Source organism: Chionomys nivalis, chromosome 21 (genome assembly GCF_950005125.1).
Source record: "Chionomys nivalis chromosome 21, mChiNiv1.1, whole genome shotgun sequence".
Taxonomy (NCBI): domain Eukaryota; kingdom Metazoa; phylum Chordata; class Mammalia; order Rodentia; family Cricetidae; genus Chionomys; species Chionomys nivalis.
The window spans coordinates 48,586,598-48,652,699 of record NC_080106.1 but is presented as its reverse complement, the minus strand read 5'-3'; the positions used below and the strand labels follow the sequence as shown (position 1 = coordinate 48,652,699).

The 66,102-nt window shown below is 43.6% G+C and overlaps 1 protein-coding gene and 1 long non-coding RNA gene across 2 annotated transcripts; one reads left to right on the top strand and one right to left on the bottom strand.

Moving 5' to 3' along the window:
* The first annotated feature begins 12,986 nt into the window (after positions 1-12,986).
* On the top strand, positions 12,987-32,645 carry LOC130863365 (uncharacterized). Its single transcript, XR_009055724.1, has 6 exons — positions 12,987-13,310; positions 18,787-18,935; positions 22,077-22,292; positions 23,072-23,719; positions 27,951-28,321; positions 30,357-32,645. It is a non-coding gene; the product is annotated as an uncharacterized LOC130863365 (long non-coding RNA).
* Positions 32,646-32,714: 69 nt separating this feature from the next.
* Positions 32,715-52,305, bottom strand: Gypa (glycophorin A (MNS blood group)). Its single transcript, XM_057753321.1, has 8 exons — positions 52,263-52,305; positions 50,463-50,543; positions 50,090-50,158; positions 45,531-45,605; positions 42,603-42,632; positions 41,303-41,388; positions 39,348-39,416; positions 32,715-37,196 (listed from the first exon to the last, which is right to left on the bottom strand). The coding sequence occupies exons 1-8, from the start codon at positions 52,297-52,299 to the stop codon at positions 37,164-37,166; spliced, it is 480 nt and encodes a 159-aa protein (XP_057609304.1). The 5' UTR covers positions 52,300-52,305; the 3' UTR covers positions 32,715-37,163.
* Between the last annotated feature and the right edge of the window lie 13,797 nt (positions 52,306-66,102).

Genomic DNA, 66,102 nt, shown 5'->3' with positions numbered 1-66,102 from the left:
TCCTGCTAGAACCCAGGCATTCAGACATATGAGAAGGTGTGAAACCATTCCTATCGAACCTGAGCAGGACACTTTGACTTTAAGAACATAGTAAGCAGGTAACATGGTAACAAGGTAACAAGTGCCATAGTAACAAGGTGAACAGACTCAGCAACTCTGTGCTGACCTTTGCTAGGGACACGGGTATGGACTAATTAGAGAATGAACCCATGGTCTGTCCCAAAGCCCTTTGCACTAGGATGCTAAAGTTCTCTAAGTATTCTGACGACTACAGACATTGTCTCCACACTTCACATATTCCATTCCTTTATCTAAAACTCATATAGATGGTCATCTAAAGGATGCTAGCCCTCCCCGACACTGGGATGCTGTAATGAAATGGACTGTACCTCATGGTACACATGAGAGTTTTGGGTCTTTTTTGCAGGGCGTTGGGGTGCAACATAGCAAGTGTGGAAGATAGTTACCAGGGTGGATGAGCATTTAAGTGCTTCAAAGGATTTATAAGATAATAGAGGGCACAGGTAGATGTGATAAACATCCACACGGTGATGAAATAGATGGCTTTTACAGCTTGTCCAGACTTTGAAAACCAGAAAAAATATATTTAAAAATATCAAGGAACCATGTTTAAGAATAGAAATATGGGACTAGTCAGAAGAAACTGAATGAAAAGCACAAATTAAGTCAAGAACCACCTCAGAGACAAAAATCAAAACCAACAACCTGGGAAGCAAACTCACTGTTTGGATGTCAAAGCAAATGAACAGCGTCTGTTTTCGTAGATCAGTAATATCAAGGTTTATGTTAATCAAAGTCTGAGCTCAACAACTCTGCAAACAACCTAGCTACAGCTTCTCTGCAGAGTGAGAAGCCCCAGCCAGGGCCTCATGTGGGCGGAGTCTGCAACTCCTCACAATGGCTCCAGTGAGGTCATAGGAGGAAATGAACCAATCACAGCTATTCACAACCAAGAAAAAAAAAACCTTCACCTTCTGTCTCCTAAAACTGCATTGGTTTTCTCATTGTCATGACCAATTTCCTGAGAAACAGCAACATTTGTTCCATGGGTTGTGCTATGTCTCAGACTCTCAAAGGACAGGGAATCCATGTCTGGGGACTTGGGAAGATGGGTCTGAAGCAGCTGCTTACTGCCTTTGTCATGTCCTGTTGCCTCTAATGACTCAATTCCCCCTGCTGGGTTCCACCACCATGGGACATTACAATGTCCTGAACAGCACCCCCAGTTAGAGACCGGAAATCCAGAGAATTGAGATGCTGTGAAACCTCTCCCTCACAACCTTGAGGACATTTGGACTTTAATAACAGCAGCAGTAACAACAAGAGTGGACTCAGCCGGCTTTGGGCTAGCCTGGGTTAGAGACAGGCTATGGACTAGATAGTGAACACGCAGGTGTCTTTAAAGTCCTTTTCACTCAGACCCTCAAATTCTCTGATGACTCTAACTACTGCAGCCTCTTCCTCTCCACCCTCAGGACACTCAGCTTCTTCCCCTTAAACCCGTAGTTATGGGCACCGAAAGGATGATGGCCTGTCTGTGACACGAGGAAACTGTCGTCCCTCGAGACATTCCAGAGCGTGTTCTGTTTAGAGAGTGGCATGGTGGGCAGGAGAAGAGTCTTAACATGGTAAGGGGATTTATAACCACAGGGAAATGCCGGGGGAAGTAACAAGGCAGGTGGGTATGCTCCAAGTGCACGACCAAATCAAATCCCTTATCTTTTACAGCTAACTTAACAAAAGTTAAGGTAAAGAAATAAACCGATGTATGAAATGTCAAAGATGAATGTGTAGAGAATAACAGAAAATGGTTGATGATGAAATAAACTGAAGCAAGGCATAAACTAAACCTAAACCAAGTCAGTCAAAATTCAGGCACAAACCCGACCCCACTGGGAAGCACACTCACGATATTCAGGTCAGTGGTGATCACAGATGTTCAGACGCACACTAAAAATCAAAATCTATAAAAATCACAGTCTACAGTCAAGTCCTCTGGAGCTAGCTAAACAATGGTTTCACCGCAGCCTAAGAACAAGGTCTAGGCCCAGCTGGTGCCTAATATAGACAGGCCTCTCTCATACATCACAATGGTTCCTTGTGAGGTCATGGAGCCATGCACCAATCACAGTTGACCAGAAGCCAGCATAGCTTTAGAGTTCTTTGCTCATGGCTCCTCCCACATCGATACCAAGATTCAGTGTAAGGGAGGTAGAGGTTATTTGGCTCAGGCTTGCAGAGGATCAGACCAGCATGGTGGTGGGCTCAGCTGGTGGCACTGGCAGCAGGGCCTCGGGCGAGGGCTTTCACTGCATAGACATCTCCTCACCCTAGAGCCTATTGAAATATCCTTGCCATCTAGGCCACTCCTGAAATTCTTTTCAGTGTCAAAAACACAAATCCCGGTTTCTCCTGAGTCAAGATCCCTAAAAGCTCAAACTGCTGAGGGTGACAGTTCAAAGTTAGTCTTCTGTCACGTCAATGACTGACATTTCTGGGGCCTTATGCCAAATCAGCAGGGCAGAGAGCTGACTGTGTTGCCTGGTGGCCTAAGTTTACCTTCTGCATCATTCCTATATAGAATGAGAAATATATAATAAGCAGATCATGTGACTGCTTGATACTTATCTTTTCTACAAGCTGGGAGCTTTACTCTCTAACTTGTATCACACTCCAGGTATCCCGGACTCTGACCATACAGCCTCATCCCATCAGCTCAGCAGGGCTGGGCCCAGTTAGCACTTGGATGGGACACCAGGCATGTTGGCACACGTGGTAATCTTACCATATGGGGGTGAAGGCAGGAGGATCAGAAGTTCAAGGTCATCTCTAGACTATTCTGGCCATTTTTTTTTTTTTTTGGTTTTTTGAGACAGGGTTTCTCTGTGGTTTTGGAGCCTGTCCTGGAACTAGCTCTTGTAGACCAGGCTGGTCTCGAACTCACAGAGATCCGCCTGTCTCTGCCTCCCGAGTGCTGGGATTAAAGGCGTGCGCCACCACCGCCCGGCACATCTCTAGACTATTAAGAACAACACGAGCTCCATGAGACCCTTTCTAAAAAAGGAAATGAAAACATTTTAATACATTTTCACAGCTTTGGATTCAGCAATGCTTTCTTATCCCAGCAGCATAGGCACACACCAGGTGAGAGAAGGCTGTTAAGGGAGAACCCGGAACAGACAGACCTGGGAGCTCACAGGGGAAGAAGAGCAGCTTATGTTCAAAAACTCAGAAGGTGGAAGATAGACCCCTTGTTGCAACTCTGAGTCATGGAAAAAGGTTAACATCAACTCTGCTCCCCACAAAATGGGAGGGTTCAGGGTTTTATGTAGCCCAGGCTGACGTCAGATTTACTATGTAGACAAAAATAGCCTGGAACCTTTGATCCTCCTGCCTTTGTCTCCCAACTCCTTGAACTGCAGGCACGATTCCATGCCTGGCATTGCCTTCTAAATTCTGTTAATTATTATTTTTAGTACTCTTTGTGTGTGTTCCTATGTGTATATGTGTTCCTATGTGCATGTGTGTTTGTTCTTGTGCGTATGTGTGTGTATTCCTATGTGTATGTGTGTTCCTATGTATATGGGTGTGTGAGTTTCTATGTGTGTATGTGTTTGCAGCATGTGGCTATCAGAAGTACTTGCTATATATCCAAAGCTGGCACTGAACTCATGGGAATCCTCCTGCCTCTACCTCCTGTGTGCTGCTGGTATTCCAGGTGTACTTCCCTATACCTGGTTTAATTTACTTTGCGTTATGAATAAAATAGTTTACTTAGTTTGTATGAACAAAACTGAAAAGAAGCTGTCTGGCTGTGAACAACAACAACAACAAAGCTCCTGGAAGGGGTCTGTGTTGTGTCTAGAGAAACAGACAGACTAGGCAGAATTTCAATACTGTGCAGAGATTTGAATTTGATAGGTCCAGAGGCTAATTACTTTACCTTGTGCTAGTTCTAGCTCCTTGCCGCACTCAATATCTGAGTTTCTTCTTGTCTTCCTTCCTTCTTTTTTTTTTTTTTTTCGACTTTTCAAAACACACAGGGTTTGGTTATCTATCCAGGGCTGTCCTGGAATTCACTCTGTAGACCAGGCTGGCCTGGAAATCTGTACATCCACCTTCCTCTGCTTCCTGGATGCTTGGATTAAAGGTATGTGCCACCACCACCCAGCTGTCGCTATATCGAAACTAGCACCTCATGATAATAAATAAAAACCTCCTTGAAGCTATTAACTTAGCAGAACATTAGCTTCTGCAAACGGAGAGCTCTAAGAATGTCATCAGATCGCCTGTTCGCCTGTAGAATAGCCCTCCCCACTTCTCGATGTACCTGCCGCTCTGGTGTGCCCACAAATGTATTGTAAAGCTGCCTTGAATTATGATTGTCTTTGATGTGTAAAACTGCACAAATCCTGTGAAAAGACTTCCATATTGGAACATGGAATTTTGGGGTAACCTCAATTTGTGTTCCTGGGCCGGGCTCACTCTAAATGACTCCAGAATAAATCATCTCTTATTCCCTTTAGAATGAGAGCTGAGGTGCTAATGTTGGCATTTCTTTATACCTGGGAGATCGATAAGACGAGGCTTTGTCCTCAGCCACCAAATCTTCAAAAACATCGGAAACCCCGTGTTCAACACAGTAATGTGGTGCGTTGGTTTTTTCCTGTTGCTGAGACAACAGTGACTTGAGTCTGCTGTGGCCGTGGGAGCTGAAGGCGGCCTCTCACATGGCATCCACAGTCAGGAAGCAGAGAGCCTCTCCAGATGGAGCTATATCCCCAGCTCCTATATTTTGGTTTGGAAACAAGGTCTCATATAGTTTCACTGGCTTCACAACTGTCAGTAGCCATGCAGAGCTGCACCTTCAAGGGTAGTCGCTGTGTCAATGACAGGTGGCCTTTTATTTCCGATAAAGCTTTGTAGCACAGACTGGGCATGCACAGGAATGCGCCCTCCCTATAGGAACAAGTGTGGCCTCCCTATAAATTCACACCTGTTTGGTTTGGGCGAGCCCGGCTGTAGATACAATGCTCTGCTTCTCCTTCCTGCTGCAGCTGATAGGTCCTTCTTCCCTCGCTTCTGTCTTGGCATCTTCATTTTGGCTTTGTGCTGGCCAAGAGGAGAATCCACTGAGATCCATCAGTCACTGGCCTGTAACCTCTCACAGAAGAATGCGCTCACATCTTTCCTCCATGTCAGAATGTATTGAATAACACTAAAGCTGTAAGGCTGAGCAGTTATAATGATGGCAATTTGTATAAGTCTGCCTATCTTGGTAGCTTTGCCAAGGCAAATTTTGGTTCTTGATTCCAATCCTTTTTGTTTATTTCCATTTATTTTGAGACAGAGTCTCTCTATGCAGCCCTGGTTAGAGAGAGCTAGTTCCACAATAATGGAACATTATTCCACAACATTATTGTGAAACTAGCTATGTGGACCAGGCTAGACTGAAACTCACTGAAATCTGCCTGCCACTGGCACCCAAGTGCTAAGATTAAAGGTAAGCATCCCATTGCGTGACTTTATTTCCATTTGAATTGCTAATATTAATTCACATCGCATATCACACTATAAATGTAGCTCCGTTTATCAATTATAAACTCTTGCTTAACTATCCACACAAACTCCCCTTTTCCCTTTAGAAAGCTAGCCCTAATTACCTCTAATTACCTTCTCAGATGTGCCCAGGTGTTTCACAGTCACGCACCCTCTGAGACAGAAGAAAGCTAACAGGCGCACACTTTGTCTGCCTTATCTGCCTTTTTGGTCTTGTGAGATGCATGACTGGTATCATTGCTATTGCCTAAAGAATTGCTAATTGTGTCTGTATGTGTACATAAACTGGGATCTTTGTGGGGTCCAGAGAACATCAAGAGAGAACATCGAGAGAGCATTGGGGAGGACATCGAGAGAGCATTGGGGAGGACATCGAGAGAGCATTGGGGAGGACATCGAGAGAGCATTGGGGAGGACATCAAGAGAGCATTGGGGAGGACATTGAGAGAGCATTGGGGAGGACATTGAGAGAGCATTGGGGAGGACATCAAGAGAGCATTGGGGAGGACGTTGAAGACTTGTGTGAGCTGATTCATCCCTTTCACCCTCAGATCCCGTTTAGTCAGGTCTTGCCTGCATAGCATTCTTTCTGGGTCCTGAGAGGTTCAGGGGACTGGCACATTCTGCCCTCTGGCTCAGGCAAATGCCCATGGTGACTTCACTGTCTCAACTCTGGCAAGTGTCCATGGTGTCTTCAGGGTCTGCGCTCCAGTTTGGGGGAGCACCCAAGGTGTTTACATGTTCTGTGCTCTGGCTTGGGCAAGTGCCCGTGGTGTCTTCACTGTGGCGAGCACACATGGTGTCTTTAACATCCTTGCTCCCACTCAGGGAAGCGTCCATGGCTTCTTGGTAAGTCCCCCACTCCAAGCCTTGCTCTCTCTCACACTGTTCATACAGACTGTGACTGTGTGCGTCGGCTCCAAGCCTCTCTCTGTCAGTCTGTCTCTCACTGTTCACATGGACCCACTGTGACGAGCTGTGTGCAGCTGTCCCAAGTCTCGCTGTAATGGTTTAAGTAAAATGCTGCAGGTCACGGCACTGGGCAGTAGGCCATGAGACCATGCCACAGGTCCCCAAAGCGGCAGCAGGTCCTGAGACTCCAGCAGGCCACAAAAGCAGCCAGGTCCCAGGCAAGAAGCCGCATGGTGGGTGAGAGACAGAGACGGATATGCACGCCATGCAGAGTGAAGTTGGTTATTTATTTAGTGGGTTATGGAATGGAAGGGGAGAAGAAGGAAGAGCAGAGAGAGAAAGAGAGAGAGAGGGAGGGGGGAGAGGAAAGTAGTGAGAAGGAAGAAACAGAAGCTGCCTCTGAGAGGGTGGGGCACGGGCTGTAGGCAGGCAGGAAGATCTGCCTGCCTCAGTGGTGGATGGGGGAGGGAGTGGGTGGGCTTGTCTCTTAAAGGGACAGGACAGACCATTACACTTGCTCTGTCTCCCACTGTTCACATGGACCCACTGTGACTAACTCATTGCACCCGTCAAGTTTTGCTGTTTAGGACCACTAATTTTTGTTAGTGTCATGTCGCTCTTTGTCTTGTTGCGTGTGTTCTTACCTTGTCTACCCATATTTTCCTCTAATTGGTGTAGCTGGGGCTGTATCTCTGGTAATCAATCTTCCAGGTTCTAGTGGATCCAAGGCTCAGATGGTTGCTACTCATGGTGCCGTCAGGGCCATGGTTTCAGTCACCCCCGAGGTCACTTGGTGTTTCTGAAGGTTTCTCAATGCTCCCCGGGGTTGCTCTGCAATCCCTGTGGTCTTTTGGGTCTGTTCCCATGAAGGTTGTTTGCTTTGGGCTGCTCCCACAGAGGTTTCTGCCTTGGGCCTGCTCTTAAGTCCTTTGCTCAGGCTTCCTTGGGTGGAGGTCGCTGCTCCAGCCAAGGTCACTGATTAGCACTCAGTCCCTCAAAGGTCTCTGGTGCAAAGGTCTCTTGACTCCCGGGTACCCGCTCCTGTGGAGCTCATTGCCTCAGGCCTGTTCCAGCTGGCTCAGACCTGGTCTCACAGAGGTCTCCCTCAGCAGCTACTCCCTTGTACTTGCTCCTTTTGAGGTGGTTGCCTCAGGTCTTGTTATGAGCTGGGGAACTTCAGCTCTAGGTTCTTTTCCAAGTAGTGCTATGAGGACCTGTGTACTTCTCCCCAGAGAGTGATGAGTAACCAGACGAAGCAAGAGAATTGTCTTTATAATGATTCTTTACTAGCAACTTCAATAGCCAATGTATCCATGGGGTTTACAATCTTAATAGGGCATGGGGTATTGATGATGGGCAACACACAGGCAATTCAATATCACAGTTATTAATCCTACTAATCCTAATACATAAAACCAATTCATAACCTTAATCTAACTTATCACTTATCTATAAAAGACTTCTTAACCTTAATACAACTTATCCATTACCTATAAAACACTTCTTAACCTTAAACAACTTATCCATTACCTATAAAGCACTTCTTAACCTTAATACAACTTATCACTTATCTATAAGATATCTCTTAACATTCCATATACTAAACATATGTATTAACACATCTATGCTCTTCTCTTAACATTTCATGCACGCATTAAATAGCATCATACGACCTGGTATTCTTCAGCCTTAAAAAGAGACTTTTTGAATTTCTTCAGGCTGGACGCCTGACAGCACTGGGGGCTTGACAGCGAGGCTCAACTCTTGACCCCATAGTCTGCGCTCAGGAGATAGGGTTTCCATGTCCTGTTCTTAGGCTGGAACCAATCAGGTGCTACATCAATTCTTGACGGCATAGTCTATGGCCTGGTCTCGGAAGGCAAAGCGTTCTGCCTGTGCTCGGGAAGGCAAGAGTTCTGTCTGCACTCGGCAAGGCAGAGTGTCTTGTCTGTTCTCGGGAGACAGACATTCGATGTTCACTCTCAGGAAATGAGGCTTTGGATTGGGATGCAAGGCATTAAATGTCTGCTTTTGGGAGATGAATCTCTGTACTCGGGAGACAGAGCATTAAATGTTTAGGCAAGGCGTTAAATATTTCTGCTTTTCGGGAGGTAGACTTGGAGGATCTCTCTCTACAAGGCTTGGCGTGCCCAGGCCATCGTAAGAGGTGAGATAACTGCCCTGCTTCTGCCCTTTTTATGCCAGTTTGAAACTGCCTCTCATTTGATCCTTCTGATCACCAGGTGTCCTAGGTTATCAGTATCGACTGGCCACAGAAGGGTGGGGGTCCTTCTCGTGTGGCAAGATTACTTAATTACCAAGGTTACTGGGTGCAGCCTCCCCCATGTGGCAGGGTCAGATGGGTGTGGCAGCCTTCAAGCAGGCAAATGTTCTCTTAATATTTCACCTTAGTAATTTTCCACACCACACACAAGAAGAAATGCTTTTATATTACCCCAACTTGCATTCATTCTTATTCTATGAATTTCCTGTTTTATCTACACTACAGATTCCCCTTTATTTATTCATTCAGAGGAATCTGTTTCCTTGTTCATTACAGGTCTGCTCTGAAAGAAGACAGAAGCAGGGCTCCTGTCTTCTTCTTTTTTTTTTTTTTTTGGTTTTTCGAGACAGGGTTTCTCTGTGGCTTTGGAGCCTGTCCTGGAACTAGCTCTTGTAGACCAGGCTGGCCTTGAACTCACAGAGATCCACCTGCCTCTGCCTCCCGAGTGCTGGGATTAAAGGCGTGTGCCACCATCGCCCGGCCTGTCTGCCTTTTCTTAACAAGAGAGCTAGCAGCACCCGATGAACTAACATAATGAAGTAATTCAGCCGAAGCAGAAACTCACGTGGTGATCAGAATGTTCTTTCTTGTATTAGTTACTTTTTGTTCCTGTTGAAATATACAACAGCAAGAATCTTTCAGGAGGAAGGTTTTTTTTTTTTTTAAATTTCTCCACATAGTTTTAGGGAACACAGTCCTCCATAGACAGGAGGCCTGGTAGTAAGAGCCAGAGCTGATCTCATTGACTTGTCAAGAGGGGAGAGTTGGGCTAGTCTATTAATCTCCAAGGCTGGACCTCAGTGACTCAGTTCCTTTCCTGAAGTCCTGCCATTTTCCCAATGGTACCATCATCTAGGGACTAAGTGTTCACACAGATACCTCTCTCTGTCATTGTTAATCCCATCGACTGATAATAAAATCACTACCACAGTTTAAAGCCAAATATGAAGCAAGCTTTAATAAAATCTGGCCAAGTGGATGGGCTCTGGCCAGATCCATACCGAGGTTCCCAGGAAATGGTCAAGAATAACAGTTTGTAGCATTTTAAGAAGGAAAACCCATAATTCATTGTATTTACTATCAGGTCCAATCAGTTCCAAGAAACATCTTGTTCCTCCAAACAGTGAACTTCCTGTCCACATGTGATCAAGTGCACCCTGTGCAGATGGGTCAAATGAACTTGTTTAGGGGAATGAAAAGCTTGCTATCTCCCATAAAAGGTAGCTCCAGCATTTCAGAAGTATCTGTCCTCGAGCAAAGGGGCTAGCAGATATGAGGCAGTTTTGTTTCCTGGATTACTTAGACGTAGTTATTAAAACTTAAAATGTGACCTTGGCTCTCACAGTGATAAAAGACTCTGACAAAAGGAAGTTAAGAGGGGTGGGGGGATTGCTGAGAAGCCAGGGCAGCGCAGTGTGCAGTGGCCGGTCACATCACTGGCACAATCAGGAAGCAGGGAGTGATAAATACACATTGTGGCTCATTTTCCTTTCTCCACTCACACAGTCCAGGATTTGAGCCTGTCAATGGTGTTACCCACAGTAGGTAAATCTTACCTCAGTTAAAGCAGTCAAGATAATCACCCACAGATATGAACAGAGGCCAGTCTCCCAGGTGATTTTGTTGGACTCTAGCGTCCAAACACCGAGGAGGAGTCGCCCCCAGAGACCATCTCATACACCACAGCCGATGCAAAAGCTTGAGGATTTTATTAATTCTGTCATGACAGGGTCCCCCAGCATTCGGGAAGCCGAGGGACCCCAAATAGATGGCACAGGCTACTTTTAAAGGGGCCACAGAAGCAAGGGGGGTTGTTCTTTGATTATTATGATTGGCTTATTCGAAAGGGCTATTACCAATAATTGACTGGAGAGCTGTTGCCAGATGAGGTGAGGTAAGAGGTCATTTTGACCCCGTTTCCCAGGGGACTGAATCAAAACATATGTATATGGGTAATTGTTCAGGAACTGAGTACGTGCATGTGTAGCTGTTAGGTCCTTGGTTCCCAGGGGAGGAGGGGAAGCACTATGGCACAGAGGCTGAGAGGATTCAGAATTGTCAAAATGGCTTCGGAATTGTCTTAAAGTCTTACAATTCTAGGTTCTGTGAGTTGAAAATGAACAATAAACAGCATATCTTCAAGGCAAGCCTCTGGAAAGAAGGACGAGGGTATCTCTTCCTACTCAACTGCAGTCTATGTCCTTTGACTTTATAACATGCAAACAACAGCATGCAGATTTGATCAAATGTTTACAGTTATTAGAGGTGTAATAACTTTTTTGAAAGTTCAGATAATTTCTAAATGTTTCTCAAAAATGGTAACAATGAATTACATTAATTTTGCATGAATAAGTAAAATGCTTTTACAGATTATTTCATTGTATAATTTGATCAACCTTATGACTTACTCCAGGAAGAGAGCTTCATTAGGTCTTTTTGAATGTCTTAAGGAAGGGTTACTAGATGAACAGAAGGGGGAAAGCATGGAGTAGAACAAGATCCTTCCCCCAAATCTGTTAGTCTTTATATTCTACTCAGTCCCATTGTGTAGAGGCCTGCCTTTGTGTTTCCTCCTCCTCCTCTTCCTCCTCTTCCTCCTCCTCCTCCTCCTGCTCCTTCTTCATTTTTGCTTTGTTTTTCGAGACAGGGTTTCTCTGTGGCTTTAGAGCCTGTCCCAGAGCTAGCTCTTGTAGATGTAGACCAGGCTGGCCTTGAACTCACAGAGATCCACCTGCCTCTGCCTCCCAAGTGCTGGGGTTAAAGGCGTGTGCAACCACGGCCCGGCTGTGTTTCCATCTTCTTAGAGAAATACTGTACAGTTATATCCTACATTGCTTAGTACAGAAAGCAGCAAATGAGGATACGAATAGTTAGAACAGTACACAAACAAAACTAAAGAGCAGGAGAAACACTTTCCATCAAAGGTAGAATTATTAAAGTTCTTGTTTTGTACATACTAGATTGATTGAGAATGGTTCCTGTCTTTGAATAAATTTATCAGTGTTGTGTCCAAGTTAAGACCCCCAGAGAGACAACACTGGAATCCAGTCAAGTCTAGAATGCAAAAGCAAGGTTTATTCTTTCCAGCTAGCTGGGAGCTCAAAGCCACCACTCACAATGCAGCACAGTGGGGAGAGCTCCCGTTTCTCATTTGGGGTTGATATATATAGGTAAAAACCGTGAGCCAGGTTCACTTAGGGTCAAGAGAGTTGGTCTTGCTAAACGCAGGGTATGGACCACTTCAGTATACCCCCTTCCTCCTTTAAGAGGCTTCTTATGTTCTGTGCATGCTCCCCTGCCCTCTCCCGAGTCATTAAGTCTGCTTCTGTCTAGATCACAAAGTGGGTGTCACAGGGGGCTAGCTGGCAGGGACAGCTGGTTTGCACTTTTGCAAAGTTTCCTGTTTCCAGTTAACTCTTGATGCTGCAAAGTTTTAAATTTTTTTTTATGTCCTTACGTTAGGATGTACATAGGTATGTGCTTACAAGGGTGGGTCAGAGAATAAGTCACAAGAGAAAGCAAAAAGGCACACAAAGGTTGACTTTAGGAGAACCAGAGAATTTTTTGTTTGATGTACAAAATACTCTATCCTCCATTTCTTATTTCTTACTCTACACACTACTAATCTCTTGAAAATGGCAACAAAATTAGCTAACGCTATAATTCCTGTAGATCTTTAAAAACTTTCGGACTTCTAAGAGGCCACATGCGACACAAGTCTTCTGTGTCAATGTAACAAGTCACCAGGAAATTCGCATTCAGCTGTACCATCCCACGGACATCCACGGACTTGTGTGACCTTGAGGCAGTTCTCGAAGACTACTTTTTCTTTCTTTTTCGAGTGTAACCCAAAGTTTCGCCTCACGTGTTTTTCTTTTTTTTTAAAGAATATCTGACGCTAAGGGAGTACACCATGACCAAATTTAAGGTGATTTATTTCGTTTTGAAATAGTGAGACTCGCACGCTATGCTCCAGAGGGCCTTAACATCGCACATGCCTGTCAAGTTGAAAAGCAGGGTCTGGCACTCGCAGCGGCTGCACTCCAGGAGGAGGGAGAGAGGACGGTCAGGCTCACTCCTAGTGCAAGGGACCACGCTCTGAGCTCCCAGGCGCTGGGGGTGGGGCTTACCCCAGAGGGCGGGCCCGGGTTGCGTCATCACCGCGCGTCGCCTCTTGTCGCGCGCGGCTGCCCGTTGCGGAGAAGGCGGGGTTTCGCTCTGTGTAGCGGAGAGCGCTTTTTCCTTCTGCGCCTTCTGTTGCTGCCTTGGGTGCCAGGGAACTGAGGCGTCGAGAGTCTCTTTTCCCGGAGGAGAGCGCCTTCCTCGAGGGCTTCGGAGCGGAGCCTGAGCCAAGCCAAACTCGCGGCCCAGACCCCGGCGGGGCGGTGGCGCAGGAGCGGCCGGCCGGGATCGGCTGGTGGCGCGGTCCTTGCAGAGCGCTGAGCACTGTCTGGGCGCCCGGGACTTCGGCACTGCCTATGCTCATTACCTCCTAGTGCTCAGCCTGGCGCCGGAGCTCAAAGACGACGTGAAGGTGAGGCCTTCCTGCGACCCTAGGGTAGGGTGTGTGTGTGTGTGAGGAGAGAGAGACAGACAGAGAGACAGTGATGACAGAGAGACGGAGACACCTCAAGCTTCTAACTACCATGGAAGTCGATTCCCTCCTGGGCCTCCTGCAGCCCATCTCGGTACAGCCAGGTTTTTTTGTTTTTTTGTTTTTTTTTTTTGTTGTTGTTGTTTTTCGAGACAGGGTTTCTCTGTGGCTTTGCAGCCTGTCCTGGAACTAGCTCTGTAGACCAGGCTGGTCTCGAACTCACAGAGATCCTCCTGCCTCTGCCTCCCAAGTGCTGGGATTAAAGGCGTGCGCCCCACCGCCCGGCAGCCAGGTTTTAGTAACAAGTCAAAAATCGTCTTACATCTGTTTGAAAATTTCTACCTCTCTTAAGATTCCAAAAGCCGCCTGGCAATGGTGGCTCACGCCTTTAATCCCAGCCCTCGGGAGGCAGATGCAGATGGATCTCTGTGAATTCGAGGTCAGCCTGGTCTAGAATGAGTTCCGGAACAGTCAGAACTATCCCACAGAGAAACCCTGTCTCGAAAAAATCCAAAAAGAAAAAGAAAATCCAAATGTCCTTTAAATGCCAATGCCACTAGGTAGTCCTTTCTCTCCTCCAGTATGTAATTTAATTAGCCCTACCTTGAAGTCTTTGTATTATTGTGTTTACAAGGAAATTATCATGTGTACAAGAAATAGTGTTCGTCCGGAGTTGGATAAATTGTGCAACCCTAAGGGACTCTTTATCTGATGGTCCGTCTCATGTGCAGCAGTTACCCTGCTGAACTACTGTACACTTTCGTGTGTTAGAATCTCAGTTTCACGAAGCAGTTGAATTGCATATTCAGTTTAAGCCGTGGACCTTCTTGCTTTGTTTATCCCAGAATTTCTCAATCTGACACTGTTGACATTTTGCAGGCGACAGTCTTCCTTCTTGTGTAGCAGCGTGGTCTGTCCTGTGTCCACTAGATGGCAGTAACATTAGGGGCTTGTAATTCACAGAAATTTCAGAATCTGTTACATAGTATTCTGGGTAGTTTGCTCCCTCGTGTAGAAAGCAGTCTCATCAACACGACTTCTCTTGGCTCAGCTCTAGCTGCTGCTTCTGTGAACGGAAAGATAAATAGTTGGTGTGAGTGTAGAACATGGTAGAGTGCTTGTGTTGGTAGAATTCTTATCCCGGGGAAGACATAAACTGTATCTGCCCTTTCTCCTAAGATCCCAACAAGAAACTGAGGTCTCCGGGGAAGCAGTGAATTCACTGGGCTTACTTACAGAGCACAGTGGAGGGGTTACTTACTGCAATGTGGGTGCTCCCCTACAGAAGGCTGCACTGGAAAGCCTTTACCCGCAGGAATGATAGCTTTCTCATAGCTGCACGGCTTCTCTCTCCCCGCCACCTCCCACTGTCTTCCCTGGTTATATACTGGAGACCAGAGGTTCTTAACCTGTGGGTTGTGGCTCCTTTGGGCCACACATCTTGCATATCACATGTTTACATTATGATTCATAAAATAGCAAAATTACAGTTATGAAGTAGCAACAAAAATAATTTTATGATTGAGGTCATCCTACCAGGAAGAACTGTATTAAAGGGTCACAGCATTAATACAACATTAATTAAAGTTTGAGCATTCTCAAACCACAGCTTTAGATTCTACTTGAGGCTATACCGTCAGGGCAGCGTTGCCCACAACAGGTGGTATGAACAGCAGGATACTCAGGTGAGGGTCTCATGACCCAGCCTGCCTTCCTGGGAGAGAGTTAAACAGTCAACAAGTCCATCTGGTATGATCTTGGCAAGTGGGCACAGCTAAACTTCCTTCCAAGATGGCAGTTGTTTGACTTGGGAATAGCCTATACAACAGCTTGCCATAGAATGGCCCTGAGTGTGATGCTCCGGGTTCCACGGCTAGCACAGAAAAACTATGTGAAATTTGACTATATGACTGGAGACATAGCTCAGTTGGTGGATTTGTCCTAACGTGCACCAGGTCTAAAGCTAGTACAGCAGCACACATTTGTAATCCCAGCACTTAGGGAGTGGAGGCAGGAGAATCAGAAGTTCTAGATTATCTTCAGCTACATAATGAGTTGAGGTAGGGTTGTATGCGACCCTGTACTAACTTTTTATTGAAAACAGACAAGCTGGTGATGGCCAGCATTCAGTAGCTTAGTAACTGGCTTGGTTTTATGTGAAACAAAGTTCTTTTTTCTTTTTTTTTTTCTTTTTGCAAAAGCCTCATTTACAGAAGTTTGCTTTTCTGAAAGCCTCTCTACTACCTATACCCACACTTTGGTCACATTAAACCATTTGTGTTTTAAACTTTTAAATTTAATATGTATGAGTATTTGCCTGTATGTATGGATATGTACCACATGTGTGCAGTTCTGACTCAGGATACCACAAGACCAAGTTCTCAGCACAAAGGACTTTTATTTGCCTCAGAGGGATACTGGATGGGAAGTAAGAAGCTTAGACAGGAGATAGAAGACAGGGAGAAAGGGGAAGGGAACAAGGGAGAGGGAGAAGAGGTATTACCCCTGGATAAAGAGGAGACAGACATGGCACATAAGCAATTGGTGGTTCATAAAGATAAAAGGGGAGACCCTGTGTTAGGATAAGGTGTTTAGTTTTACTTGGGAATGTTAATCAGATGAGCCAAAAAGGGCTTTTGATTGCTGGACTTCAGTACTTTGATAGCTGGCCCTTGGTAGGCAGCCTCAGGAGGAGGAAGTGGCCAAATATGGGAATAGACCTTGGTGGCTAGCTTTAGAAATGGTAAGCTAATGGCTTTTAGCAAGACAGGGAATGAGGGAGAAGGGTAAGACTTGCCAGACCAGACCCATGCTTGCTGCTCTTGGACTGGCTAGAGTTCCTTCATGGAGGAGACCAGAAGAGGGCATTGGATTCCTTGGAGCTGAGTTATAGCCAGTTGTGAGCTGCTGTCTGGGGTACTTAACCTGGGTCTTCTGCAAGAGCAACAAATACTCTTCCCCCTTCCTCCTGAGACAAGGTTTTTCGGTGTCGCTTTGGCTGCCCCGGAACTTGCTTTGTAGACCAGGGTGGCCTCGAACTGAGAGATCTGTCTGCCTCTGCCTCTACTGAACCATCTCCACAGCCGTTAGCTGTTTTATTCATTTACTTATTTTTGTTGTTACCAAGGACGAAACCCAGAGCCTTAAACATCCTAGGAAAGAGTACTCAACCACTGAGCAATCTACTAATCTATAGAACTCTTGATCCATTTATATAATATCTAGATATCCAGAGTATCTACCATATAATAGGATCTCCTTCATTATCTTAGTTTTTCTAGTAAACTGTTAGAATTCCGATATTAACTCTTATGTGTAAAGTTTGTATGTGGACTGTCAGAGCCTGCCTTTTCTCCATAGAGCAGTATCATGGAAAACAGATGCAGGAAGATGAGACTGGAGCTGGGTGGGCAGTGAGAAGGCAGTCGCTGCGCTTTACCAAGTGATTGAGGGCCAGGTTAGGTTGGAGCAGTAGAGCTCGTCAGAAAGCAGCAGATTTAAAGATAGTAGAGTAGGATGTGTTGTGACCAAACTTGGGGGACATAGCATACATGTCTACTCACCCAGGTAGGGATCCCCTGACAGACCAAAGTTAGATGTTGTATGAGGAGCATGGGCCCCTTTGTTCCATCCCGCAAGGCTAGCTTAACCCCCGAAATAATTACACAGAAACTGTATTCATTTAAACACTGCCTGGCCCATTATATCTGCCACTTTTTGGCTAATTCTTACATCTTGATTCAACCCATTTCTAATAATCTGTGTAGAACCACAAGGTTGTGACTTACTGGGAAAGATTCAGCATGTCTGACTCTGGTGACTTGATGGCAGCTCTCCCTGCCTGCCTTCTTTCTCCCAGCATCCAGTTCTGTCTTTCCCGCCTACCTAAGTTTCTGCCCTATCAAAAGGCCAAGGCGGTTTCTTTATTTGACCAATGAAAGCAGCACATAGAAAGAAGAACCTCCTACACCAATTAGATACCATGAAAGACTAACTTAGTGAACCATTGAGTTTTATTGGGGTTACTTACAGGGACAGAAATAGCTTAAAGACAGGTGTATTGTCAAAGCCCACCCGAACATGGATGACAGCTCACAGAGCTGGAAACTGAAGCACTCTGCACAGCCTGCTGGCAGTTAAACAGACTGGAGAGCATCCTCTCCAGCTGCCCCTGGTCTAAACCTCCTGGTAGCCTGGCTGGTTTCTGCTTGTTTCAGGCTAGCTGGTCTGATCTCAAAAGTCTTCCTGGCAGCTTGGCTTGTCTGAGGGACTCTCAGCACTATTGTGAGAGTGCATGGGAGGTAGAGGTGTAGTGAATCTGCTCAGTTTCAGGGACTTCCTGAAGCTATCTTGAGTTGTTTACCTTCTGTTTTAAGGACCTTTCCTAAAGGATGGAATGTTTTAATCTTGGAGGAACCTTGTACAACAGGGTAGCAGTAAGTAGTGATTTGTGGTTTGAGATGGAATAATACCTTTGTATCCGTTTGTATCCTGTGAAGGAAAGGTGGTGTGACAATTGAGGACATGTTGTTAAATTTCTGCCTACAGGATTCTATTAAGATAGAAGCAACATTCATGTGCATCTTTGAATTTTCATTCTAGTTCTTTGCACATTGGTTGATGAGATGCGTGATGGGTGGAGATAGCCAGAGTCTGAGGGCTGGAAAACAAGGGCCCAAGTAGTCGTGTACGTGCTGCATCATTAGCACAGATGCGCTTGTGTACTGGGATGAATAAGGATGAACAAGGACACTCGTGATACATAGCTACTTGCAGAAAGCAGAGGCAGGAGAGAGGCAGCCAAGAACAGATGTTTACAGGAAGATCATACTGTCTGATTCTACATAGTATTTTTTTTACATGTGCTTATTTGGTGTCTTAGTCACTGCTGTATTGCTGTGAAGAATCTCCATGACCAAGGCAGCTCATAGAAGAGAAAGCATTTAATTGGGGCTCACTTCAGTTTTAGAGGTTTAATCCATTATTATCACTGTGGGGAGCATGGCAGGAAGTATGCATGGCACCGGAGCAATAGCTTAGAGCTGCATCCTGATCTGCAGGAAGGGATGGAAGGAAGGGGCTGTGGGAGAGACAGAGAGAGACAGACACTAGGCTTGGCTTGGACTTTTGAAACTTTAAAGCCCACCCACAGTGACATACTTCCTCCAACCAGGCCACACCTCCTAATCCTTCTCAAACAAGTACCACTCCTTGGTGACTTAGCATTCAAATATAAGAGCCTATGGGACCATTCTTATTCAAACCACCACATTTGGTAAACAGTACTTACTGAAAATAAGTGATTTCAGGTCATCATTCATTTCAGTCATCATTCCATTGGCTGCAGTCTTCAGGTAGAGTTGTGTGTTCTTTATTCTTGTTTGCTAATTTGTCTTTTTTTTTCTTGTTTGTAAAGGAAACTTTTCAGTATACACTCTTCAAGTGGGCTGAAGAGCTTGATGCACTCAGTCAAGTACAGGACTTACTTGGTTGCTATGAGCAGGCCTTGGAACTCTTTCCTGATGATGAGGTGATTTGCAATAGTATGGGAGAGCATCTCTTCAGGTTTGTAGTGACTTCACTGTTACTTGTTGAAGACTATTCTTTATCAGTCCAAAGCAAGTATAAGTTATGCATTAACTTTGTTAGTTGTGAGATGGAGTCTTACTGCCTGCTTAGTCTGGGCTGGAATTTGTGGACTTATGAGATGTTTTAGCCTGAGACTACATGTATGCACTACCATGCCTATAGATAGGGTGATTTAAATAGGGAAAGTTTAATGTAAATAATTAACTGTAGGTCTGGAGAGATGGCTCAGCGGTTAAGAGCATTGCCTGCTCTTCCAAAGGTCCTGGGTTCAATTCCCGGCAACCACATGGTGGCTCATAACCATCTGTAATGAGGTCTGGTGCCCTCTTCTGGCCTACAGACAGAATTTGTATACTCAATAAATAAATATTTTAGAAAAAATAATTATAGTAGGATCAAAAGAATGAGTGATTAGTTAGTTAGTAATAAGGAGAACTCAAAAGAATATAAGAATAGCAAATATGGTATGTAATCTGGCAATTTAAAATTAGATTTATTTTATGTGTGCACATCTGGGTATATGTGCAATTTGTACATGTGTGTGGGTAATGTGCTGTAATGTGCCTGTGGATGTCAGAGGACAACTTTTGGGAGTTGGTTCTCTCCCTCTACCATGTTGGTTTTGGGATTGAACTAAGGTTTTCATGCTTAGTGGGAAGAACCCTTATCTGCTGAGCCATCTTGCTGGCCATCGCAGTTTTATAGTTTATTGTTTAAGGGTTTGACCCATGGAGGCTGAGGAAGCATTGAAGGAACTCAGAGCCTGTCCTTGTTTGAAAAGGCAGTGCTGTGGTTCACAGGATGCCTTGCCAGAAAGTCTTTAGAACTTGCTAGAATTTTTTCTTTTGGGGTGCCAAAGAAAGCCTGATGGGGAAGTATAAAATTGGGAGCATTCTGTTGATGAGACTCCACTGGGTGGAGTCAAGGATAAGCTGCCATCATTGCTGCTGGCACCACCCCGTCGGATGCTGCGCCCCCGTGCATGGTAGGTAACTTATGTAAACCTTGAGGCACATTGAATCGCTCTTCATCAATCCAAGTGCTTACATGCCAGCCAAAGATCAGCCTTGTGAGTAGGCTTCTCAGAGGTCACCAGTGAGGCCTGCCATGTAAACTCTGTACACACCAGTACAAGCTGTACCTATTCCTGAGAAATTACAGGACTATAATAGACGGTTAGCATTACCTCTGCATTTGAAAGTTTAAAGAAATGGGGGAAAGAACATGGTTCTGCCAAATTGACAAGTTGCAATTTCAAATTTAAGAGTTTACTAAATGAGTCGCATTTTATATATTCCTTCTAGTTTATTCTTGTGCATTTCTCTACCATGCATCCTCTCAGGTCATTGATGTTATTAGTAATGAACTAAGAAGCACCTTACTTAGTGCACACAGAATTTCTCTTAAATATATCTAGATTCTATTGGCTGTTGATAATTATTTTAGTTAGGGTTTCTATTGCCATGAAGAGCCACCATGACCACGACAACTTTTTTTTTTTTTGTTTTTCGAGACAGGTTTCTCTGTGGTTTTGGAGCCTGTCCTGGAACTAGCTCTTGTAGACCAGGCTGGTCTCAACTCACAGAGATCCGCCTGCCTCTGCCTCCCGAGTGCTGGGATTAAAGGCGTGCGCCACCACCGCCCGGCCCCATGACAACTTTTAAAGGAAAACATTCCATTGTGGCCGTGGTGTCCAGTTTCAGAGATTAGTCTGTCATCATCATACTGGGACATGGCAGTGTGCAGGCAGACATGGTGTTGCTGGAGCGGAGTGTCCTACGTCTAGATAAGCAGGCAAGAGGAAGTGAACTGAGACACCGGGCATGGCTTAAGCATACATGAGACCTTAAGCCCGCCCCTACACTGACACTCTTCCTCCAACAAGGCCCTACCTACTCCAACAAAGCCACATCTGATAGTGCCACTCCCTACCTTCAAACTAGCACAATAATCAACCTAGTACTTTTGTCTCCTACTCCCCAGGGGCTTTTCCTTGACTCAGGACTGTGCAGGGCTGGGGCTCTGGAGAAGGGAGTGTATACAATCTTTTCAGTTCTGACAAATTAATTGAGCAGTAGTCTTCCTTTGTTACACATTTTGGTTCAGCATGACGAGGCTTGTTCACATTAATATCATATGTTTTCTACTATGACGTGTGCTATGCAGTTCCAGAAAATATAAAGAGATACCTTTATCTTTAGGGTAAGAAAGAAGGAACATGTACTGACCTTAAATATTTCAGTTTTAAACTAAAGCATGAATGCCTATAATTTAACATAGTATTGCCCTTTTGTTAGTTGTCTCATCTGTCTATGCCTGGAATGAATAGTGATGATTAAGTTTCTTTAGAATGGATGGTGAATAAAGGTGCTTGTGAAGAAACAAGTGAGGATTCTACTTGTTCTGCTCTGTTGAATGTGTGGTCTGTAAATTACTGATTTGTGACAGCTGTGTATAGAATTTGATAGTAGTGGACATCTCTGGTCAAGGAGCTCATGGGGTGAGCAAAGTATAGACCAGTTTTGGATGCTACTGAATTCTGATAGTATGTGAGACACATACTGGCCGTGGGCAGTGCAGTCAGTCTGTGCGTAACTATTTTAAACAGTGTCGGAGTTTTTCCCACAGTTTGAGAAGCAACGTTCAGATGACTTGGTAGTATTTCCCCCCTTTTAAAATTTTTTTTTTAAATATTTATTTATTCATTATGTATACAATATTCTGTCTGTGTTACCAGAAGAGGGTACCAGACCCCATTACAGATGGTTGTGAGCCACCATGTGGGTGCCGGGAATTGAACTCAGGACCTTTGGAAGAGCAGGCAATGCTCTTAACCTCTGAGCCATCTCTCCAGCCCTAAAATTTTTTATATGCTCACATTCAGTACACATTAATGCCTTTGACACCCCCACACCCACCCCCAGAATCTCTGCGATACATAGGTGGAAATTCAGAAGTCAGGAGAGTGCCATCCCTACATAAGGAGAAATTTGCCAAGGAGACTGCTCTAGGGTATGGGGTAGTGATGAAGGGTTCTCAGGCTTGGTCAGTGCGTGAACAGAGGCACTGTAACTAATCGCATAGAGTTGAAGTATTCTGTCATTTTTCCCCTTCTAGAATGGGCTTTCGAGATGAGGCAGCTGGGTATTTTCATAAAGCAGTGAAGCTCAACCCTGATTTCAGTGATGCAAAGGAGAACTTCTATCGTGTTGCAAACTGGCTGGTGGAGCGCTGGCACTTCATCATGCTCAATGACACCAAGAGGAACAGGATTTACAATGCAGCAATCCAGAAGGCAGTGAGCTTGGTATTTTGGAAAGGGGTGCAAAGAAGGTAAAATGATAAATGGTTCGAGACCAGCCTGGTCTACAAGAGCTAGTTCCAGGACAGGCTCCAAAACCACAGAGAAACCCTGTCTCGAACCCCCCCCCCCCAAAAAAAAGACAAGCTGCTGGGTCTACAGATTCACTTTTTTAAAGACTATCTGATGAGCAGGGAGTTGGAGAGGGGACATGAGGAGTGTGAAAGACAGAGGTTCAGGAATAATCAAGAGTGATTTAGGAGTTGGGGGACAGGTGGGAGGGTTTCTAAGCTGTGTTCCAGGGAGGTCAAAGTCCAGGGGATTGAGTGGCAAGTGCTATGGGCTGTGTGACCTCATGCCCTCAGGTCATTATGTATGCAATTATGCCTTTGTTTCCCTGAGGTGCTGCAGTTTGAAGGGGTTGAGGGCACAGGCCCAGGAAAGTCCCTACCGAAACCTTCTTTCCACTGCTTTGGTTCTGTCCTTGCCTCTTATTTATGTTATTTTCCCGTGAATCCCAGACTTCTCTTTAAAATGTCACTGGCTCTGTCACTGCTTTCTGTTGGCTGCCAGGTGTATCAAGCAGGCCAAGTAGATAGATCACGGCAGACCAGAGCAAGCCAGACACTTGGGTGGGCTCCTCACACTCTGCCTGTGACTGGGCTGCGGCAGGCTTCCCATCAGGGAGCCAAGGCAGACATTTGGGTGGGAGGTGTTCTCTGCAACTGTAGTGTAGGAAAAGCTTTCCCAAATTAGCATTCTGACTCACCTCAGCTGTTGTCACTTCTTTCTCCCCCTTCTCTGCAAACAGACACATACTCAGTGCCAGTCTTCCAGAAGTGTACCCGGAGACAAGCAGGCTGTTAAAATGAAAGTGGAAATTCTTCGGGCAGGCACTTCAAGGCTGCACATTGGTTTAAAGACAAAATAAGCTCACAGAGACGGACAGAATCTGAGATGTCTGGGTGTAAATGATGAAGTGACCAGTGCCCCTTGGGTCCCTTCCTCCAGGCATCTAAGAAGCAGGCCTTGATGGGCTTGCTTCCTTCTGCATCAGTGATGGCCAGAGTGTCCTGTGAAGTGAGCCCTGGACCACTTATAAAACAAAAGTGGTACTTTACCAACCTGAGTGCCCCATAGGACATTAGGACGTGCTTAACTCTTTCACTTCCTAGAAGACGAGAAAAATAATGTGAAATTACTGCTCGAAGCTTGAACTTCATTTTACCTTAACAAAGGAATGAAAAGCCAATTCCTTCCAGAGCCTTGAAAGAGAAAACCAAGTTCACGTGCTCACAAAAACTGAAGGCGCATTTGTTTCAGAATTTGATAGAAGATATGGGAAGACTCGCGGGGGACAGGCAAAGAAGACGACTGTCTTGCAGTGGAAAGGGGGACTCGTGACTTTATAGTGTGCACAGGACTGTCGCAAAGCGTTTTAAGGAAGGTTAAAAGCGTGGTAAGACTCCTGTCTGCACTTATGTCATTCTCAGACTGTGATTTAGGACTTCGGATCGTAGCCAGAGAAACGCCATTGAAGGAAGTTGTGATACACATGGGAAGAACAAAACCTTGAGTGAAAATGGTTCTGTGTGTGTGTGTACAGACAACCAATAAATCTAATAATTATTGTATGTGTTCAAATTTTAGCTAAAACTCTGCAAAGAGCCAGTCTTTCACATTCATGGCTTAACAAGCCTCACAATCTACTCATGAGCAGGGCATTTATGATTTGTCCTTGGAGACCAGGGAGCTGAGCTCTGTGACGTTGAGTGCCCCAGCCTAGTGGGTGTGGCCGAGTCACTGGACAGCGGTCATCTTCTCAGTGTCCCTCAGATCCCATCACCCACCCTCGGTCCAGCTTTTCTCATGTTGTGAATCATTTAAAGTCCCGGTTACTAAGCATAACTAAAATTAACCATCTTGGTGGTTTGTAAGCGCTAACTGTCCTCACAGGTTGGTGCTGCCGATCTCTAGACTGCCTGCCTTCCAATCTGAAACTGCATCTTCATTAAACACCTTCCGCCTCTCTGTCCTCCTCAGCTGCCAGCAGCCACCACTGCACTGTCTTGTTTCTTTGAATTTACACTGTTCGTACACTCATTTATCGGCACCCTTTGGCTGTGTCTACGGTTTGACTATGGGTGTGTATTTCTCTTTGAGACCCTACTTCGAGCTCTTTCAGAGAATTCAGAAGTGAAACTGCTGGGTGGTTTGGCAGCCCTGTATATAATATTTAAGATCCACCCTAGTGTTCCACAAGGGCTGCCTCATTTTGAGTTCCCACCAGCAGCATCCAGGATTTTCCAGTTCCTCTCATACTTACCAGTACTTGTTATTTTTGCTTTTATGTGTTATTAAAATGCAGTTTCCCCATGTGTTTATTTTTGGCTCCCTACCATATTCAGCTGACCACCACCAGCCCCACGTTTCATCGCACATCCTTTTTGTTTCTTTGTTTGTTTTTTAGTCAGGGTTTCTCTGTACTCCTGGTTGTCCTGGAACTCTCTCTGTAGACCAGGCTGACCTTGAACTCACAGCATTCAGGAAGAAGAGTCAGGCAGGGATTAAAGGAGTGTCCTACGACTATCCAGTATTCTTTGCATACTTTAAAACAAGTTAAAACTGGACTTCCATGTTTAAAAACTATGTAAGCATTTCACACACAATATTCTTGGCAGTGGAACACCTCAGTGTTTTTAAACATGGTAAAGAAAGTTTTCATTCTGTATTATAAGAGAGACAGCCAGGCCTGCATTTCTGTTATACTATCTTCCACAGGATGAAATTCTTTTGGTGTCTTGATTGTTTTTCCCTGTTTGATGAATGAAGGACTCCTGAGTTTTCTGTCTTGATGCTGCTCACTCTGAATCTCTTCCCTTCTGGCCTGAGTTTCGTGTGTGTTTTGGTTGCAGTGTCTCCTCTAGATTTCTTCTTTTGAAGCCATTCTCTGGTTTCTTCCTCACCCTCATCATCGTTCTCCCCCTCCTTCTTCTGCCTGGCCTTCTCCTTCAGCATCCCCATAATCATACTCATTTTTACCATCAGCAAGCGTACCTTCTTTCCTATGGATCTTTGCCGGCATTTCCGAGGCCATCTCTCACGAGTTTCCTAGCATGTCTGAGCCTGTCTCTCACGAATTTTCTGTTCTTTCTCGTCTTCCTCTGACCGTGTCCACAGCTGTCAAGTGTTTCTCCCCATTCAGCATGGGCCCTGGGCCACGCTTCAGTCTTTTGACCACAGATGATAGTACTTCGAAGTCTCTCAGGGAAATTATTACCTGCACAAACATTTTCAAAGTCGCCAGTGTTCCTTCAGCTGGACCGTGTCCCTAATCATTTCTCTGCTCTGTCATGCGCAGTTCCTTCTTTGCATCAGTCCCCAGCCTGACCATCTTAAAGAAAACTGGTATTCATTACCTATTTCCATAGTCAACTTCGTCAACTCGACACACGCTCAAAGTTACATGGGAAGAGGAAGCATCAGCAGAAGAAGTACCTTGAGAAGATTGGCCTGTGACTATGCCTGTGAGGCAGTTTCTTAGTTACTAAGTAATGTGGGAGGGCCCAGCCTACTGTGGTCATGGCGCCCCTGGGCAGGTGGGCCTGGGCTATCTAAGGAAGGTAGCTGAGCAAGCCAGAAGGGGCAAACCAGTGAGCCTCTGCTTCAGTTGTGATTTCCTTTAATGATGGCCTATAATCTATGAGCCAAATAAACCCTTCCCTCCCCACAAATAGTTTTTTGTCAGTATTTTATTGCAACCACTGAAAAAGAAACTGTTGTAACCCCACGTTAACATGACAATCTTTATTGGCCTTTCGTTCCCAACTGAAAATATAGTTCTGGAAACTTAAGGGGCTCATGGAAATTTCTATCGAGTCTTTCAGTCAGTGGAGGCATTTGTTGAGGTAGGTGAGAAGACAGACAGACATACAGTTCCCAACATAGGGAACAGGTACGCAGGATGACATTGCTTCATGGTGTGCTGTTTTGACACTGGTGTAGGTATATATGGTTTAAAAGTATGCCCCTTACCGATTAAGTATTAAACCATATACAATCGCATGAACTCACTTCCCATTATAGTAGTATTGAGAGGAAAAGTCTTTTGGGAAGTGATGAAGTCATGAGCCGCACCCTTCCCATTGTGTGTGTGTTTCTGCATGTGAGTGCATGCTTTCCCATGCCATAGCATGTATGTAGAGGGCAGAGGATGACCTTGGGTGTTGTGTGTGTGTTTCTGCATGTGAGTGCATGTGTTTCTGCATGTGAGTGCATGCCTTCCCATGATGCAGCATGCATATAGAGACTAGAGGGTAACCTTGGCTATGGCTGGTTGCTCCTTGCCATTTGCTGCTGCACACACCAGGCTAGCTTACCCTAAGCTTTTGGGGACTCTCCTGCCTTCACCTCCCATCTTACCATGGGAACACTGAAATTATAGACACGAGCTTTTATTTGGGTTCTGGGGATTTGAACTAAGTGTAGTAAGCGCTTTACCCACCTATTTCCCAAACTTGCATTCTTTTTCATTTGATTATATTTATTTTATATGGAGGAGTGCTTGCTGCGCATGTGCCTGGCACCTGGCTGAGGTCAGAAGAGCGCATTGGATCTCCTGGAACTGGAGTTATGGATGGTGCTGGGAAGTGAACCCAGGTCTTCTGCAAGAGCACCAGTTGCTATTAACTGCTGACCAAACTCTCCAGACCCCCAAGTCAAACTCTTAAACTCAGTTATGATTCATTACCACAAACAAAAATACAGCATTATAATTCTAATGCAGATGCCTCCTTTTGCATGCTATCTTCTTCCTTCCCGAGTTCTTATCCCATTTGAGTATCCCATATGACTTCCAGCATTATTGACTATAGACATAAGCCCAGGCTCATTGTGAAGATTTTGTTTCACATCTTTGATAGGGGACACAGATTTAACCTCGGTTTCACGTGGTGCACGCTGGCCTGTGGCTTGAGGAACATCTGAACTAATAGCAGTTAATTACTCAGCAGATCGTTAGCCTGGGATGCACCTCAATCAGTCTTCACACATTTTGCTTTGACAGCCACCCACTCAAATAATAGGTGTGTTTGCAAAGGAAATGAGTTCTCTTGTTCTACGACTTTAAACCTCAGAGTCGCTTTATGGAGTTAGGGCATAGTCATCAAGGAGAGAGAAATGGCTGCAATATGGGCCCTGAGAATCAAGCATTCGGGCTGGGTACTGTGCTGTGATTTGAGTAGGAGAGATGTGCTTCTGAAGGGTTTAATGAAACGTTATACTCAGTGCTGGTGCGTCCTCCCGTAACTGATGAGTGTGGGGATGGGGCTAATGAAAGAATAAGTCTCCTAGAACTCCAATACAGCGTGGATGATATTGAAAATGTTCAGTGTTCTGGCTTATAGCGGAGCTGTGAGGCTTAACTCTCGGGAAGCGTATTTTAAAGTTGAAGCCCATCAGATGGTTTAGTTTCCTTACTTTTCAAATTAGACTAAATATTGGGAAAATAAAATTAAGAAGAGTCATTTCAGATTGAGACTTGGGTCTCTGCCTATAGCGATTGCTTATTTCAGCTGTAACATTCCTAAACTACAGTTTGGTTCCAACATTGTTGTAAGTTTTTTTCCCCTGAATTTTTCTGAAATATAGAAGGACCCTTACTGTCAAATAACACATTATTTCCTTTGCAGGAGCACTTTGGACTAGGAGTGGGCAAAACTGTGCTCTCCTGTACAACGTGAAGTTTTTACTGATGGGGCAACAAATGGTGGTCCATTTGACCCCTTTGAAGAAGATTCAGATTTAAAAGAAGTTAGAACCTGGACAAGTCGGCAGAAGTAACACCGTGAGAGGATGCTAGAGTTGAATGGGAGCGTGAGGGTCAATTAGAAAGCCCAGATGGATGATGGGATGCAAGGTTGAGTTAGTTTGCTGATTGTGGAAGCTTGTGTCCAATCACGTGGTCTCAACCCAGGCACAGGATGCAGTGAGCTCTCTTCCTCAGAGCCGCCTTCAGTCACTGAACTCAGCCGTGGGTGTCTCAGGGCTCCAAACTTGCAAGGTGAGTGATGGATATGTGGGCACTGCTGTTCTGTTAACCTGGGTCACTACTGTGCAGTGTATAACATCTCTCTGTGTTAACCTGGGTCACTACTGTGTGGTGTGTAACATCTGTGTGTGTTAACCTGGGTCACTACTGTGCAGTGTGTAACATCTGTATGTATTAACCTGGGTCACTACTGTGCAGTGTGTAACATCTCTCTGTGTTAACCTGGGTCACTACTGTGCAGTGTGTAACATCTGTATGTGTTAACCTGGGTCACTACTGTGTGGTGTGTAACATCTCTCTGTGTTAATCTGGGTCACTACTGTGCAGTGTGTAACATCTCTCTGTGTTAACCTGGGTCACTACTGTGTGGTGTGTAACATCTGTGTGTGTTAACCTGGGTCACTACTGTGTGGTGTGTAACATCTGTGTGTGTTAACCTGGGTCACTACTGTGCAGTGTGTAACATCTCTCTGTGTTAACCTGGGTCACTACTGTGTGGTGTGTAACATCTGTGTGTGTTAATGAAAAATTTGCAGGGTGAGTGATGGGCAAATATTTGAATATAAAAACAGTCAATTCATGTGTGAATTGCCATGAGTAAAAAAAAAGAGCTCAGTTGCCATTTTTATTATATTTATATTTTTAAGAATGAAGAATGCATCCTGATATTCTAAAAGTTCATTTTATTGACAGGATTGTTACTGTGATAAACAAGCAGAAGTTTGAAAAATCAAGTAGAAAGAATAAAAAAGAAAAGAAAGATTATTGCTATCTGTCTTGTGCTTTCCATCAGTGATGTCATGGTCCCTTCCCAAGGCTTCTTCATCTAGACAATGTCTTCAGAAAGCTCAGGAAATGGTAGTTTTTATGAACAACCTGAGAACTAGAAGAAAAATGGAAAAAAGGGCAAACTAATTGGCATAGTTCTAGAGGATCCCTGCAAGTATCTTCTAGAGTGAGGATTATGCTCTCCCAGGGAAGCTGATTGCAATTCTTTGAACACTGACTTCAGTAAGTCTTGGAGACAAATAAATGCAACATGCTTCATAGCTCTGGCCTTCAAGTGTAAACTACTGTGGGCATTGCACACGAGAGAGAAAAGTACCAGGGGTTTATTAATTATACAAGCGCCAGTCAAGTGTTTGCTGTTTTATGCTCAACGATTGCCCCACAGTACACCAGCAGCTGAGGAAAGCACAGGATATGGATGCCCATTTTATAGAAAAGAGGGCGGAAACTGAGGGGTAGGAAGGAACTCTGCTGTGCTATATATGGTTACTATGAGTCCAATAGATGTGACATCTAGACAATTAGGAATTCCTGGGGCTGGGCAGTGGTGGCGCACGCCTTTAATCCCAGCACTTGGGAGGCAGAGGCAGGCGGATCTCTGTGAGTTCGAGACCAGCCTGGTCTACAGAGTGAGTTCCAGGACAGACTCCAAAACCACAGAGAAACCCTGTCTCGAAAAACCAAAAAAAAAAAAAAAAAAAAAAAAAGGAATTCCTGGGGGTGGCCTCTGTCTTGTAGTCTGGATGCTGTCTGTGGTAAAGCATCCTTCACAGGGTGGAGAGACGGGTGAGGCGTAGAGTGGAGATTCTGTCATTTCTACAGTTTGTCTGAATTGTAAAGAAGTGGATTTGTGGAGGCACTGATGCTCCAGAGCTTCAGTTCTGGCAGCTTCTGTAGAAGCTAAGACTGTTTTGAGGAGGGCTTCCAGGAAGCAGTCTAGAGAAGGCTTTCTCCCACTGATATTGAGAAGACATTGACACCAACACCCTCTGCTACCCCATGTGATAGAAACAGAGGAATTCTCTGCATTTCTGACCCCCCCACCCCAAGTGATAAAGGTGAAGCCAGATGTAGAAGATGAAACAGGCAAGAGGTAAGCTTTCCCGGGGCTGCCCTCTGCTCGCCCCCTCGCTGCTCCCCTGGCAGCCTTGGCGGACTGCAGAGTTAACTGGGGCGCTGACCTGGGCTGTGTTATCCTCTGAAAGTGTCCTTCCTGGGACTGAGAGAAGTTTATTTTTGTTTGCTTTGTTGCTGGTAGGTGTTTGGTGTAAGATTAAAGCCACAGGACGGCTGGGACCAGGCTTCTGCAGTCACTACTTTCAAGAAAATATCAAGGAAACGCCTTCTTTCTTGCCAGGATGGTTTTCACACAGGGAAAAACGCAGTCTGCGAAGCCGTCGTGAGAATGTGTGTTATCAGCACCTGGAACCATCTCCTGAAAGGAGTGAAAATTATTGGGGCCCTGTTACAGAAGGTAAGAGTGGCTAGCTGTGAATGTAGAAACAGGAGCTTGACTAAAGTCACTTCCGGGAACTGGTTTACATTTTCAGGATTTTTTAAAAATTAAAAACCATGGAAGACTTAGTATACTTGAAAAGCCAGTCAGCTACCTTTCAGCCTAGTTTTGCAAGAAAACGGAAATAAAACGTTCAGGAGATCAGAAAATGGTTACATAGTTGATTACACCGTCGTTACAGTTATTTGCAGGGAAATGGCCTTGACACCTACAAACAACACTGGGAAATTTGACTGACAGCTGATGTAGAAGGGTCTTTCTCCCCACAATCCCAAATACATATGATATATACGACAGCAAGTCATAACACCAGAGACGTGAGCAAGATGAGGGAGCGAACGAGAAAGAAAGCGCTCTAAGCCGGGGTGGACTCGGGAAGACTGTTCTCCAGGACAGCCCTACACAAGCCGGGGTGGACTTGGAAGATTGTTCTCCAGGACAGCCCTACACAAACCGGGGTGGACTCACTCGGGAAGATTGTTCTCCAGGACAGCCCTACACAAACCGGGGTGGACTCACTCGGGAAGATTGTTCTCCAGGACAGGCCTACACAAGCCGGGGTGGACTCACTCGGGAAGATTGTTCTCCAGGACAGGCCTACACAAGCCGGGGTGGACTCACTCGGGAAGATTGTTCTCCAGGACAGGCCTACACAAGCCGGGGTGGACTCACTCGGGAAGATTGTTCTCCAGGACAGCCCTACACAAGCCGGGGTGGACTCACTCGGGAAGATTGTTCTCCAGGACAGGCCTACACAAGCCGGGGTGGACTCGGGAAGATTGTTTTGCAAGACAGCCTCCCACAATCTTGGGTTAAAAATCTGCTACTCAGGGGCTGGCAGAGGTGTGAGGCAGAAACCGTTCAGTCTCAAGTGCCCAACAAAGTTGACTTCCCTTGGCTTCTGCTGCTTTCTCTGACATCTGCCTTCTCTGTCACACATGATTCTTTGTCTCTGTCTCTCCCTCTCCCCCATTTCTCTCTCTGTGTGTCTGTCTATCTGTTAAAGTTTCTTTCAATAGAAATACCAGTTCTATTGGAGCAGGGACCCATCCAACTCCAGTGTATCTTTACCTGGTCTGCCAGGATCTTATCTCCAAGTTCACATTCTGGATAACAGGGCTTTAATTTTCTCATATCAGTAGTGGTGATAGTGGGGATCCACCTCACCCCAAGCTCCAAATGTAAAATAATTATTAGATTTTTTTTTCTGAGACAATGTTTCCCTGTGAAACAGTTCTGACTACCCTAGAACTCTCTCTATAGACCAGTATGACCTCAAACTCACAGAGATTCGCCAGCCTCCCCCTCCCAAGTGCTGGGATTAAAGGCGTGTGCCACCATCACCCGGTGTCAGTTTTTTCCCTAAAGTCTCTTTGTTCTGCTCATAACCAGACTATCCCAGACAAACATGATGGCCTTTATAGGCCATGCACGAAAGCCACACCAGTATCATGCAAGCTCCCACTTCTCAGCAACTAGAAAGGCATAGACCTTGTCTCTCACAGACGCCCAGGACTCCTGTGTGCTTGTGAAGAGCTGAGCAAGCAGGAACCTCACCACTGTGCGTGTCCAGTTGTAGCGCGCCAGAGTCCTCAGAATTTAGCAAGGCACACATACAGCTTTTTTAGGGTTGTGGCTATCAGGCCGGGACAGACCTGTGCCACGTGTGGGAGGGACTTGGATTAGTTCTTCTAATTTTCAGCGGATAAAACCAGACAGCTAATCTTTGCTCACCATTTCACTCGTTGGCCAAATTCCTGGCTTTGCTACGTTTGTGGCAGCTTGTTAGTAACGCAGGCATAATTTTCGTTCTCAACAGTTTTGGGGCTTTCTCTGTGCATCTGTCTCCACAGATGGGGAAGTTCTTTTAAAAAAGCTTACTTGTTATTAATTGTTAATTCTTAAAAATCTGACCTAATATATTGAGGTATTTTATAATTATTACTTTTGGTTATGAAATTCTCATCTGAAACAGGAAGAGAGCAGACAAAGGCCAAAAAATAAATAAAAGGAAAATTTCCGTCTTAGAAACTTTTGTGTCTACAGAGAAGTATTCTTTAGTGTGTGAAGTTTCCTAGAAAGCCAGGGAACTGGACAATCAACCATGCAGGAACCCAGCAGGAAGGCTGGCACCAGCAGCTTTCTCCAGCGGGGTATCAATGCCAGTGGCTCAGTCTCCTATGCAGGCTTGGACTCCCCAAACTGTGGATCCCATCTCTAGTCATCCTCTTTTCCCTCTGGAATCTATTCAGGAAGGATAATACAACCACAGGGAACAAGAAAAAAATTAAATTCCAACTGGTGTGTGGTTATAAACCCTATTCAATATAGTCTAATTTAATTCAATTTAAACCAATCACAAAGTAAGGAAGAAAAAAAGAAAGGAAGAAGAAAGAAAGGAGTAGAAGGTACCAAAGCATGATGGGAGCAAGCTGTGAGCCACAGCAAGAATTGCTGTTTAAATAATTCGTTAGGAGAAGCCCGGGCTGGGCACAGAAACAATACAAACTGTGGGTGGGGACAGGTAGGTTAGAACTCCTTCAGGTGACTGGGGTTCAAAAACAAATGGTACAATCAAAGGCATGTTTCTTTTCAGATGTCTAGGGTCTTCCAGGGGGCCTAGGGAGCTGCTCAGACTCACCCCCTGCTCGGAAAAGGAAGTTCTTCTGTGTGGGTGGCCAGAGCCGCTGCTTGTGGCATTATATTCTCAAGGTCCTCAGCAGAGGGCTCGCTGAGAGTCAGCTGCTGCCATTGTGTTGTGTTTTAGTGAGGCTACTCTGTGCTGTTCATAGACTATTGGAATTGTCCTTAGGATGACCCAGGAATGAGTCAGGTGATTTCAAACCACGGCCATTTTCAACAGAGGTGCGGATGAGAATCAGAAAGCCTTCAGGAGTCAAGAGAAGCTAAGAAAGTGGGGCACATTTTAACCATGTAAGTTTCTTACACTGTGAGGCCATTTGCAAACTCACTGAGTTTACTTGGAATTAACATTCCATGGTGGGGGGGCTGTTCATCACTGAATATTTTAGAGAAGATGCTGAGAGTCATTTCTGGGTGTAACAGGAAGGACTTCTCTACTCTTAGTTTCTAAAGTAGAGCCTCTAGAAAACTCTGTGGTCTATCAGAACACCCCCATCCCATCCTGCATTTGTGATGCTAGTTCTTCTGATAAAGTTGTTATAGCAGTGTGGGTATTGGCCAGATGTGTGCTAGACACACCAGAGCCTGACCGCCATCCTAAAGCCACTCTTGGGCTCAAGAACCCTCAGTGTCATAGACTTGTCCGTGATCCAGCTGCCATGAAGTTGAATCCTTATACTTGGAGGACTCTCAGGGGCTGATACAAACTAAGATGAGGCATGGTAATGTCTTTGCAATCAGTGTTTCTAATGCTGCAAACTCTGATAAATCATTACAGACACTCAGTTCTCTCCTTATCCGGCAAGGAATAGAAGCTTAAGTCACAGCAGAAGAAAGAGACAGTCATCCCTTTGCCAAAATGCTGTTCTAGCCATTTAGCCACCTTCACGTTTCCTTCGAAAAAGGAACGTAAACCGCGTATGTTTTAATTCCTTCCTGGAGTAGGGATCCAGTGCTGGGAAGTCTTATGGGACAAGGGTGGCACTGATCATCAAAACAACAAAAATAGTGTCATGTGAGGTATTTTGCAGTATTGTTTGTTCTTTTTATCCGTAGCATTCAGTCCTCCAGGTTCTGGTGTTCTGAAGTCTAGGACACAGCGGCCGTGTGAAATCTTTATTTTACTAGGCACTTTAGATTTACCTTTAAGCTTAAACCTTTCTGTAGGTAATTTATCTGATTACTATGTGAGTGTGCCTCTGAAGAATTTGGAGTAACACTTGCTTTGATATTTATACTATCCTAAAAACAGTAGATCTGCCACTGACTCTTGTGAGGACGGGAGACCTGTTAGGCCTCCACTTTAGGACAAGAGAGGCAAAGTATGCCCACCTGTGGGCAAGACAGAGCCGGTCGGTGTGTGAGGAAGCAGAGCGGGTGCTACACGTGGGAACACTGGGTCTTTGACCTTACCTTTCCTTTGGGGGAACGTGAGTCTCCTGGAATCCTTCAGAGACTTCTGACCCAGAACACTCCAGAATGATCTGGTATCCTTGGGCTGACAGGTGCATTTGGAGATAAAGCCCTTCCCTGAATATTCTACCTTTTGCTGTCATTCTTGAAACTTTTAAACTGCTAACAGAAGACATGTTTAATTCTAGAAGCTGGAAGTGACTTTGCAGCCACCAGAACATGACTTCCAGGGGAGCAGAACTGGGGACATGACATGCTACTCCTCGTTTGACACAGCACACTCATGCTGTGGGGTGGAATTTTTTTATATCTTTTTCTTTGAGTAGCAACTGGATTTCAGGAACTTCTTTGGGAGAATAGCTATTTGGCGGAATAAATTCCTAAAGCACATGAGAAGGCCATGGGCGCAGCCCTGGATATGAACATCACTTGGTTTGCCACAGTCTTCCTGGCTCTTCACACTCCTTGGTCACATTGTGTCTCCTTCTCCCTCACTGGGACCCTCTGTTTCCATCTCTATAAAAAAAACCAGCGTCCGATAACAAGTTATCTAACCAGCTTCACCACCCTTGCTCACTTCAGTCCCCAATTTTAAGAAATTCAGTTAGGGTCATGCATGGGGTCCTGATGTCTTCACAGGAAAGAGTTCTTTTTGTTTTTGTCCTCCAGTTTAATTATAAAAACTACAAAGGGGGGGCTGGAGAGATGGCTCAGCGGTTAAGAGCATTGCGTGCTCTTCCAAAGGACCCGAGTTCGATTCCCAGCAACCACATGGTGGCTCACAACCATCTGTAATAAGGTCTGGTGTCCTCTTCTAGCCTGCAGGCATATATGCAAACAGTACTGTATCCATAATAAATATTTGAAAAAAAAAAACTACAAAGGGGATAAATGTCACTTCTTCACACAAACACTAAATTTCAATGTGAAACCAGTTGAGACACACAGAGAAACATCCCATAGTTCAAGAAGGTTAAAGCAATTTGTACTTTAATTACCCTCTGCATTCTGTCGCTCTGGTTGAGACAGAACATTACTTTAATCTCTTACTGTCTTTGACCAGTAAATTATTTTAGAGACAATGTTAGCTCAGGTCCTCTCTTAGTCTAACATTTTATATTTTTCGAAATAAGTATATTTAAAATTACTTTGGCACTTGGGTCATCATTGAATTAAATAAACGTAATAATACTCTTAAATCTACTTAAAATATACATAAAGAAATATTCTCTTATCTCAATTTTTTATTTTAAATAGGTGACAAACATAAAACAATCTCCAATATGTACATATAGTTATTTATTTAGTTATCATAAAGCAAGGGTAAAGCCATTTGAAATCTTATCAACTTGGAAATGGATAGGCATAGGTCTTGTTTTTATATTGATTTTAAAAACAACATTTTTATTAATTCTTTGAGAATTTCATATAATATATTTTGACATACTCATCTCTTATTCCCCCTCTGTCACTCCAGATCCACCTGACCTCCCATCCCCTCCCGGATTTATGTCCTCTTTTATAAAAACATTCATTATTTTAAGCCTTGCTATAAAGAAATGTCAGAGTCAAACATAGTCACACAGTCCCTTAGTCACTCACATCTAGAAAGCCCTCTATTTGGTTTTCTGGAGTTTTATCAACAAGGGAAGCTCTCACTGGGTGGACTGGAGAAGTTTATTGGCTCACAGTTGCACAGACAGATGTAGTTACTTTCTGATTTCCACTGAAGGAAGAAGGGTCTGTCGTCATCTTCCTCCTCAGGGCTCTCTGGCTGCAGAAACATCTCTTTGTGACCTTTGTGTGCTCTCTGAAGGAGTCAGTCTAACACTGTCAGACCAATTACTTGGAATAATTCAAATGCAACTTGCTATTTAAAATAAGAGGTACTTTGGTGCTGTCTTACACATCTAATAACGGATGTGTATCCTTTCATGCATTTGCGTGTGGCATTTCTGAGTGTGAGCTTTCTTAGTGTGGGAAAAGCACCTGCACCACTAACAGGGAACTGTGTGTTGCCTGTCTGGCAAGGAAGGAGAGGGGTAGGATTTGCTGGCCTTTTACTTATTTAAAAGAATGAAACTGGATTCAGTCATTAGGATGATAAGGAAACTTGGATTTCCCGGGCAATAGCTTAAGCCTGTCAATGATAACCTTGTGAACAAAATGTAACAGAATCGAATAAGTCAGTCTTAAGGGACAACACATGAACTCAGTTGAAATTTTGGAGCAAAACTTCTAGTCAAGTAGTTACAAAAATTTACACCAACCCAAAATCAAGCATACAAGGAAATGTGTTCTTCACCTTCAGTTGCTAATGAACAGAGGTGCTCCCCCTGACCCCACCCCTACCCCCATCGTGAATTACTGAAGCTTACAATGGTGACATTTTCTCTTATAATGTACGGTTCAGGAAGGTACGCAATGTACTGATATGTCTGATTTCTACTACTTTTTCCATTGACTGCAGTCTTGTGTTCTCTCTGAGGTCTTTCAGACACTGGCATGCTCTTCTTGAATAACGCTCTGTGGAAGGATGGGGCAGGTACAAAACAGTCAAACAGGGCACAGTTATATTTGCAACACCATGAGATCGTTGCATTAAATGGATGCCAGGATGCTGCCTTCTTGGAGGAGTCTTTGAATATAATTGTTATAAAATAACCTTCGTTTAGTTATTTTGGAGGGTTGCTTTGTTTGTCTGTTTGTTTTAGAAAGGCACAGGTTTTTTTTTTTTCCTTTTGAAAATCTATTTTGGAAATCTCAGGTGAGAAACACACACAGTTCTGCTCCTCCCTTTTCCAGAGGTGAGAAACCACAGAAGGTGGGTAGAGGCGGGGCCTAGTGCCAAGGCAATAACACAGCGAGTTGATTTGTATACACATGGTCAAAGCTCCCAGTCTGTGAGGTCTTTCTTAGGAATAAAGCCCTTTAGGATGAACCTGCACGGAGTTTACTGCACATTCCTCTGACTGCTAGGAGGGAGGCTCAGGCAGCTCCCTGCTTGGACCCCCCAGCCCTACCTACAACCTTACTTATCCTATTGACTGGAAGGTCGGACTCAGGTTATGTCAGGTCTCAGAGGATATATAAAAGGGACAACGAGAGCATCTGCCCTGATAGCATTTCCCAGTCTTTCTGTGTTTGACAGCACAGGGCGGATCTCAGATATTCCCAGTGAAACACAGGCTGGCAGGGTCACGTGAGGAAGCCACAGTGGGCAGCTAGCTCCAATGCACTTCCTCAATTTCCCACCAAGCACAAGTCATGACCAAGTACAAGGAGACTACAGCACCCTCTCCCTTGGTCACTTCTCAAGATGCCTGGTTTCTATGGAGACCACAGAGCATCCTGGCCTTTTAGGATTTCAGCATCAGTTTGGAATGGTATTTCGTAAAATAAGGACTAAAGCATTTTTAATGAATTTTGTGTTTTCTCACGTCTCTTAAGGGGGGGGATGCATTTGAACCCTGAAACTCATTTCACTCACAAACATACCCTGAATATGAAAAATTAGTGAGCCTAAAATTTGATTCACCTGTTATGAATGTTAATAATTACAGGAAAAGCTTCAATTAATCTCAAGTATTCTAGTTCATTGTTCTTGACGACTTCTCCCCCAACACATACTACTTAGGTAGGTACTACTTTAGGCAAAGTTCCCTGAGAACTGTTTGACGAAGTGATATCAAGGCAGCATGTAGACACACTGTAGAGGGACCATTTAGCATCCAGCTATGATGAATTGCCTCCTCACTGGTAATAGAGCCCCCTGCTGTCCTATCCCCATCTCCGGTGTTGGCAAAGTCTGTATTTTCCCCCACAGAGGGAATACTGGCACCTTGTCTCTAAGATGTAAAAATTTTCTGCTTTTGTTTTTTTCTGTTTTAGACAGGGTCTCTCTACATAGACCTGGCTGTCCTGGAATTCACTATGTAGACTAGGCTGGCCTTGAATTTACAGAGATTCACTTGGCTCTCCCTCCCGTGTGACACTATGCATGGCTTATTTCCCACCTTTAAGGTTGGTAATAAATTTTCTTTAAAACAAACAATGACCCTGGGGCAATATTCTTCTGAATGAACAAAACATCCCTGAAGTCTTGCATGTGTGCACCAACTTGTCACCCGCATATGGAGGTGAAAGCAGAGGCCCAGACTTGTTGCAAAGGTACAAGGAGGTCATTTAGAAAAGGCGTCTAAAGAGCTGACGCCAGCTAAGAGGCATGTGCGCTTCATTAGACTCTTGCTTCATAGCCCAGGCTACCCTCCAGTCCACAATCATCCCGCCTCACCTTTCACGTGCTGGGGAAGTAAAGGGCAAGTTTCTCAAGGCTTTCCAGCTAAGGGGTGGGGTGTGGTTTGGAAGCTGGCTGTCTCCGTAACTACAGCATCATATCCGAACCACTATAGGGTATCCCACATGTATTGATTTGCAGGTTGGGAACTAAGGAGTACACTAGATCATTTTCTATTTCATTTATAGAATTTGTTTCGCTTAAAAAAAATCTCCCTACTTAGGAGAGATTCCCTTTAATCTGTGAGCAATTTTCACATTAAAAAGGAATTAGCATTGGTGAATTCAGTTGGTTTGCTTCCGCATGACTCAGAAAGATGAAATTCACTAATTCATTCTTTTTCCCCAAGCACAAAAGAAGGTAGAGATATTACCACTAACCTGTTCAATAGAACTTAGTGGCACATCCGTGTCTTCATCCTTGGGAGGGTGTATGTCAACTGAGCTTTTCTAGGAGCAAAACCCAAAAAACATCATCACCTTTTTCAAATCAAAGACACCTTGAAAATAAAAATGCCTCAAATGAGAAAGCATTTTTCTAAACTCCTTTACTTTGGGTTGAAAGTTATATAGTCTAAGTCTACTGGGGAAAGTTCCTATTTCATAAATACATATGAACATTGCTTTAAATTCTATTTTGCTTTGTTATGACAAGGCCTCACTATGTAACCCTGGCTGTTCTAGAATTTTCTCTGTAGAGCACGCTGGCTTCGAATTTATAGAGATCCACCAGCCTCTGTTTTTGAGTGTTGGGCTTAAAAGCAGGGGCCACCATGCCCAGCTCATTAATTTAAATTTATAGCTGCATTTCAATTCAACAGAGGTCACATGATCCTGTAGATTGACTTTTCCATATTCTCTGCTCTAGCAAATAGTGAATGTGGAAATAAAAATCAAAATGAAGAGATTACGATTCCAGAGTCATGTTGCCCAAACCCAAATTCTTCTGCAGATAAAGTGAGTATAGGCTATGAATTTTGCCAACTGAACATTTCAGGGTTTGAACATTAGCTAAGATGGAATTTCATTTTCACATATTTTCTTAGAAAATGACTTTTCTACAATGTATAGACTTCAAACAAAGGCGTCATCTCGTATCGAGCATACCTCATATCATGCAGTCATAAATTAATATATAACTGAACAACTAATAAATAATGAAGTGTGTAACCTCTGTTGGCAAAGTATTAGCTAAAGAAGACACATTTACATCGAATAATGAGAATCAGTGATAGAATAATGAGAATAATAGAGAATCAGTGATAATAGGAGTTGTTTATAAAGTAGCTGAAGATTCAAGCAAAGAAACGGTACAGATTTCCTGTCATTTTTAATGTGACGGCCCTGCTACCATAGTGTGGTCACCACTCCAATTTCATCAAAACAATACAGACAGATCATGGTTACAGTGGAGCAGTCGGGGAAAGATTAAAAATAGAAGGTACTAAATGCCCAGCTGTCAATCTTACATGACTTGATGCTCGGGATATAGGACAGAGCCTTACAGAGCCCGTGACAGCACCGTAAATGCTTACACAGAGTTTGTGTCTTAAATGTCTCAGGTAGAGAACTGCATACTCTAGAGAGCTGTTGAATATGTATTTAACGAATTATAGAAATAATTCCTGAAAGTATAGTGTTGTGCATGTCTCTAAAAATGGCCTTAATCATTAAAAATTCACAGGGTGAAAATTGTGATGTGAATTTTGAATAATTTACTTCAGAAACAGTGAGAACAGAAATAAGGGGAAGTGGGACTGGAGAGACTGCTCAATGGTTAGCAGCAGTAAGTCACTGCTCTCGCAGAGGACACGGGTTCAGTTCCCAGCATCCATCCTGGGCTGCTTACAACCAGTTCCAGGAGACCTGATCACTTCTGGTCTCTGGAGGCAATGCATAAACATGGCATACACACACACACACACACACACACACACACAATTACAATATAAATCTTAAAAAGGAAATAAATAGAAGTTTTAAATGTATCTAAGTATGACATATTGTCTTAAGTATTTTATTCATAAATTAAATACAAGTAGAAATTTGACTAGCGCGTCTATATACATCAACATATACTAAATTGTATTTGGCAAGAACTTTGCGCAACCTTTCAATGGGGACATGATGAAGGGATTTATATTCTGGCATTGCCTTAAATTTGGCAAGTGCAAAACCAGCTCAGTTGAGGATTTCCTGTCTTTATGTGTCCAGTTAAAAAGGATGGAGTTCTACAAAATTTTGCATCTCTTTGTGTCCAACTGTACTCAGAAGAATATGCCACCCAAACTTCTTCACACTGATACTTAATGCAAAATGGGCCACTGAACTCTTACCTTTGTTATTAGACTGATTAAGTAATAAATGAGAAGAATAGTTCCAACGATACCAGCGATCACCCCCAAAACCACGGCGATCGTCACTACGGGAGAGGAGAGGAAGTGAAAAGGCAGCTGTGTCATTTGAGAAACCAAACAGGGTTAACCCCACCCTCGAGTTCTGATGCCAGCTAAGTTCAGTGTTCTTTGCAGGCATAATATCAGACAAGAGTTTGCTGATATTCAGCACTGACTGGGAAAATCCACAAACTCTCTGATGGTTTGAACACGATGAGAGAAAACGAAGTTCTCACGTATCGAAGGATATAAAATAGATCATAGAATCACAGGTTTGGAAGAATCACAGCTTACAAATGAGGAAATCAAGTCGAATGAGTCTGAGCTACCCAGCCAGACAACGGTAAAGCAGAACTGGTCACCTGTGTTCTAAGCGTTGCCTTGTTATGGCCCAGATCCTACACACTCATGAACACAATGACAAATACTTCTGTGAACTTTTGCAGATTGGGAAGGAAGCAATTTAAAACTTCCCATTTGTCCAGTCTGTTTATAGTGCTGATCAAAGAAGCAAACAGAACTGAGGGCGAGACATACAGATAAAATACTCACTCATTTGGCCAACTTATGTCTTAAATACAATTATTTGTATTATTAATAAATGAAATTATTAATTTTAAAAGCAAAAATAGCTTAGAAAAGTGTGGCTTTTTCATCCACTTGTGTGCAGCCTCCTCCATCAATCAACTGTAACTTGTGAGCGTGTGGCAAAGTTCTACAATCACCTTTTCTCCCACATGAAATATGATCATTGGCCAAGTAGTAAGGGAGAGCTGAGAACTGCAGGGTGGTGAAGAAGCACACTTGTGACCTATGCCAGTCCACAGCGGCTCCAAGGGCAGCAGACGTGATGTCAGTTAGAAAGAGGTTGTAAAGGTATGGCTGAAGGTAGATTAGGACTGAGACATGGATTGTCTCCATTTATTTTTGATATGATGCCAACTAATTAGTTGGAAGAGTAACACTCAGTTGTTTTTATAAATGAAGAGATTTTTTTTTATCAAATGTCCATAGTTGGTTAAAAAAAAATCTAACTGAGAAAAACAAATGACCCAATCATGTATTGCTACTTCCAAACTTAAAAAAAAAGTTCTTCCTTTAAAATCAGAAATATTAGCTTTTGTCACTGAACCTAATGACATATATTCTTCTCTTTTAACATGGACCCTTGTCACTACTTAGATATAAGACTACAATTTAAAAATGGAATAATTGTCATTTCATTAACACAACAACATACCTGGCTCATTAAAAGGATGTTCAACTCTTGCTGAAAAATAAAGTTTTCCAAGTAAGTCAGAATAATAAGTAGAATATGTCTTTACAAAAAAGTTTTGAAATTAGAGGATTTCTGCTGTGGGATAATTCTTTTGTACACTGTGAAAATGTGTGGCTCTGTTGTTAATAAGAGGCTGGTTGGCTGATGGCTAGGAAGGATTTCAGGGCAGAGAGGATGCTGGGAGGAAGAAGGGCAGAGTCAGAGGAGTAGTGAGCCAGATGCAGAAGAAACAACATGAGAAGTTCATAGATGAGGAAACGAGCCTTGGGCAGCACACAGATGAATAGAGATGGCTTAAACTGTAAGCGCTAGCTAGTGTCAAGCCTAAGCTATCGGTCAATATTTATAATTAATATTAGTCTCTGTGTGGATATTTGGGAGTGACTGCCGAGCAGAAAAGCTCCATCTATAGAGTTCCGTTTTTCTTTTTGAGTTTCTAATTGAACTGTATTTCTCCTTTCCCTTTTCTCCCTCCAAAATCCCCCACGGACCCTTCATCACCGCCTTTCAAATTCATGGTCTCTTTAAAAAAAACAAACTGTTATTGCATGCATATATGTATATGTATATACAAACATAATTGCAAATATCCATGGCTAAATGTTCAGTCTATATAATTCTGCCTGTATATATGTTTTCAGAGAACCACAGGCAGCTGAGGAATGCTGGGAATGGGAGGGATGGCCTTCCCTAGGGAAGAGCTCACCAATTGGTTGTCCAGGGTCAAAAGGATTTCTTATTCTTAACCATTTTGGGTGTGTGTGTGGGGGGGTTATTGGTCACCTTCCAACCTTCCAAACGCTAAAGTGCTTGTGTTGGTTCTAATGCGTGTTTGAACGCTTGGTTCTCCAGCTAGTGGAAGTCTCTGCGGAGGCTATGGGAGGCGCAGCCTCGAGGGAAGAAGCATGCCACTGGTGTCAGGCTGTGGAAGCCTTGCCTCCCTTCCCAGTGGCTCTCTGCTTTGTATGTGCAGTTGCAGGTGTGACTTCTCCATGCTCCCCTCCACTTGGACTCTCCCCTGGAATCACATGCCAAGAGAACTCTCCCATAAATTGTTTTTAGTCCTGGTGCTGTTTTAGCAGCAGAAAAGTACCTAACGCAACGTATTAAGAATCATGCCATTCTTCTAGGAATTTCAGTGTGGACTTTTTCGCTACCCAGCAAATATTCACGGGTGAGAAGCTTGCCAACCAGCTTCTTAACTGGCAGGGGTGGGGGGTAAGGAAATGTCAGAGGGACACCTGATGACTTCCATCATGGAAACGGGAAAATGGGGCGAACAATAGAGATGCTCAGCCAACACTCCACACACTCTATTCCCTAATCCAGCCTAAGGAAGCTCACATGGCTATCCATCATCTAGGTTTATACCACTGCAGCGTCTGAATCCCAATGCTTACTGTGCCTCATTTGAACATTTGGCAACGGTCCCACCAGACTGCCCATCTGTTACGGTTTCTGGCTGTTTCCGCAAAGCCCTAACAGAATCAATCTTCCCCTACAAGTCCACACCATAGAATTTTTCTCTGCTGCCCTTTCACCCATGAAGCCCTCACACCCCCACAGTTGAAGCTTCCTGTTTGTGTTACCAACAACGTCTCGTGGAATATGGTATCACACAGCCAAAAATTTGGATATATTTTGCTGCTCTCCAGGACTGAGAATTCTAGAGAGTGGCAAAACATACCCAAAAAATAAAGGTTCATCGAAGTTTGTTATCTCTGTTTTCAGGACTGAGCACCTATGTTTTGGAGTCAAACACAGGACGCCGGATATGCGTTCTTAAGCAGGTTACATAATTTCTCCATGCTTTACAGTTTTTTTTTTTCAGAGAAAATGAGAATTAAAATCTTTATGTCTCTAGGTTGTTGTTAGACTCTAATTACTGATGCATGAAAATGCCCTACCACCTTAGCTGTCCTTTAGAGTCTATGTCGTGTAGCGCTGTGTCTACCGTGGGCCCTACATGTTTTCCAGCTGACATTATCATGTTGGCTCCATGTTGAAGTTAATCGTCAGTGAGACTGTTAGTTAGATCCATGAGCCCAAAAAGTAGTCTAAGCACTAGGCCTAATTTTTCTTCTTTGGATTCTGAAACCCAGTGCTTCCATTCTTCTCCGTAGATACTTCTCAATAATTCCAACTTGCTTACAGTCTGAAGCCATTCGGAGTCTTTCTGAGACTCTATTTTAAATGTAGAGTACCTTCTCCAAGTCCATCCACAGAAGACTTTCTACCTTTTTTCTTTCAGAAAACTAGACAGACGGACAGAGATGAGAGAGAGAGAGAGAGAGAGAGAGAGAGAGAGAGAGACAGAGAGAGAGAGAGAGACAGAGAGAGAGAGAGAGACAGAGAGAGAGAGAGACAGAGAGCAACTGGGCCACAGGCTCACCCTTATCTCAACACCCAGCCGATCTTGTGGCTATCAGTTTGCAGGCATTGGGATCTGACTGGACCTGGGCCTGCACTCTGACTTAGTTTCCATTTAATCTGTGGAGAGACACTGTGGGGCAAGTATGACTGGCTTCCTTTTAAGAGTAATGGCATGGAGGTCTCTCAAGGCAATTCATTCAAGGTCTGTAAGGAACAGGGCCAGCCCAGGTGAGCTAGTTGGTTTGCTTCAGACTCCGTAAGGACCCTCCTAGGTCCTTTTGTTGGTCCACCCACTTCCAGGTCAGATTTATCATTTGGGTACCTTCCTAGCTGCAGTTTCTTTGGTTCACAGTGTTGTTTCTATGAGCTACTCCAAGAGCGGAGCCCCTGAGCAGCAGGAGCCTGGCCCCTTAGCTTGCACTTTTCAGTCTTGGTCAGTTTCCCTATAGTCACCAGTTGGATCCCACTGAGGAAATCTCCATCACTCTACAGACTCCATGTGAAAACACAACAAACCTCTTGGGGTGCTGGGAACTCCAGGAGTGACAGACGTTTCATTGAAAGACATATTATGTGTTCTGACGGTAATACCTGTGTAAAACAGAAGTCAAGAAAGGGCATAAACATGAAGCGACTCGGTGCTCCATAAAACACTCAGCCGAAGACAATTTCACCCCACGCCCTTGGTGGCAGCTTCAGGACATCTATGCAACAGAGACACAGAGACAGGGTGAGTGTGCCTTAGTTTTCTCAGCTCTGAAGTGACCATACCTCTGGTGGTATCTCGCAGAAAGTCACCACCAGACAGACTGCATAGACATATAGGTACAGAACCAATAACATCACAGTTGGTCTAGAATTTGAGACGTCATTACAGGTTGGGGGAACTACCAGTGCTTTATAGTTCATGAGAAGAAAGGGAGGGAGAAGTGGACAGACAATGGAAGAAAAGGCTACAGGGACCGGCAGGCACCACACAATGCGGGCCACTTGTGAATGTGGACGTTGTCCTACACTGCAGTTCCGATAGGTGACAACCGCTGTCAGTAGCATGTAGGTGGAAGATGATAAAGAGAGCGTGGCTGGGGAGCTGCATGAGGGCACCCCCCCCCCTTGTTGTCAAGAACACTCCGGATAAGCAGTCCCCTTGTAGACAAGCCACCCCTCCTCACACGGAGTCCTTATCACTCCTGAACATTGCCTTAGTGGAGACCTGGCGGTTTAAATTGCTTTTGGGCAAAAGCAGGCAGAGACAGTGTAGAAACAAAGCATACTGAGGATGTGGCTGGGCTCTCGTCAGGACTGATGGGTGGAAGCTCATTTCATGTGACATTCATGTGTCATCAAACGCTGTTCTTTTGCTTTCCTGAGCTCTTAAAAATATAAAGTCCATAAGCTGTAGATTGCACAAAACAAGCAGGCTATGCATATTTTCTCAGCCCCATATTTGTCTAATCAGCATATTTGGTTATGGAACCCGATTATGAGGGTTCTTAGATCCCCTGAGATGATTGCATCATGCAGGAGTTAGTACACGCTCACACTAATGGCTCATATGTTGCTGATGCATTTTCAGATGGACCTACTTCACTGTTTCCTCCCTAAATACTTTACTGCCACCAAACTGAGGGCATCCATAGCCTATGAGGCCCCTGAAGTTTATTCAAGGCCCATATAAGTCATTGGCCATTTGGCTTATGTACAACTTTGCCCATCTCATATAGGGTCCATCAAGACATAAAGGTGACCAATGGAATAACAGACTAATAGGCTATATGAATTCCCACAGTCTGAAGATTCAAATTTCCCGAGTTCAAAACTCGGGATGAAAAAAACAAAACAAAACAAAAATCAGACAAACAAACAAAAATTCCAGTGTTTGGAGTGTGGTGTTGCCCTAGACATAAAGATCAGAGGGATAGAACTGAGAGTCCAGAAGTTAATTTATATCTATGACTAACTGATTTTCAAAAGACTGTGGAGGACAGTCAATGAGAAAGGTCATATTTTCAATAACTGCTATACTCACATGCAAAAGGGTAAAGTGAATTTTCTTATGTCATCTAAGAACATTAACTCAAGATTTATTGAAGATATATATGTATATACAATATGTGTCTGTACAATGGAACTATCATATAGAATATATATAGAATATTTGCGTACATAGGAAATATCATATAGAATGTGTGTGTGTGTGTGTGTGTCTGTGTTACATACACTATGTATAAAAGACTATTTCTGGAAGAAAAGGTAGAGATATATTTTATAACCTTGAATTTGGAAAAATGGTTCTTTGTATATGAAAACATAAACAAAAGCAATAAAATAGAAAATAGAGTTTATAAAAATACATTAAAATGACAGTACCAAGGGTAAAAAGACAATCCCAGTATGGGAGGAAATATTTTCAAGCTCTGTGTCTGAGAAGATAACATCTAGAGTATACAAAGAGTTTTATAACTATACAACAGAAAGATTTAGACATTTTAAACATTTAAATAGACATTTTCCTCCAAGATATATATGAAATGAAAATGGCCAGCAACTGTGCTAAAAGTTACTGGGGAAATGCAAATCAAAAACACTGTGAACTCCATGCCACACCAAAGCAGTGTGGATTGGCATAAGACTTTCCATGTGGTGATCAACATGGAAAAGGTCATGGGCATACAAGCTTCTCTCACTTTTAGAGGCCTTCAATAGTACCCTAGACCTTCAACACTGTGCATTAAATAGGCCTCCCTTAGATGGTTCTGCCCAACTGTAGGCTAACACAAGCACTCTGAACACACTTAGGAGAGGCTGGCCTAAGCTGCGAGCTTTAGTAGCTCAAGAGTATCAGGTTCGTATTTTTCACTGTAGCATGCAGTCATTACCGCAGGGTAAGACAAGGACCATCAGCTAGTCACAAGATGAAAATTACAAGTGTGAGCAAAGATCTGGAGAAACTGGAACCTTTACAGTCTAGGTGTACATATACATGCATACACACACACACACACACAAGCATACATACAATAGTTGTATTGAGGCCAACTCAGCAAACAAAAATGCAATATCTGACTCCATAATTCTACCTCTGTGATTATTGACATGGGCGTTCCTTCAAAAAAGTCGCAAAAGAATAATCATAGCAGCCCAATTCACAAGAGCCCAAATGCACACATTTCTATTAAATCTCTGCCAGCCAATGAGTGGATAATTAGTGCATTCAATAGAATAACTTCCAACCATAAGAAGGAACTTCACGTTCCAATACACACATATATACATGCTATCCTAGGAGAAACAAGCCTCACAAAGGCCACCTGTTCAGATAATCTGTTTATCTGAAATATGAAAAACAAATCCATAGCAGAAGAAAGAGAATTAGCAACTGTGGGCATGGGGGAGAGGCTGACTGGTAACCAACATAAGTTGGCTTTTTGGAATAAGGAAGATATTCTGAAGGCAGACAGCGGTGACAGATATACAGCACTCTGGGAAAACCAAACACTTAGGACAGCAAAAATGGTGAACATTATGCCAAGCATATTTCATGCTGGTAAAAATGAAGCAACTTTTTTGGGGGTTGGGATATTGGTGGAGCATGAGGACACTACAGTAGAACTGTCTAGACTTGCACACCGACTTCGCCACTCACTGGCTAGAGGTAAGCTCTCAAAACATTTTAAACTCCTGTGTCTTTCATCTGCAAAGAACTTGTAGAGTAATAAGACAAGCACGTGAAAGGTTTAGACTGGAGCTTGGGTCAGGCTTCAGTAGGAACTCTTTACGATATCCCATTTTCTTGTAACAAATACACACAATATTTGAGTATATATTATAACCCCGTTCAACCAGAAGCAATAGAAGCCCATCTATTTTTGAGATAGTTTCTGTGAAGTAGAGACCCTACTTTCTCTGTGACTGACTGTGTGCTTTTGTAGCCTTGGATACAGAGTTCCAAGGGGTTCCTAACAGCACTGAGCATGCGTGATTGCTAGCTGTGTGGAAACTGCTGGGAAATATTGACAAAGTGAGGTCCTGGGTGGTGGGGGCCTGGATAGGAAAAAAGCCAAATGGTCCTCAAAGCGGATCTCACTTTCAGCCTGACCTGGAAGATACACAGCAAACAGAACCCCTTTGATGTATATTTATACACATTTCTAAGCACTAAATTTTCTTCCCTGAGGTGAGGAGTTGGTTTTCTGAATTCTGTCAGGTTCATTGCTTCAATGGAACAGTGTCTTTGTTCTATACCACCTTAGAGGAAACTCAGTCAGTTGCTGAATTTGAGCCTGATGAGAACATCTCAGAAGATATCTGTGGAGGAGACGAGGGTTGGAACTCTCTTCTTAAACCTACGTTTGAGATGAGCATGGGGCAAGAAAAAGGAGGGCAAGATGGGCAATGTTTCAGGGGCCATTCCCAGCTTGGAATTAGGCACTGGGCAGAGCAGCACCTCATTCTGGGGATATGGTAGAAGTCTTCAAGCATTGGGGTGGCCTGAGGTCCTATTTATAGCAGCTTTTCTCATACTCTTAGTTACAGAAAGTGTGACTGTTTGGTACCCGGGAATGAATTCCCACCTCACAATAGGAACAAGCCTCCTGAAACCCTAAGACGAGAAACTGCTGCCCATGGTTCACCTCATGCGTTCACTCTGACTTCTTGCTCTTTCCCCCACTGTATCCTCGGAGTGTCGGTTTTACCACAAATCTTTAAACAAATTTTAACAACCACAACAGAGTGCACAGTAGCGCGTGTCTTCCTCCATTGACCTTAAATCACTGCTGGCTAACACAGGCTTCCTAAGAAGCAGGGCTGTGTTCGTTCAGCTTGCTTTTCTAAATCCTTCAAGCGTTTCTTCAGTGCACGATATAATTGATTCTCTCTGCAGAAAATTTCCTACTTAGTAAAAAGGCAAGAGAAAGAAATTCAGGAGACTACCCCCAGAGGGAGCCGTGGGATGCTTCTGGCCAATGTTTTAGTGCCAGGGTTGCTGGATCCAGATGTTGCAGATGTGCCTTATGGAGACTCAGATAAGATGCAATGGCTTGAAACCTATTAAGTAAAAACACAGAACCTACCTGATACTGGATAATGTTGGTAATGTACAGTTGAAGTTAACAGGGGAACGGGAGATGGACTAGGAGAGTCTATAACAAAAGACAGAGAAGTTAGTTAAAATGAGCCTCCCACAGCCCATAGGGAACTGACATCTCACCCCAGCTAGAATGGTAATTAAAAACACTTCTTATTTTTATTTATAGTTGCATTTGCTTGCATGTGCATCTTTATGTACCTGGTGCCCGTGGGAGCCAGAAGTGGCACTAGCTCCCTTAGAACTAGAGTTACAGACAGTTGTGAGCTGCCATGTGCCTGCTGGGAACCCAGGGCATTCACAACTGCAGCAAGTGCTCTTAACCATAGAAATGTGTTATACGAAAACATAGGGCCTACCCAATTCTGGCAACAATGTCGAATGCTCTTCTTTGTGAGCTAACGTTGAAGGTCTAAGAAGGGCAGTTACAAGAGAATGGCCTGCAAGGAAAAGTCAGGCAAGTTATTTAAAATGTGCTCCCCACAGCCTCGAGAACAGCACAAAATCCAATAACTATTCATCTGGCAGAACACGCAAAGAATTCCTATACTTAAAAACACAAAGAAATCCTTAAAACTAGAGAAACGATCTGAACAGATACTTCTTGAAAAAATCAAGGAGACCACAGGTGTGTGTAGGAGCTGTAATTGCACTCCCGCTGGGACAGCTATTCAAAAAAGAGTTTCTTATTTTCAGTTTGCGGGTATGAGTGTTTTCTAGCATGTGTGTATGTACACCTTGTGCTGGCGGAGGCCAAATGAGGCATCAGATTCCCTAGGACTGGATCTTTATAGACAGTTGTGAGCTGCCAGGTGGGTGCTGGGAACTCAGGTCCTCTGGACAAGCTACAAGGGTTCTGACTCACGGAGCTAGCTTCCCAGGGTCACACTGTACAATCCTGACTGGCTTACAATGTGCTGTGTAAACCAGACTGGCTTGAACTCACGGAGATCTATCTGCCTATGGCCCTGAATGCTGGGTTTAAAGGCGTGTGCCATCTGTCATGCTAGCTGGAATAGGTATTCTTAAAAAAAGAAAAAACGAACAAGTGTTGGGGACTGGGAGTAAATGAAACTCTTATAAAGATTTGGTAGGGACATGGATTCTTGCATGTCACTGTGAAGCAGACGTATTTTACTTAGATGAGGCCAAGGGAGGGACAACAATTTGCCTCAATGTTTTCCAGACTTTTATATTTGAACCCAGTTCTGCTGTTTCTTGAACCCGTAGTTTTAATCCCCACCTCATTCCATCTGCTGGGGAGTTTGACTCTCATTGCTGCATCTCACAGAAGGCTCTGCACAACCTTTCTCAGGCCCAGTTCACAGCTAGGCCTATGGCTAAAACAGACTTCATGCAGTTCACAGCTAGGCCTATGGCTAAAACAGACTTCATGCAGTTCACAGCTAGGCCTATGGATAAAACAGACTTCATGCAGTTCACAGCTAGGCCTATGGCTAAAACAGACTTCATGCAGTTGCCTGATTCTCATCCACCTTCTGGGCCCTTGTGTTTCTAATGCAGATTCACTGTGTTTGATAGAAAATTATTTAAAATATCCCCAGAAGGAGGCCAAAAGAAATAAGGCTACTTTAAAAGAATTTAATAATACATGGACTTTATTTTAATGAACACACCAGTTTAGATTCACCGTGGCCATAGAACACTTAAACCAATTAAAAAGGTTTTTTTTTTTTGTTCTCAGTAACAGTTCCGCAAAGAGAAACCCTTCATGGTTTCTGAGCTCACACTCACGCACAGCCTGTCTCTTTTCAGCAGGAGAAACTGCATATATTACTTTTGAAAAAGAAAGGCCACAACCTATCCTAACCTTCACTGCTAATGTTAGTTTGGAAGTAAGTTTCTTTATAGCCCAAACGAAGTAACGTGTTTATTTATATAAAGATATTACTCATACTTGATACAATTTCTTTAATTCTGTCTAGTCTTAGAGTCGAAGCAAATTTCTCATACTGGGAGACTGTGATTCAGCCCCAAATAGTGGGTTGCTTTGTACCACTCTTGTCCCTAGCTCCCATGACAGCTAGAAACCCCACCCAGAAGACTACACGATTCATTTGCTCAGTTAGGTAAGAAAACAAAAATGGGAACAATTCCAGGTTTCATAAATAAAACATCATCAAGTCGAAACTACTCACCTGCCGTGGGTGCCTCACTGGACGCGTTCTCTTGCATACTGGGAGTGTCACTTAGCTCCCCGTCAGAAAGACTAAACGTTATTCCCTGGCCCTGCCCACTTGCCAGTATCTCTCAGGTCCACCTTCCCTGGGGGCCCTATCAGTTGATACACACTGGAGGGCATTTAAATGATGCAAAATTATTTAGTGTCTGTTAATAAAGATAACCAGAGGGCTGCCTAACTGAGGCAGGACGTGTGTAATTAAAAAATCTTCCATTCAAAGAATTGCCGACTGGGTTAAGTTTACTTTATGTAAATGAAGTGGGCAAGGCAGGGTAGCTGCAGGAACCACTCAGAGATAAGGTCCAGGACGGTGCTAGTTTGTAGACTAGGAACGTGGAGGACCTTCTGCTCATTAAGAAAGAGACTTCTTGTGTATGATTGAATGCCCTTGGGAACGGAAAAGCTTTCAAATTTGTGACAATTCAAGCAGTAATGAAAGAAACATGAGACAGGGGAAATCTTTCACGAAACTGGAATGCGAACTCAACTCCAGTGTCCACGCGGCTGTAGGAGCAGTTTCCTTTTAAATGCACCCAAATAACAAAAGTAAACAGTAGAAAGCAAAAGCCGCAAGCCCCAAGGCCCTCTGTAAAACAGGTTAGGAGGAAAGGTGAGCACCGCTAAGGAGATCCGTGCTAACAGGAAGCGGGACATGACCCATACAAATCCCACGGGCTCAGGACGCAGGAGAGCAAAGATGCTTTGAAAGTCTTTGTAACACTTGGCAGCTTTCCTCGGCTCTAAGTAGCCGGAAGTGATCTTGAGCTAAAACAGAGTCGCGTTCCTTCGGGTGTTCTTGCTGCCCTGTCCTACCCGGACTAGGGAAACGCTAAACCTGGTGACTTCTCAGGGTGGTAGGTGAACGTCAGTGCAGAAATGGAGCCATCTGGCGACATCTAGTGGCTGATCTGCAGAATAGAAAAGAAATTTGAAAAATACAACCGGAAAAAACATTTTATTTCACCTTCCGGGGTCTTCATAGCTCAGACCCTGCCTATGACTTACATCACGCGAATGTGTCAGGTAAACACAACTGTCTTTTGAGTCAGTGTCTAAGAGTCAAACACACATGTTTGAGGTATTCAGTTCAACAGCACTCTCATGGGTTGGTTTGTTCTGTATGTGTCTGACTACTTTTCTCTAAGTGCTATTGGGTGAGTCCCTGTGATGCCATGGAGAAACACGAAGTACGATATTGGAAAGAAAGAACAGAGCTTAGATCAGTGGACACAGACCAGCACCAACACCTATCTTATTTAACCATTCATTTCTGCCTACTAATACTTCCCAACAACACCTGGTCCACATGATTTCTGCAGATGGTTCCATGCTGGTCACATTTTTTTCTGTTTTACATGGAAGAAAAAAAATGGTACAGAAAAGTTGAGACCCAGTTTTCACTAAAGGCCTCCTTGTCACAATGTTCCTGTAGCATGCCCAGCCTGCAGGTCAGAATGCTCTATTTCTGGCATTTGTCTTCATTTCGATGGTTTTAATCATAAGGAAACACAAAGTCTGACATAAATGATGCTCAAAATGACCCTGTTTGAGAGGTGGGGCAAATTACACTCTCTAGTTTGAGCAAAGCAAGGAATGGACAAGAGATTGCCTTTTAGTCCTTATTTCTCCCTACCTGTAGCTGTGTGAAATTTATTACAGATTAACTTATTTATCTTTGTTTGAAAGGAAGTTATGATGGCTATTCTTGGCTGATAACTTGTCTACATCTGGAATGAACTGCAATCCAGAAACGGAGGGCACACATATGATCCGGATCTTGAGGCCAGAAGACAACATGCCTTCTATTAGGATCTTGAGGCTGGACAACACACACCTTTAATCCAGACCTTGAGGCTGGAAGGCACAACTTTCATCTGGGCCACGCCTTCTGCTGGAAGAAGAAAGGGTTTGTTCTCTGCCTGCCATCCCTCCCCTTGTCAACGGTTCATCACTTCACTGGCACTGGAGCCTGCTTCTTCAGGATTCCAGCACCTACGGAAGAGCATTCTAGAAGCCCTATGATTGGAGAATGCAGACCAATACAGAGGTATTTCAGTTCTAAGCCAAGACATCACATGGAAAACCAGGTTATTCCTTGCTTCTTTGTGGCTTTGACTGGGTCTTAGTTATTCTGCATCTGACCTTGAATTCCCAGCCTTCCTGCTGGGATCACAGGCACACCTTTCTCCCCACTGGAGCGAAATGTCTTCATCTTCTTCAGTTTTATTCTTGTTTGGTGCTCGGACAAACTCAGTCTTAATCCTGCTTAGAAGATGCTGTACGATGTACTCCAACCAGGTTCCTTGTCTGTGTCTGCTTTGCTTTTTGAAGATGGTGTCTCAGGGTTTAGCTTAAGTTGTCCCTTCAGCTCTCTGAAATCCTACCTCAGCCTCCTGAGTTTTTGGAGTATAAACGTGTCACCATGCAGGCTCCTCTGGCATGCAGGCTCCAGCTTGCAGTGACAGTGACAGGATCCACTGACCCTGCCACAAGTAGATGCTCAGCTGATTCTTGCCTCCACAGCTTAGCCTAAGGGACACTATGGCAAATTCTCTTAACCCTAGCGTTCTCCGGCACTACGAGCTCATTTCGTTCTCACCGTGCCTGTCTGTCTGATGGCTGCAGGCCCTGCAGTTAGGTGGTCGGGCTCCCTCTTTCCCTTTGGCATATGCCGCTCTTGCTGTGCAGGGTAGTGAAAAACAACCCACTGAGGGGAACGCCTTTACTGCTTCTGTTCCGACACAGGATGGGCTGCTTGTATTCTGTTGACCAAAGCAAACCATGGGCAAGCTGGCATCAATAGGACAAGGAACTATGGTTTGTCTAAGCAGATGTCTGTAAGTCCCACGGCAGGGGCTAAGCCATGTTTTTTTTTTTTTTAAATTTTTTTTTTTTTTTTTTTGTTTTTCGAGACAGGGTTTCTCTGTGGTTTTGGAGCCTGTCCTGGAACTAGCTCTTGTAGACCAGGCTGGTCTCAAACTCACAGAGATCCACCTGCCGCTGCCTCCCGAGTGCTGGGATTAAAGGCGTGTGCCACCACCGCCCGGCCTAAGCTATGGTTTTATTAGGAGTGTCTGTACATACTTAACATTTGCACTGTGCTGTGGAATAATCTTTTTGTACACTTTGTGCTGTCTCCATCTCCTCACTGGCCATTTCCACTGGTTAGAGACCCAGCCTTCATTGCCTCTAGGTCCCCTTCAAGTAACTATATCCTGAGCTGAGTATTCTATTGTTTAGGCAGGACATGCAGTGGCCACACCCTAGGCCAAGCATCCCATAGGCAGTTACACCCTGGGTCAAACCTCCTGTCATAACTATGGAGGAGAAAGAATAGGCCTGAACTCTCTGACCTTTGGTCAAGGTGGGACAGATCCACATCCACAGACTCCAACAGTTCCTTACTGAATAGAAAGGTGAAAGCAAGCTGAGCACCAGTGTCTATCTCTTCGCTCCTTGACTGTGAACGTGGCATAGCCTGCTGGGCCTTTCCTCCATGGACCGACTTTATTTTCAGACCATGAGCCCCATAAGCCCTTCCCTTAAGTTCTTTGTTACAATGAGAAAAGTACCACATACAGGTGCAGTGCTGATTGATTGTCAGATTTATGCAGCATAAGGAAGTTTTATTAATTTTACATTTCCAGCACAAACCTCCTTCATTTGTTTTTTCTACTTAAAAATAATATTGATGGAATTTACTTTTTAATTCCAAGAGTTTAAATATATATCTTTTTTTATATTCACGTAACGTAATTCGGTTACATCGCCAATTTGCTTCCATGAGTATCCAGCCACATAACCATGGGCATTTATTTACCATCTGAACTTGGGAGGGTTCCAGTAAAATGCTTGATGAAGGCCACTGGTAGACAGTGCTGATCAGTAAGGAAGCTGTCTCTGGTTTCTGAGAGGTTTTATGTTGCGGGAGGATTTTGCACTTCACTTTTACTTTCGTTCTGGTATTGATACCATTTTCTTCATTGCTCTGTCAATTTAAAGATTTTCTTTTTTTTTTTTGAATTGTAAAACAAGTCAGCCTATATGAAGTGAGTTAATGTCTTGTATATAAGGTTAGATTTGAGGATATAGTGAGGGTTTCTGCATCCAGCTATTTGAGAAACACCAAACCTGTGTTTTCCTTTCGAATAATGTCTTGCCAAGTTTTGTTAACAAGTTTACTGCGGGCTCCTAAAGTGAAACAGAAAATATTCTTTTTAATGGTCTGACCTTGTAAAAGATTAATATTTGTGAGCCGGGGAGATGTCTCAAGGGTGAAGAGTACTGGTTGCTCTTCCAGAGGCCCTGGTTTGGTCAGAACCTTCTTGAACTCTGCCCAGGGGATCTAGTGCCCTCTTTTGGTCTCCAGGAACATTGTACATCCACAACATTCAGGCAAACATGCAGGCAAAACACCCACACATAAAATAAAGCCTAGAAAATCTAAAAATTAATACTAATTACTTCCTAATATGTACAGTATTTGGCAATGAAAATATCTAGGTCCATCAGTTGTCACCAAATGAAGCTTCCAGTGCCAGGACTGAGCTTCATCTATCTGAGTTGTTAGCCAAAGGGGGCCCGTGAAAATCCCCAAACAACCCCGCTGTTGACAAGAGGATAGGTTGCTCTCCACAGCTGACAGCAAAGCCCCGCTGCTGAAGGCAACACACACAACTCATTGAACATAGAGAGGTCCAGCTGGGGTCTACACAGAACCTTTACTCCCATATTCTGCTGCAGTGTTTCTCAGTCTTTCTAACGCTCCCACCCTTTAATACAGTTCCTCATGCTTTGGTGACCCCAAACATAAAATTATTTCTGTTACTACTTCATAACTGATTTTGCTCCTGTTACGAATTGTAATGTAATATTTGATATCTGATATGGGACCATTGTGGGGGTTGCAACCCACAGGTTGAGAGCTGCTGTGTCTATTACATAGAAAGGCCACCAAAAGAGAAAAGGAACCAACCCAACTACAAAGCCGTTGACCTACAGTATGTCCTACCTGCAAAATATGCTAAGTCAATGGTGGCTCAAAGCTTGTGGAAGTAACCAACCAATGTCTGATTTGACTTAGGCCAACTCAATAGCATAGAACCCATATATTATACTGCTTGGATGATTAAAAAAACCCTAGGGTTTAGGTAGCCAAGGGACCTAGAACAAAACAAAATAATATTGCTCTAAAAATTGTAACAATGAAATGACTCTTAATGATGTTTTGCTATACTCCTAGATTGGTGCCTTATTCAGCCATCATCAGAGAGGCTTCCTCCTGTATTAGATGGGAACAAATGCAGAGACCCACAGCCAGACACTATGCAGACAGAGAGACCATGGAACACACAGCTCTAAATGAGATGTCTCCTTCAAATCCTCCCTTCAAGGCTCAGGGAGCCCTGCAGAAGAGGAGGCAGAAGGAGTAGGGGCAGTAGGGAGAGGTCACTAGGACAAGGGCCTCTAAAACAGCTGAGCAAAGCTCTTGTGAACTCAGCCCAGGGCCTGCCCAAGTCTGTACCAGGTCCTTTGCAAATATAGGGGATTTTCAGTTTGGCGTTCTTGTTACAGGATTCCTTAGTGTGCAAATGAGTCGGTCACAGATTCCCGTGCCTTCTCTTGAGCTCTTTGGTTTCTCAACATCCTTAGCCATCAGGGAAATGCAAATCAAAATGATTCTGTTTTTTAATTTTTAATTTTATATTTTATTTTGTTTAAAAATATCTAAGCCTCGAGTTTTGTTTGTAAGAAAAGTTTTGATTTCCTTAAATATGAATGTTCCTGTATTCCACAGATTAAATTTCCTGTAACAAAATATATTTTAATTTTGGGGTTTATGTTGTGTGAGTTTTGAGGCATTTTCCATTATATCTAAGTTGTCAGATTCATTTCTTGTCTGGAAGTTACTCCTGTACTGTGTTCTCCATTCCTGATGTTGATCATTGCTGTTTTCTCCCAGGAGCTACGAAGAAGCAGCGCTGGGCCTCACTGTGTTGTCGTCTGACCGCCACACTCTCTGTCTGCAGTCACTTCATTTCCTCCTACAGGCTTTATCTATAATTTAATGTTCTTTTTTTCCTAGCTTGTGAAGAAAGAAGTTTAATCATCAATTTGCATACTTTTTCTTTTCAAATATTAATTTAAGCTTAAATTTTCATTAAGTAATATATGTCCCTTGTATCCCTAATCTCTCCTTTTATCATGAAGCGATGTTAGACTTTGTCAAAGGCCTTTTTTTTATCTAATGTGATGATCATGTGGATTTGTGTCTTTCAGTCTGTTAATAAGATGGATTATGTATATTGATTTACCTATGTAGAACCATCCCTGCATCTTTGAGATGAAGCCTACTTGATCATAGTGGATGATCTTGTTGATGTGCTCTTGGGTTGTTTTGCAGGTATCTTATTGATAATTTTTGCATCTATGTTCATAAAGGAAATTGGTTTATAATTCACTTACTTTGTTGGGTTTTTACATGGTTCAATCATCAGAGTAACTGAGGTCTCATAAAATGAATTGAACAATGTTCCTTTTGTTTCTATGGACTAATTTGAGGAATATTGATGAACTCTTCCTTGAAAGTATGATAGAATTCTGAGCTAAAACCATGTGGCCTAGCACTGTTTTGGTTGGGAGATTTTATTTTATTTTTATTATTTATTTATTTATTTGTTTGTTTATTAAAGATTTCTGCCTCCTCCCTGCCACCGCCTCCCCTTTCCCTCCCTCTTCCCCAATCAAGTCCCCCTCCCTCGTCAGTCCAAAGAGCAATCAGGGTTCCCTGCCCTGTGGGAAGTCCAAGGACCCCCCACCTCCATTCGGGTCTAGTAAGGTGAGCATCCAAACTGCCTAGGCTCCCACAAAGCCAGTACATGCAATAGGATCAAAAACCCATTGCCATTGTTCTTGAGTTCTCAGTAGTCCTCATTGTCTGCTATGTTCAGCGAGTCCAGTTTTATCCCATGCTTTTTCATAACCAGGCCAGCTGGCCTTGGTGAGTTCCCGATAGATCATCCCCATTGTCTCAGTGTGTGGGTGCACTCCTCGCGGTCCTGAGTTCCTTGCTCGTGCGTGCTCTCTCTCCTTCTGCTCCTGATTTGGACCTTGAGATTTCAGTCCGGTGCTCCAATGTGGGTCTCTGTCTCTGTCTCCTTTCATTGCATGATGAAGGTTAATATTCAGGAGGATGCTTATATGTTTTTCTTTGGCTTCTCCTTCTTATTTAGCTTCTCTAGGATCACGAATTATAGGCTCAATGTCCTTTATTTATGGCTAGAAACCAATTATGAGTGAGTACATCCCATGTTCCTCTTTTTGGGTCTGGCTTACCTCACTCAGGATAGTGTTTTCTATTTCCATCCATTTGTATGCAAAATTCAAGAAGTCATTGTTTTTTTACTGCTGAGTAGCACTCTAATATGTATATACTCCATACTTTCTTCATCCATTCTTCCATTGAAGGGCATCTAGGTTGTTTCCAGGTTCTGGCTGTTACAAACAATGCTGCTATGAACATAGTTGAGCATATACTTTTGTTGTATGATAGGGCATCTCTTGGGTATATTCCCAAGAGTGGTATTGCTGGGTCCAGGGGTAGGTTGATCCCGAATTTCCTGAGAAACCACCACACTGCTTTCCAAAGTGATTGCACAAGTTTGCATTCCCACCAGCAATGGATGAGTGTACCCCTTATTCCACAACCTCTCCAGCAAAGGCTATTATTGGTGTTTTTGATTTTAGCCATTCTGACAGGTGTAAGATGGTATCTTAAAGTTGTCTTGATTTGCATTTCCCTGATCACTAAGGAAGTTGAGCATGATCTTAAGTGTCTTTTGACCATTTGAACTTCTTCTGTTGAGAATTTTCTGTTCAGCTCAGTGCCCCATTTTATAATTGGGTTGATTAGCCTTTTACGGTCTAGTTTCTTGAGTTCTTTATATATTTTGGAGATCAGACCTTTGTCAGTTGCGGGGTTGGTGAAGATCTTCTCCCAGTCAGTGGGATGCCTTTTTGTCTTAGTGACAGCGTCCTTTGCTTTACAGAAGCTTCTCAGTTTCAGGAGGTCCCATTTATTCAATGTTGCCCTTAGTGTCTGTGCTGCTGGAGTTATACATAGGAAGTGTTCTCCTGTGCCCATGTGTTGTAGAGTACTTCCCACTTTCTCGTCTATCAGGTTCAGTGTGTTCGGACTGATATTGAGGTCTTTAATCCATTTGGACTTGAGTTTTGTGCATGGTGATAGATATGGATCTATTTTCATTCTTCTATAGATTGACATCCAGTTTTGCCAGCACAATTTGTTGAAAATGCTCTCTTTTTTCCATTGTATACTTTTAGCTTGGTTGGGAGATTTTAATGATTGTTTCTATTTCACTAGAGGTTATAAGCCTGTTTAAATTGCTCAATTTCATGACATTTTTGTAGTAACTAAAAAAGTCTTAAATATTTACTTTTGTAAAATGCATTGATAGAAACATGAAGTAAGTAGGTTACAGTCATGTGGGGAATATCTACCGTAGACCTCAGTTATATTTGATTCTAAACCTTTGGGTCAATGGGAACTGGGTGTTTGCTTGTGCATTCCCAGATGGTTTACCCAGTAGTCACAAGGATGTTAGGTCACACACAGAGGTAGGTAATATATGGCTATATAGAGAGGTAAAGACAGTTTGGGATAATTTTGGCTCCCAGCCTGTAACATTCCAACTCTTCAAGATTAACTGGCCTTGTAGAATGTTTAACACATTTACTTCTTTTCTTGGAAACTTCAGTTCATATCTTATATTGTGGTTTCCATAATTGCTGCTAAAAAGTTGGTCATTAGTCTCACTGTTCCTCCACCAAAGATATCGCATGCTTCTATTTCACTTTATTTTTTATTTATGTGCTGGTTTGGATTTTGTCAGCTTGACACAAGTTGTGGTCATCTGGGAAGAGGGAACCCCAACTGAGAAAATGTCTATGTCAGATTGACCTGTAGGCAAGTCTGTGGGGCATTCCCTTGATTGATTGATGTGGGAAGGCCTAGCCCACTTTGGGTGCTGCCACCCCTGGGAAGTTGGTCCTAGCCTGTATGAAAGCAATCTGAGTGAGCCACGGAGAGCAAGGCAACAAGGCAGATTTTCTCCATAGTTCCTGTCTCTGCTGCTGCTTGAGTCCACGCCCCAATTTCCCTCAATGAAAGACTGTGATTGGGATGTGTAAGCCAAATAAACACTTTTCCCCTAAGTTGCCTTTGGTCATCGTGTTTATGACAGGAGCAGGAAGCAGATTATGTCAGAACCTGAGAATGCACATAGGTGTTTTTGGAGGCCACAAGGCATAGGAGCCTCTGGGAGGAAAGGTGCAGGGGGTTGTGCACCACCTGATGTGGATGCTGCAAACCAAACCTGGCTCTTCTGTAAGCAAAAAGTGTTCTTAAGCACTGAGCAATGCCCCCGCCTCTGTGCTGTGTGCCTTAGTGTCTCTTTTCTAGATTTATTTTTGCTTCCAAGTTTAAGATGTTTGATAGCGATGTATCTGCAGGTAATTTTCTACAAGGTTTGTTAGCTTCATAAATATGTATGCTGACATTTTTAACCACTTTTTTTAAAATTTGACATTTCAAATATTTTATGTATTGCCTTCCTCTCCCCGCAGTATTTCATGAGCAGTAGACTTGTAAGTGTGCTGAGATGTTTTCCCCATGCTTTTCTTCTTTATTATGTTTCATTGACTACTAATGACCACAGTAAGTATATTTACTGTGTCAAAACTGCTAGACACCAGGTAATGAGTTCTTAAATTCTAATACTGTTTTTTTTTTAAACGCAGAATGCAATTTGGTCCTACAGTCTCTAGGTGAAAGTTGAGAATCTTTATTTCCACTTATTTTATGTATCTTCTATTCTTGTCTCTTGAGTTACCACATAAAATTATTTGAAGTCTTTATTGACTTTGTTATCTATATATTTGAAGTTTACCTTGTATTTTACTTATTTACTTTCATTATGGAGGAGTGTGCATAGAATACAATTTGCCTTCTGAAGTCTGTCTTTGAGTGTAGTGAGCACATTGGCAATGTTGGATGCTTTGGCGATCTTGGTCACTTGCTATATTTTTCCATTCTTATGCATGACCGGTTTTATCCCATGCTTTTTCAGACCCAGGCCAGTTGGCCTTGGTGATTTCCTTGCATGCAGACATCAGGATGCATTAAGGAAGTGACTCATTGCCTTACCCCACCCCCTTCTCATTAGTAGGATTTTCATTTGCTTTTCTTCTGTCACTCAGCCTCATCTGCCGCCTTCAAATTCAGTGTGTGGCCTGTGAGGAGCATAGGTCTGAGGTGGGGCCTCTCGCTCCCAATCTTACGTGCTAAGCCTGGTTACCCTCCAAATGGCAGTGTTTCCCTCCCATCCTGTGACCTCATGTCTGTTGCAATCCCCTGTGCAGTCTTTTTATGTCCCATAAAAAGGATTATCAAAACCTAGGTTCCCCTAGGGAATGAGATCTCCATGTAACTATCTGTCTCTGTGTTTATGCGTATGTGTGTGCTACACACACACACACACGACACACAAGCATGGATGACATGACTATGGTACCAACAAAAGAATATTCCAGAAGATATTGGTACCCTCAGTGTGCCGATTTCAGAAGAGCAGTTTTATAATTAACGTGTCAAAATGATCGATGGCAAATAGCTGACAGTCATTTTGAATGACCAATTTTTTCTTAAAAATCAATTCAAAAGGGTTGGACACATTTCATTAAATAATCAAACTATAGTTTCAATGCTTTCTGATGTACCTTTCTTGAGTGTAGTCTTGGGGAAGGGATAGAAACTTGGCTTACTATAGCAGCAAATGTAAGTGCGCATGCTCAGGACCTGAGATGCAGCTGAGCCAAAGATGGTGGGTTGACTTTCTAATTACAATGGGGGTACTTAATTTGCTGTTTCTGTTGACTCTTGCTCTTGACAAGGACATTACATTGGTGAAAAGACATTGATTCCTAACCACGTTTACTTAATCTTGTCGGTGATAGTCATCTGTCATCATGATTTCATGTACTGTTCCCACGGCATGCGGTAGAGCGAAGCTTTGAACCCAGGCAGCCTGTCGGCGGGACCCATTACACCACATAAATGAAAAGTCACTTAGCACTCCCCAGAGCTGCAGGAAAAGGACAAAGGGCTTCTCTCTGGGAGCCCAAGGCAGCGATGGGCCATTCTGAGAAGTGAGTGGCTGGAGACAGATGGACAATGAGTGTCGTGGTATGAGATCTGTGCTGCTTTACACTATCCAGGAGTGAGGGTCCATCTCACAGCAACAAAAAGTTACTGGTAATGTGGGGCAGGCTAGACCCACACAAGATGAAGGGGACGTGTTATTAGAGGTGACACTGTTGGTAAAGAAAGCGTAAGACAACTTTAGGGGAAGCTGAAAGGAGAGTGAAGTTGGGGTTTCAGTTAAAGGAGCATTTGTAGAGGTGACTGGACTGACTAGGCAACTTTAGATGTTATATTGAATGCCCTGGTATTTAACTGGATAAGGTTGGGTTCAATTTTTCCAGGTTGCATGAATGGTACTGACTATAGAGATAGGAATTCAGGAAGCAAAGCACACTTGTAGAGAAAGACATGAATTTAGTTCATGTTGAATTTGAGGTTTCTCTGAAGCACATTAGTGAAGGGTAAAGGAGGAAGATGGATTATTGCATTTGGTATTTAGGAGACTTAACTAGATTGGGTTAGACATGTGGCCATTGCCCACCACCAACATGTGGTATGAATAAGGGTGGTTGGTACTCTCATGAACAAGAGTTGTTTCCTTGCTGATAAGCAAGGCTTAGCAGGTCTGTAAGCCTAACCATGGGAACTGAAGGCATGGGACTGCCTTTGTAACAGCAACAAAGAAATCCTTGGTTTCTGCAGCAGCCTTATACAAGATGCCCCGTGCTAAGCACTTGTTTCTTACTCAGGAGTACTTTCTTCTTTAGTGAGGGATCCCCAGGACTTACGTACTTTATTAGGTGACCAATACTTCTGAGTTTGGCTACTCAGCACATACACAGGCATCCCATGCAACCTGTGCCTGCTTGTTCTCTGCGGGGCAGCACAGAGGTGTGGGAGTCAGAAGTCACACAGTGATGATGAGTGTGTTCTCAGATGCATGGCGACAATAATCCCTTGAAGGGAGCCTGCACTTTTCAGCCCTTCCTGTTCCTGTGACCCATGAGTAGCTTGCTGTCCTTCTGGTCATTTTATTTATTTATTTGTTTAATTATTTATTTGTTTATCTTCTAAGAGGCTGTTTTGAAGTGGGTGGCTGTTTTGAAGTGGGTGTGTAGCTTGCTGTCCTTCTGGTCATTTTATTTATTTATTTGTTTAATTATTTATTTGTTTATCTTCTAAGAGGCTGTTTTGAAGTGGGTTTGGAATGCCTGAGACCAAAAGTATCTTCATTAGGGAAAGCTTTATGTGTCTAATTAGAGAACCATTAACACAAGGAGGCTGGGCTCACCTGACCTGGGACCAAGAAAGCTGGCATCGTCAGACTCCAGGATACAAATGAAGACCTTAGAGATGCCAGTGGCTGAAGCCACAGAAGATAATTTGGCTTCAAATGACAAGCGGGGCCCTTTGTGTGTGGCTATCATCTAGAGATGTTGAGAAAACTCCTAAAGGCTCGCCCTGCGCTTGCACACAGTCCCCTGAGTGAGCTGCGAGGCTGTGCTGCCTCGGTCTCTTCCACCCCGCTTCTGATCTATTTGCTTTTGTTTTTTTCTTACTGTTGGGTGTAGAGGGATTCGATTACTTATCAGTCTTAGAAATATGCCAAGGGGTAGCTTGCTCTTCTGTGCTTTGGTGCAGTCTCATTGCAGAAAGGGACGGCTCGGCTAGAGTACCAGGGCTGATGACCTGGGTATAGGGAAGAGGGATAACTTTCCGTCTTCCTTTGGAAGATACAGATCTCAGAATGAGAAATGCTCAGAGAAGCCATTTCCGAATAGCAAGCTTTCCTTACTAGTCTCACAGTATTGAGACTCTCATAAATAATGTAATTTAATAAAAGGAGTCACACAGTAACCATGAGGAGTGCTTCCGGCTCGAAGCTGTCTACATACACACATACACATATGTACAATACATTAGAAACTTTCTTTGTTTACAAAGTTGTTAAATTTTTGAGCCAGGAACTCTGTGTGTATATATCTGTATATATGTATCATGACCTGTGTAAAGTTTTAAAGAATAAATAAGAAAACGCTACACCATACAAAAGAAATTCTCAGTCATATGATACCTTATAGTCTGATTTATTTGCTTATATTTTGTTTATTTGTTTAATGATACTGCAAGATGTCCTGCCTCGTGAAGAAATGAAACACACTGGAACCCAGAAAAAAAAACACACAAAAAGTTATGATCTTTAGGCACAAGTAGTTGATATACCACCTAGGGGAGAACAAAATTAAGGTCCCCCACTGGCATTGTGCATCATCCAGTAAATAAAATCCACCTCGGCTGGGGGTAGACTCTCCTTTGAGTGATCAGGGTTGAAAGGGCAGTCTGTAGGTGGCCCCAGAGGTGTGTGAAGTGGGGGAGTTCAAACATAGAATATGGTTTGAACTGCTTCTTCCTTACCAGGCCTTGGTCAGGTGACCTTTACTTACTTCTTGAATCCTTCAAGGTACTCTTGTTTACTTCCTCGTGTTTGGTCTCTCTAGACAACACTGATCTATTTCACATGCTGCCACCCAGTACTAACGAAACAACCGGAACTTGGCATCTCCAATGAGCATCT

What these genes read in the sequence shown, in the direction of transcription:
- Gypa (XM_057753321.1), bottom strand. Translation starts at nt 52,299, where the DNA reads ATGCAAGAGAACGCGTCCAGTGAGGCACCCACGGCAG. An exon ending in CAGTGAGGCACCCACGGCAG is followed by an intron (nt 50,544 to 52,262) that starts GTGAGTAGTTTC and finishes TTTTCCTTGCAG; the next exon opens with GCCATTCTCTTGTAACTGCC. An exon ending in ACATCCTTTTAATGAGCCAG is followed by an intron (nt 41,389 to 42,602) that starts GTATGTTGTTGT and finishes CCTCTCCCGTAG; the next exon opens with TGACGATCGCCGTGGTTTTG.